The 60,617-nt window shown below is 39.7% G+C and overlaps 2 protein-coding genes across 2 annotated transcripts; both read right to left on the bottom strand.

The window, feature by feature from the left end:
* Nucleotides 1–979: 979 nt before the first annotated feature.
* Nucleotides 980–3,052, bottom strand: LOC125233926. The gene is made up of 2 exons (XM_048140098.1): nt 1,882–3,052; nt 980–1,561 (listed from the first exon to the last, which is right to left on the bottom strand). Exons 1-2 carry the CDS (start codon nt 2,937–2,939, stop codon nt 1,168–1,170), a joined length of 1,452 nt encoding a protein of 483 aa, XP_047996055.1. The 5' UTR covers nt 2,940–3,052; the 3' UTR covers nt 980–1,167.
* A 1,246-nt stretch (nt 3,053–4,298) lies between these two features.
* On the bottom strand, nt 4,299–53,303 carry LOC125234275 (probable phospholipid-transporting ATPase IM). Its single transcript, XM_048140491.1, is given in 26 exon segments — nt 4,299–5,537; nt 6,111–6,290; nt 6,631–6,804; nt 7,207–7,310; nt 7,559–7,784; nt 8,302–8,525; nt 9,117–9,268; nt 9,660–9,702; nt 9,705–9,793; nt 11,742–11,865; nt 19,143–19,295; nt 19,427–19,531; nt 20,983–21,058; nt 21,061–21,156; nt 21,411–21,584; nt 22,035–22,145; nt 22,943–23,122; nt 26,798–26,937; nt 27,671–27,779; nt 28,213–28,431; nt 32,642–32,841; nt 34,982–35,112; nt 40,010–40,215; nt 44,714–44,926; nt 45,971–46,029; nt 52,998–53,303. Coding segments are annotated over 26 exon segments (3,918 nt in total). The 5' UTR covers nt 53,179–53,303; the 3' UTR covers nt 4,299–5,288.
* Between the last annotated feature and the right edge of the window lie 7,314 nt (nt 53,304–60,617).

Raw genomic sequence — 60,617 nt, 5'->3', positions numbered from 1 at the left:
CGCCGTCAAAATTGCGTGTATTTTCTGTGCCTTTTATCTTTTATGGGAATTGCAATCATTGGCGCGTGTTTGGTTGTTGGTGCTCGCTGTGGTGGCGATACTCCCAGTAAAATTATATTTTATCGCTACCCTGTTCAATGGATACTATGTTTCATTTCTAGGTATTTTGTAGGATTCCCCAATTTCCAAACTACCTTGAGCAATGGGAACATACTCAGGTCGTACTAAGATAAGTTATGCGTTTTGTAAAGAATTATAACTGTATGATTAAAAACTATGGACACTTTAGAAGTGTGTGTAAATTAAGTTTCTTTTAGCATTTTTTTAATTATGTAAATAATTTTATTAGTTTTAAAACCATTTTAGCAAATTACCACATTTTATCTAAGAAACTGCTGAAACTCTTTATTACGTAAACAATTTAGTTTCTAAAAGTGCCTATCAATTTTATTGTTTGATATGTATATGCCCTTCAGGTGCCTATATAAAAATAGCAAAATGAAAATTGAATCTTAACGAATGTATTACGTCGTTGTTGATCCTGTTGCTGTAGTGTTACGTTACGTTACGTACGGCCTGTCAATGTCTTCTACGAAGTATCATGTACCTATCATGTCTAATGTAAATTTAAAACACGCTTTGGCGATTCTATTGTGTCTATCTCTTACATTCTATATATTAAAAAATATTTGACATGATATTACTTTGATATTTTACTGTACGCTAAATATGATCTATCTAGAGATGTTTGTTTAGTATGAATAGTGTGCTAAGGACCAATACTATGCCGTTCAAGTTTTGTTAGATCATATTTCTGTATGCTATTTGACTGTGAACATCCTATGTAATTGTTAATCTTGTAATATACTAATAACATGTATATTGTTCAATTTATTGTTAGGGATCCTATAATGTGTCAATATAATGAAATGTAACCAAAATGTTATACTGTATACAAACTATGAAAAAAAAATAAAAATTGCTGTGGAATCAAATGTTTTATTTTCAATTAATAATCACAAAGCCCTTATTATTTATTTAATATGTATTTGCCAAGGCAAAATACCAACTGGACAAAGGGACCAACTATAACTCGTGGAAGCTCTTTGCCAAATACCAGTTTGAAATTCTTCTTCACGAACTGTGGTATTGTCCAATATCTCTTCCTCACATATTTCCATGCAGTCGGAGTCTGGCTTCCTCAACTACCACTCTGCTTCTTTGAGTTGATTGCAAGTCTTCAATAGTATAAATTTTAGTTGAGTTTGCTGAACTAGTAGACTCTGGTGTTGAGATTATTTTAGCCAAATTACATATTTTTTCAATGTTTGTCTTGGGCACACTTGGCTCAACCAAGTCCAGTAAGGGTTTGATAAAGTAAATCAGGTATGGGTTGTATGACGATATGATAGGTTGAATGAATTTTATATCCATCCATTCGCTAGGAACAGATTTGTGAAGGTCCAGCAACAGTCCAGTTTGTTTCTCATTTGGGAACCAATGTTTATATAATAGTTTCAACTCCTTCCTCTTCTTATTTCTGGTTTGATCAGGATCAGATCTGAAAGGGACAGTAGTTTTGTTTTAAATTGTTAATTATGTATAGCTAGTGGATGTTAGTTATGGTACTTTTGTCTACATATGTGTTACAAAAAATCGGGCAAGTGCATGTTGGGACACATATAATGAAGGGTTCTAGTGATTGTCAATGATTTAATGTAAATTTAAAGATTTTAATTCCTGATTGATTTGTCTATGTTTGCCAAATAAGCTGGTAACATACAACCTTCAGGCAGACAGACAGAGACATAACACATAAGTGTTCCATTTTGGACAGAACCCTAAAAAGACCTGACTTTCACAATTAAATAATTTACTCACCCTTTTATTTTTTGGCAGAATAGTACAGATTTTTTCAGTGCTTGCAATATCTCTGAAACCCACAGAGCAGCAAGCTTGCGTTTTTCACTATCATTTTCCTCATTAGTAAATTTAATTAAATCTTGGACAAAATCCATCAGCAAATCGTTTGTATGTAAGAATGTAAGCAATACTTCAAAACACTGGACATACTTGTGACTGAGATTGCCTTTAATATAAAAATCAGTTTCACTCATATAATGTAACAGGTCTGAAGAAAGGAAGAGTGAATCCTCACTAGTCAAAGCTTTGTTTACTAAAACAGCTGTATTTTTAGACTTGAGCAGCCTCTTAGCATTGATATTTAGAGTGTTGACTAAGGATGAAATAGATACAGTCTTCAGGTTGGAAAAGTCCACACTATTAGCAAATAAATCTCTTGCATCATTTATAATTGCTTCCCTCATATTGATGTCGGCGATCTCGCTTACATTCTTTATTTTACAACTGGGGCTAGTACATATGCTCAATGTGGTGCAGAAACTAATTAGTACTGATATTTTATTTTCATCTGTACTATTTACTTCCTTATGGCCCGATACAAAGTTTTTTATATATTCTTTATGCTTTAACCAGTAATTATTGTTTAACCATTCCAGGCCTATTAAAGATGCCTCTCTGAGTATTTCAATTGACGGTAGAACATTATTATGAGCAGTGTCATGTCTCAAATCTATGATCCAATCTGGAACATCAGAAGCTCTGGCCGCATGATGTAAACTCGTGCCTTTTGCTATTTCTGCATCAAGCATGTGATTCACAAACCGCATCATTGCAGTAGCGTATGCCAATCGAAGCAATTTTTCATTTCCTTGTGTAGAATCCTGAATATGAACTTCTAGTAGACCAAGGGTAGACTCAATACCAGCCGGGAGAGAGGGACATCTAGCTTTCCACACTAATAGTATTTCAAGTGCTTCTTGTTTACTTTTTAACGAGGGCGAAGAATAAATCTTTTCATACACCTCAAACCACTCCTTGCTATCAAACCAGGGCACAATTTGACAAGACTGATTCATCTTTAAACCTTGATCCTAAGTAATTAAACAACAAAGCTGCTTTAAATTACGTCCAATCCAGCATATGAGCAATTGAGCATATTGCGCTTAGATTTTAGGGTTATGTTCAGCAGCTTCGCTTCAGCTGTCAATTCTGTCATTAAGTTTTATGTCAAATAGGGTACGTTCAGAAACCTTTCACCTGGTTTTTTCTTCATATAAAAAATGAAGCTAATCTCGTCACTAACAAAAGGCAGCCAAAGGGCCCCCACAGACGGGAGACAAAACTGTTTTGTCTCCGTCGCTCGGTCTATGGGCTAGTATGAAGGTGCGCACACGAGGCGACGCAACTTTTCATACAAATACGAAAGTCGCCGAGCAACTGTTGCCTCCGTGTGCGCGGAGCCAAAGAGTAGTATAAGGGCCCGCGCACACGGGCAACTGTTGCCGGCGACTTTTTTGTCGCGACCATGGCTTAGTATGAAAGTGCGCACACGAGGCGACGCAACTTTTCATACAAATACGAAAGTCGCCGAGCAACTGTGGCCTCCGTGTGCGCGGGGCCTAATATATATTAGCAAATACACAAAAATGTAGGGCTTCCTAAACAAACTGAATCTTAGGGGCCAATGCCGCCAACGTGTAAAGTGTGAACACTGTTGACCATTTGCACCAAGATCCTTTCATGTGTGGACAAAAACTAATACTACAAGAGGCTGGCCCAAACTTTGGCCAGTTGGGCCTTTACACACATGCATATTTTTATTCACTCATTTGTTCCATTCGTGCCCGCTCTTGTAAATTCACCATTCCATCTGTTTAATATCTTCCCCTAATGCGTACGTATGTTCTCACATCTATTATTTTACCATTTTGTGAGCGGTTGAAACTGTGTTGTGTACAAGACGACGGCGCAGGTGTATGATTTTATCGTTGTCTTGTATACCGGACAACGGCGGTTAACGGGTTAAGGGCCCATTTAGACAGTACGAGAACTCGCATACGAGTTTTATTACATTGCGATATTGACGGCTGTGCAAAATAGGGAACTTGACTGTAGCACGAAATAAAGCATCAGATAATTATAAGAAAAACATGGACAGAAGTTATTTTTTAATCCAATTTCTATTTAATAAGTCAGGTAGAATAGAAATATATAAAGTAACTGAGTTGACCGTGATGTCACTCAATTCGATTTCATATTAATTCTATATTTGCAAGTCATTCAAATTCGTTTCGATAATTCTTAAAAATAAACTAGATTTTACTAGGATGCAAGTAGCCCATTGTATGTAAGTAACTTAAACAGAACCGGTAATACTAAGACTTCTGAAAAAATGAGTATAGGTACGTAGATGAGAAAATAAAAACACAGTTTCATAAGAATTATATTTTTTTTATTAAAAAATCGATTCCAAAGCAAATTCAGTTTCAATTCGCATGCAGTTAAAATGCAACATCCAATTTTATATGATATTAAGGCATGTGGCTCGCTCTCGCACGTATTTCGGCAACAATAGTTTCAATTTCGGCGTCGATAATAATTTACACGGATCGGTTACTACTATAGGACGTTCAGCTTTACAACTGTACAGCTTATAAATACCTACTTCGATTGGTACTTTTTCAATATCGATCAAACTGCGAATAATTAATTATACTTAGGCTACGATGTTGTTGGCACAACAATAACAAATTGACGTCTTAAATTTTAAACGAATGTGGCGTTTTCACTGCTTGCGGAATCGGACAGTTCGGTTTAAATGCACATTTTACTAAGTTTTCGGACACATAGACGACAATTAAATATCATTTGAAAACATTAAGCTCTTAAGTGAAATCAACAGACAAAACATGTAACAAAGTTCAATGAAATCAGTAGGAAATAACAAATTCAAAAATAAATAATAATAAGCCGATTCGAGGAATCGTCATCGAGATTATAGAAAGTATCGTGAGGCTACAGCTAAAGTCGCTCTAATACGCGAGCGGTCCCCGGAACCGGAACTAAAGAAACGATCGGGAGGCCGCGGAACGGAACTAGGTCGTCTAACACGGAAACAAATATCACGAAACGCTACGCTTTCCGATATAAAAGAGTAATCTTAGCACGTACCATAATAAATATCTATCAATATATACTCTCGATCAACAAATATAATTTAATATAGGTAATAATATAATACGAATTTTAACTCTAGCAACGTTATCACAATATGAGTCGCGACGACATTATGCCGTCTATTTAAAAAATTACGGTCCGGTCGTGACCCTCTCGTATGTACAAAGCGGAGTCGACACCGCGGGTCGGGGCCCGGGCCCTCGGCGCGCGCACTAGCGAACTACAGTCCCGCGGGGGTGTGCGGGTGCTCATAAGTCCACGGAGTCCAGGTCCTGCTTGGGCGCGCGCGGGCTGGGCGGCGTGGCGGGCGTGGTGGGTGTAGCGGGCGTGGCGGGTGTGGCGGGTGTAGCGGACGACGCACTCGCCGGCTCCGGCGGCGGCGTGGCGGGGCGCGCGCTGAACTTGCCGGGCAGCGCCGCCAGCGCGTGCAGCGCCGCGTCCGCGTGCGGGATGCGCCGCATGATCTTGCCCGACGTGATGAGGCGCCCGAAGCCCTCCTGCACGATACCACATGTAGAAATTAGTACGAGTTAACAAATCCAGTATCAAACTAGTTGCGGTTTCGACATATACGGACTGTATTTTTAAAATCAATAAATGCCTCATCGATATTGTATTAATAATCGATTGATTGATTAGACCTCGTGCAACTACAAGCGCTTTAGAAGACCTCTCGATTTCAAATGAAGAAAGTGTTAGCGTTTACAGATTGCAAAATAAACATACAGAGTGCGAAAATTAAAAAATATATGTTTTTTTAATTCGAATCAATTCCCTCCCTATCCTATCCGAATTCAAAAACTTGCACGTAACCAAAAAGAATACATACTAAGAAGCTACAAACACTTTGCCCATACAAACTTCCCACAAACATTTGGCGCATATACTAAGTTTTTTATGAAAATCCATTTATATTCCAGTATCAATAGTCATCAAAGAATCAACTTACTTAAACTACACAAAAATCCCAAAAAATATTGTTGTCAAAGCAGTATCGTACAATATCACTGACATAAAAGAAGTTTAATTAAAATATAATGAAGTAATTAAAGAACATAAAGGAGTCGTACCTGGTGCGCGAACGCGTACCCGGAGCGCATGGAGCGGCGCACGCGGCGCGCGGAGGGCGTGCGCGGCGCGGGCGCGGCCTCGCGCCAGCGCTGGCGCGCGCGCAGCCGCTCCGCCAGCGTGGGCCGCGTCACCGACCACGCCAGCCGCCACGACACCACCGGCACCATCAGGATTATCATCTATACACACAATATTACTTTACATTTTCATCCCAGGTGACAGGTTTTTTAAAGCATTTTCACAATGTCCTATCCGATTTCGAATATCAAAGGCGCATCTCACGTCTTTGTAATTACAACAACATACCACAAAAACGTAACGTATGCCTTTTTATATTTTAACAAAGAGAGTGTTCGCGGGTCCGAGCGGACCTGAAATGTCAAGCGAGCACAAAGAGCCAGAATATGTAAACTGTATTCAAGTCCGCAGACTTTGAAATGCATTGGCGATTTAGACCTTTGACCCGTGAGTTACCAGCGGTTTTGCTTGGAACTAGATTATTGGATGAACATGACTCACAGTAAGCACAGCCGTGAACCAGAACGTGGCCTGCGTGAGGGCCACTGTGAGCGAGCCGACGTAGGGCCCGCCGATGGCGTAGTTGTAGAAGTAGTCGAGCACGAAGTAGGACACCAGCGAGCCCCAGATCGTCACGTGGTTGCACACCGTCCAGTACGTCGTGTCCAGGGCGATCTACAAAATTAAGAAATATTTAATATCACAAAATAATAGACATAGTTGCGAACAATTATTTTTATAGACATTCCATAAGTCGTCATTTGAGCGACAGAAAATGAAAGAGAACAGTGTTTACTACAGGCAGGAGTCCCTGGGTCAAAATGGACCCTAGATTACAGACGCTTTCGTGAGATATAAAAAATAAAAATCATTTATTCATGTACCAAAAATAGCAGTTATAAACAGGTCATAAACTATATTAACACAAAAAAAGCTTCAACATGTCCGTGCCTAAACTAGGGAGATCCTGTATCTCAGGCTGAAATATGATGGTTACTAGAACTTTAGTTTTCAATCTTCAGGAAATCAAGAATGATTTAAAAAGTAATTTTATATTATGCTATGGGTATATCTTACCTGTGTCGTGTTGTCGATGATCAGTATCGTCGCTACGACGCTTCCTAATAACATATGGTCGGATAGGATCTTGCCGTCAGGCGCCAATCCATCCTTGTAAGTACCTGCGAACATGATAACTTCTAATAAGATCAAATGTACGACGAACAAGGACGAACAAAGTCTGAGGTTTGAGCCTGGCAAGTGGCTAGAACTTTATGGGCTTTCGGCGATTAGACTAGTGTTTGATCACTGATTAGTCCATTATAGCTTGGTTCTCTCGTCACCCTCAGCTGAAAACCATACTTTAAAATTTTAAAATATAACCGGACCGTACCGGAAAAAAAATCCTTTCGAATAGGTTGTCACATACCGTAGGGGATGAGGAACAGCACGAGCGAGGTGAAGCAGCCGTGCAGCGTGGACTTGATGAACTCGGTCTTGTTGAACAGCTGCGACGTGTGCCCTGGCACGTACAGCTTGGGGAACTGCAGCGACGTCGCGTCCGACACGTCCTGCTCGAACACGCCCAGCGCCAGCACCGGCAGCGACGTGTAGAACAGGTTGTATACGGAGATGAACATCTCGTCGAACACCGTCTGGAAATGGGGAACTGGTTACTAGAGCCGTATTGTGAGGTGCTTTACGGTACATGTTGAATAAATAAATATTATAGGACATTCTTACACAGATCGACTGAGTCCCACGGTAAGCTCAAGAAGGCATGTGTCGAAGAGCGGACACAACGCGTAAAATTGTCCATTATGCATGTAACCTGCTGGGCTACTTGTGCAAACACGCAGAGCGCAGGTTACTCACACAGTAACCCGACACTTTGACACAGGCTTTATAGTAGATTATAATAACGTCGTTTAGATGTATACTACCCGTGCTACGTGCAACTACGCATTCTAGCTACACGGGTCGCACAAAAAAGTATCAGTCACTGACTTAAAAGTAATTTGATAGTTCTAGAAGCTTGCACTCTAGAAGAACGCGATCCAGAAGTGACACACGGTGAAGGCGAAGTTCTTGTAGAAGAAGTAGCGCAGGAATTTGCACATGCGGTAGTAGGACCAGCGGGCGTGCACTAGCAGTAACCGAGAGTTCACTGACCTGCGCACTGAACCCGCAGAAGAACGCGAACCAGAAGTGGCACACGGTGAAGGCGAAGTTCTTGTAGAAGAAGTAGCGCAGGAACTTGCACATGCGGAAGTAGGACCAGCGGCCGTGGACTAGTAGTAACCGCTGCAGGAAGCGGAACTGCGCGATGGAGTAGTCGGCCGCTAGCACGGCTTGCATGCCTTCCTGGCCAGAGATGCCGACGCCGATGTGCGCCGCTGAAAGACGAAAAAAGTTTTAGGTTTGGACTTCGATTTATTGCGCACGCACGTCTTTTTTGGCTAATTGTGTACTTTTTGCTCTTTTAATTTCGTATTTATCATTGGTGTTCTTCTTGGACTTGAAACCAACAGTCTTTTAAAACCAACCTCGTTTAATTTCTTCATTAATATTGATCCTTCAAAACAAATCAGGATCATACGCTTAGCCGGCAGTATTTTTTTATCATGATTTACTTGAATAGAAGGTTGTCTGGTAGAGATCGCTCTTTAGCGATAAGACCGCCTGTTGTCTGCCTCTATTTATAATCATTTGTTTTGTCTCCACTGTATCTTTTTTTTGTATCTTTTGCTGAGGTGTGCCAACAAAGAGTATTCTATCTATAATATATATCTATCTAGACACCTCAACAGTCAGGCAAATGAAATGAACGTTTAAGCTCGGACTGGGGTGTGGTAACGGCTACTTGCTACATATTTTGTATGAGCTTCATTTAGTTACTATTACATCAGGAAATTGTTAGGGAGCAGCAATGTGTGGTAACCTCTAGTTATCTTATATGGCAACTACAGTGTTTGTCAGATTGTTACCTTTGATCATGGAGACATCGTTGGCGCCGTCGCCGATAGCCAGCGTGACGGCTCGTCGCGCCTTCTTGATGAGCTCCACAACCATGGCCTTCTGCAGCGGCGTCACGCGGCAGCAGATCACCGAGCGACAGTGCAGCACCACCTCCAGAAACCTGTAAAAGGAACATTGTATAACTATAAATTCTTACTATGGGCATAGGTCTGTATGCCTCCTTTTTTCTCCAACGTGATGAAAAAGGATGGCATGTTGCCTATGATCATATTTCTATGATAGACATATGATAGTGGACAATCGGCCTATGCGTTATGAGGCTGCTCCATTTGTAACAACTACCAGATAGAGTACCGACTGCGCTTTGCAATTGGTTGCTAACGATATAGTTACTGTGCGCTTACCTATATTCAATTCAATTCAATTCAAAAACTTTAATGTACACCAGTAAGCACCGTCAAAAAGTAGGTGCTTGCTGTCTTTAGTACATATACACTCCCAACAGTCTTTAGCATTTTCATGATCTTATGATCTAAATCGGATTTACTCACTTCTCCTCGAGCTTCGGGTGTAGACAGTGCACCAGCGAGTGCCGTTGATGACGATGGCGAACCCGTTGGTGTCGTCGTTGCCGTGCTCGTGCGAGTCTGCTGACGCGGGGCCGCCGCCGGCCGCGTATTCGTTGCTGTAATGTCACAGTTTAGAACACTCTGCGTACGACATGGGGATAAGGGGCTCAAGTAATACTACCACTGATATAAGTTACATATACTCGTGTACTGTATGTGATGTGTTGTTTTACTGTTCGACTTTTGATAAAGCGAATATTTTAATAAGTTTGGAGTACCATAAAATAGTATTATCTGTGTTTTTGAAAATTAGGAAAATGATTATTAATGAAAACGCCAGCGTTCACAGTCGTTGGCAGAAGAAAGAGTTGAATTACATAACTAGTATTCAGTAAAAGGAGAAATATCGATCTTATACACGAGGTACATCGCGGTAACTTATAAGTGGCAATAGCTTGTAAACTTATAGAGAAACTTGTTTTTAGTTGATACCAAATACTACAATGGATGTTAACTATCTTATATATCTACTTTTCAATTCGTATTTTTTATCATAGGGATGTACTTTGAAACTAAATATCGAAAATAGTAATTAAAAATGTAGTCTAGCTAATAATGACAAATACTGCACCAATTTTCTGAAGCGCCAATAGTAGCCATCAATATCACAGCGTAACGGTAAATGAAAATAAAATAAAAGCCAACGTACATGATACACAGATATGCTACCACTGGACTTCACGTGATGCTCGACTATGGTTCTAACAGCGTGTTAAGATTTATTAATTGTTAGGGTCTAAAGGTATGTGTAGGTTAAATAGAAATGCCGTACAGGTTAAAGAGAAAAAGAGCACTCTTACTGGGAGTAAGGGACAAGGACAGAGTGGACCATGTCTCCGCTTGACCATCGCTCAAACTCAAACGAAACGTTTTCTGCCGCGGGCTTTGGAGTTCTGAGTACAAAGTAAATGAAGTTGTAATTCGTTTGTTTTGGAGCGGTCACCCAGGCGTCGAGGTCTTACAGAAAGGTGCAACATGTCACATGGTTGAAGACGCATTAGTAGGAAGGTGCTGAAAACATCATTAGTATTGTCAATTTGAAGTCCATTGCTTTTTCTATCGTTGTCATGAAATAAGACTTGGAAACGGATTATATCGCGTTGCGCATAACCCTTTACAGCGTTAGTGCTCAACGGGTGGTTCTATTGCTGTTTCATTTTCAAATCTAAAAAATATATCTCGCTATAAAAACAATTTGTTAATTTCATGTAAAGGGTAACCCACAAGCCAATGCATAATTGAGAGGCATAAACCATATACATAAGCAATACGTAGTGGCTTCAAAATGTACCAATAAATAAATACAAGCAGGCCCGTCTTTGTGTCATGTAACCGTACCCGATGTTTAAGTTCCATGTACAAATGTTTGCGACTTCCATAAATAACAAGTGTGAAAGTTATAATAAGGTTATGTGACACTTTATTCCCCTTGCCTTTTAACAACATCGCTTATTTTTTGGTTACAGTACGAGCCAGAGGAAAAAAATTATCTAGTGACGATTCTGCATAAACTAATTTTACATACAAGTCGAACTAAACATTGACACAGGACGAGACTGAGATTGAAGAGCATAATAAAGCGTCGCAGACAACAGAACTACAGGTTATTCACTCACAATGATCACTAAAACAACACCGATCGTGGATGGATTCGCAATCACATTCTCAAGAAGAATTTATGTTTTTTTTATTTTTTTTATTTTTGTTCGTTCGTTTTATTCGATCATACCTAGTTTTATAAAGTTTCAATCTCAATTCTAGTAATTTGACCAGGAAGGAACACTTTTATGGCAAAATTGATTGATCTAACTCGTAAACTAGTATCACTTTTACCGTTAGACCGGCAAAACGGTATCAAGTTTGCGAATCCATCCACAGTTAGAGCGGTAGGGTGGATGAGGGATCGGTGGCGGCGGTGGCGGTGTGGGGAAGGAGTATGGAGGCGGCGTGATAAGGTGTAGCTCTTGTTCTCTCTACCTGTGCTCATGCATGTTATGTTCCCACCTAAATGTGACGACGGAGACGGCGGGCGCGTTGAGCTTGACGCCGGCGGCGCGCCCGGGCGACGCGCCGCCGTTCAGCGCGCCCGCGCGCCCGGCGTCGCCCGGGGTGCCGCCGCCGCTCGTGCCTACGGACAAACGGGAAATTGTTACTTATTCAGTTATACTTTTCAGCACGTGGATCGGAAAGTCACAGGAATTTAAAACAATACAAGCATTGACATTGTTTAAATACGGCTGCGGTGACAGTTACTTTTCTATGGGCCGAAAGATGCAATGTTCTTATACGGTTCATAACGTTAATAAGGGTATACTAACGCCATCTCTGTTTATTTCCATGAAGTGAAAGTCACTGCGGTACGTTTTAAAAACATAAAGTTTTATGATGATAATTTGAGGGTAGCGGTCAAAAATAGGACGCGGTAGACAACGGAAAAATAACCGCGGAGACAGACGCGAAAGGCGTTTGTAACTGCAAACGCAATAAATTACCATGTAAATATGCACATATTATGGTCATATAGTGCGCGTTCCATTTCGAAACATAATATTTGGAGTGTGTTGGTGTGAACGAGTCACGGGGTGAGTGTTCTTACATTGATATTTCCAGTCGGGACTATTTGAGTTTGCTTTTAAAATATTTCTCAAAATTACTGGTAAATTTCATATATCCGTTTTGTCCGCAGCATACGGGCACGCCCTTTTATTTCATGTGCGAAATTGGGATAAATAAATAGAAGGAAATAATATCGAATCATTCAAGTGCTATCGATAGGATACGATTCCATATTTCGCCGCATTCACTATCGCTCAGTTGGCCCAGCGGCAAGATAGCAAGGTTTCCGGGACGACATTACTTGGAGGTCGTGGGTTCGAACCCCGGCAGGCTACCTTTTTGATTTTTTGTGTTTTTTTAGTTTTATATTTGTTTTTGTGTTTTTATGCCTTTTTATTGTTTTATATTTTATTTTAGATTAAATTTTGCATGTTAAGATAAGTTTTATTTCATATTTGTTGTAAAGTTTCGTCTATACGGCCCAAGTCATTTTATCCTGTATAGTATTTTAATTGTTTTGTTTATTTTAGTTTTCTGTTAGAAATTGTAGTTACTATTTCCAAATTTTACTGTTAATTACCTACTTAATATAAGATTAGTCAACTTTGTCAATGGTTTCCTTGGTGTACGCACACTGCACGAACCCTGATCATTACATTGGCGCCTGGCAGGTAGTACTGAGTTGATACACCATTGGCAATAGTTGGCATTATATGGAAATTTAGTGGTTAGATAAGTGGTTACTATTGTATTATTCTCGTTATTTAGCAAATAAAATCATGGATGTTAACCACCTACACAAGGATGAGCTAGAGTTTGAATTGGCCTGCCGAGGGGTGTCTGATTGTCAGACTGTAGCGGCTATGCGGAAGTTTTTGCGGGCGATGTTAAAACGAGAAGCTTCTGGGGAATCTTCAGTTTCGTTCAAGGTTCCCATTGCCTCAGCAGAAAATCAGGGTAGTGAAATTACTGTTTGTAGCAGCAAGTTAGCCACTTTAGTCGCTTTGATTAAGGAAGCGTCACATAGTCCCGACTGCGCTTTAATCAGACGAATATACTCCCGGTTGACTCATCTTGCGAACAGGACTGGGTTAATTAAACCCCAGGAGCAGGCCGACATAGAGAGACATGCGTCGCTGGTCAGAGAATTAGGTGAGGCAAGGCTGGCCTTAGATAAGTTGGGCCAAGAAACTAGTGATGAGGATGATGAAGACAGCATCACCGAGCATGATAGAGCTGCGTTGCACAAGTCCTTAGGTGAAGAGGCGGTTAAAATTTTAGGGCAACTGAATGCGGACAAAGGCACAGATAACATAATGGCGGAACGAGAACTGGGCCAGCTGATGGTGGATGGCGCATCGTCGTCTGCTGGGGTAGAGCCTCACAGTAAGCTTCGACCGAGAAAAGCGGAGGGTCCTGAGGGAAATGGCGGTCACAAAACTTTCCAGGAAGCAGTTCAAAATCTAGCCCTTAAGTCTTCCTTGCAGGCTCCCTTGCTGCAGAGGTCATCTACGATGGATCAAGACTTTCAGAGACGGAAGTTGGTTCCTATCAAGGACTGGGGAGTCAAGTTTAATGGAAGGGGGTCAGTTAGTATAAACGCATTTCTTGAGAGAGTTGAAGAGCTCAAAGATGCACGTAATGCCGGCAATGACGACTTGTTCCGATACGCCATAGACTTCTTTGAAGACGAAGCTCTAATATGGTTTAGAGCAAACAAGACTTCTGTCACGAGTTGGACGGAGTTGGTGAAGCTCCTGTTAGATACCTTTCAGAAGCCGAACTATCAGGACGAGCTTCTGGAAGAAATTAAACGGAGAACCCAGAGTAGAGAGGAGAGCGTAATCATATATGTGTCCACCATGCAGAACATGTTTAATCGCTTACCTGAGCCACTCACTGAGGTGCAAAAGCTAGTAATTTTGCGAAAGAATGTACAACCTTACTTCCAGAAGGAGATATGTCGTGATCACTTCGGAACGGTGGCAGAATTGACAGCAGTTCTAAAAGTTATTGAGCGGACTAAGGTAACGTGCGAGAAATTCAAAGAACCAACACAAGATAGTTATTCATTGGAGCGAGATCTCGCTTATAAGGGCGTAGGTGAGTCAGGGTGTCTCAGGCAAAATGAGGTGGCAGCCATGGGAGACAAGTCGCAGTCTAAATGCTGGAATTGTAGAAGTACAGGACACCGCTTTAGGGAATGCAATTTACCAAGGCAAAGACTTTTTTGCTATAAGTGTGGACGCTTTGGGAATACGTTTCAGAAGTGTAGTTGCAACGCCGCAAAGGAGGGAAACGGGAAAGCGGAGTCGATGCCTGCCGATCAGACTCCAAGAAATTAGGCAGATTTGCGCATGACGATTGGCAGAAATGGTTAGGTACCATCTCAACGTTTTTTACTACGGGGGAAATTTGTAATATTCAGAGGAGATCAGATACGCGGTTGTATGCAAATCTCAAGATATTGAACCAGCCATTCATGGGAATGTTAGATTGCGGAGCTACGTTGTCGTTAGTGTCCTACGAATTTGGGAAAAAACTGTTGGACTTAGGGCTAACAGGACGTGCAAACAATGATAATATTTCAACTGCTGACGGCACTAATCACTACATAGACACGATATTGGATTTGCCTATACAGTTTAGAGCTAAGTATAAGGTAGTCCCTTTTCTCGTCATGAGACAGTTGAAGCATGACATGGTTTTAGGAATGACCTTTTTTGATGCATTTGATTTGTCAGTTACGGAACAAGTACCGGGAGGTGATAGCATTTCAGAAGTTTGTGTCGCGACACATGTGACTCCGGTAATTTCACGTGATGAATTGACGGGTAAACAGAAAGCAAGCTTGGATAGTCTTTTAGAAGAAATGGATAAGGAAATTGGTAAAGGTTTAGGGCGAACTTCTTTAATTGAGCACAGAATTGACACAGGTGATCACTTGCCTACCAGCCAACGGCAATACCCTTTTGCACCGCCGATAATGCGAGAGTTGGAGCAGGAGATTGAAGACATGCTCAAGGACGATGTAATTGAACCTTCCTGCAGTTCGTGGCGCTCGCCAGTACTCCTTGTGAAAAAAGCTTCCGGTAAGAACCGCTTATGTCTAGACAGTCGGCAGTTGAACAAAATAACCACAAAGGATTCTTATCCACTGCCCAGAGTAACGACGATCTTGGACGGCCTTAAAAATGCTCGCTTCTTATCGACAATTGACCTACGTTCAGCTTTTTGGCAGATTCCGCTTGAGGAAGGGAGTAAGGAGAAAACAGCGTTCGGGCTGGCTGGTAAAGGACTGTATCATTTCAAGGTCATGCCATTCGGTTTAAGCAATGCGTCGCAAACACAACAACGCTTAATGGACCGCTTATTTCCGCCAGAGTACGAGGGTAAAGTGTTTTCTTATTTAGACGACATAGTCATATGCAATGACAATTTTGAGGATCACTTGTCGTCATTGACATTTGTCAAGAATCAGTTAAGAGAAGCAGGTCTCACCATAAACTTAGAGAAATGTGTCTTTGCGAGGCCATCGTTAAAATACTTAGGCTATATAGTTGATAAAGATGGTTTACGCACAGACCCAGACAAGGTGAGAGCGATTTTAGATTACCCTCGGCCTACGACGTTTTCAGAGTTAAAGCGATTTATTGGTTTAGCAAGCTGGTATCGTCGTTTTGTCAAGAATTTTGCAATTGTAGCGTCTCCTTTACATGATTTAACCAAGGGTGGTAAAAAAGGCAAACGTATACTGTGGAACGAAGATGCACAGCAAGCGTTCGTTAATCTTAAAACAGCACTCACTTCTACACCAGTCTTGAAGGTTCCAGACTTCGCCAAACCATTCTCGGTACAATGTGATGCGTCCAATAGAGGAACAGGTGGTGTTTTGATTCAGGAAATTGATGGCTTAGAAGCACCAATAGCCTATACGAGCAGAAAGCTCACTGAAAGAGAGTGTAGGTATTCTGCTTCTGAAAGGGAATTGCTTAGCGTGATTCATGCTGTTGAACAATTCCGACCATATATAGAAGGAAGTCATTTTAAGGTAATTTCTGACCACAGTGCTCTCCAGTGGCTACACCGCAACAAAGACCCACACGGTCGTCTGGCGAGGTGGGCGATGCGTTTACAGCAATTCGACTACGATATAGTACACCGAAGGGGGAAATATAATACGGTACCTGATGCCCTGTCTCGAGCTGTTACAGAAGAAGTCGCATTACTGGAAGTAACTCCAGAAGATAAAGACGACTGGTACAAGGCAGAAGAGGAAAAGGTTGCTAAAGGGGTTAATGAACCAGGCTGGGAACTAAACCAAGGGCGTTTATGGAAGTATCTCAGACTCAAGCAATTCCCAAACGACAACGATAGCTGGAAGCTGGTGGTGCCTCAAAAACTTAGAAACCAAGTTCTAAGTGAATGCCATGACCACCCAGCTTCTGGGCATTTGGGGATCAAGAAGTCGGTCAATCGTGCGAGACAACATTATTTTTGGCCGTCATTGATTCAAGATGTGAAAAGCTATGTAAGAAATTGCGAAGTATGCGCCAAGCACAAACCTTCACAAATGAAACCTACCGGATTGATGGGAAGACAACGGGAGGTAACAGAGCCATTTCAGATAATATCAATGGACTTAATGGGACCCTTTCCGAAATCCAAGAAGGGTAACACTACGCTACTAGTGATCTCGTGTTGGTTTAGTAAATTTTGTTTCCTATTTCCACTGAGAAACGGAAAGTCATCGACAATTTGTCAAATAGTAGAGGAACAAATATTTTTAATGTATGGCACTCCGGGTGTGATTATCTGCGATAATGGTAAGCAATTTGTATCCACACAGTTCAAGGAGCTAGCATCGAATTATGGAGTAAAACTGTGGTACACGCCATATTACCATGCTCAAGCGAACCCTACGGAACGCGTAAATAAAGTAATAGGGACCGCGATCGCCTCGTATGTGCAAGATGACCATAGGGAGTGGGACAAATATATTCCATTTATAGGACATGCAATCAGGACTTCGGTTCACGAGGTGACAGGAAAGACACCATCATTTATGTTCTTTGGGAGGGAGTCATCAGCTCAGGGCATAAAACCATATTTTTTGAAGATGGCGATAAGCTTGAATTCAACAAAGAAACGTTCGAAAAGGGAATTGGCCTGCGCCGTAGGATATATGAAGACGTTTGCAAAAGAATGAGTATATCTCACGATCTTAACAGTAAAAGGTATAACCTCCGGCGCCGCCAAAGTGAATATAAGGAGGGGATTTAGTGTGGAAGCGGACAAAGTTCTTGTCCAACGCTGACAAAAAATTCATGTCCAAACTAGCTCCGAAATTTGAGGAAGCTATGATTGCCGAGAAGGTTTCGGAAGATACATATAAATTACGTAGTCTCAGAGGCAAGGATTTGGGCATGTGGCACGCAAGCGACTTAAAGCGCAGAGTTTGAATCCGGTTGGATTCTCTGGAGGAGAGGGGATATGCAATGTTCTTATACGGTTCATAACGTTAATAAGGGTATACTAACGCCATCTCTGTTTATTTCCATGAAGTGAAAGTCACTGCGGTACGTTTTAAAAACATAAAGTTTTATGATGATAATTTGAGGGTAGCGGTCAAAAATAGGACGCGGTAGACAACGGAAAAATAACCGCGGAGACAGACGCGAAAGGCGTTTGTAACTGCAAACGCAATAAATTACCATGTAAATATGCACATATTATGGTCATATAGTGCGCGTTCCATTTCGAAACATAATATTTGGAGTGTGTTGGTGTGAACGAGTCACGGGGTGAGTGTTCTTACATTGATATTTCCAGTCGGGACTATTTGAGTTTGCTTTTAAAATATTTCTCAAAATTACTGGTAAATTTCATATATCCGTTTTGTCCGCAGCATACGGGCACGCCCTTTTATTTCATGTGCGAAATTGGGATAAATAAATAGAAGGAAATAATATCGAATCATTCAAGTGCTATCGATAGGATACGATTCCATATTTCGCCGCATTCACTATCGCTCAGTTGGCCCAGCGGCAAGATAGCAAGGTTTCCGGGACGACATTACTTGGAGGTCGTGGGTTCGAACCCCGGCAGGCTACCTTTTTGATTTTTTGTGTTTTTTTAGTTTTATATTTGTTTTTGTGTTTTTATGCCTTTTTATTGTTTTATATTTTATTTTAGATTAAATTTTGCATGTTAAGATAAGTTTTATTTCATATTTGTTGTAAAGTTTCGTCTATACGGCCCAAGTCATTTTATCCTGTATAGTATTTTAATTGTTTTGTTTATTTTAGTTTTCTGTTAGAAATTGTAGTTACTATTTCCAAATTTTACTGTTAATTACCTACTTAATATAAGATTAGTCAACTTTGTCAATGGTTTCCTTGGTGTACGCACACTGCACGAACCCTGATCATTACAAAGATATTAAAAATTGCTGGCTCGGTTCATATGTCGTCCGTGAGTAACCGGCACGAATACCCGATGTTTATCACCGCCTCTGTTGGTAACGCAGACCTATCATTTCGCTTACGCTTAAAGACTGCTGAAGTGTACAAAAGAGAAACTGTCACGTGAAAAATGAAAAAACGTGACCATTTTTGATGACAGGCAGCGGGATTAATCGAACCTTTCAGTGCAAATAGTTGTAATTAGAGGATACAATGGGTGATTTCTCATTAAACAGTTAGAAAAGCAAATGATTCACGTTATAATTTCTGAATTTAATACTCCCAGTGACACTTTATTGGTCCAGTTTTGGTCTCACTTTTGATATTGGACAGTTCTTGTTTGTCATCCTACTTGTATGGTTGGCAAATGGTAAGTAGTGCTCACCGGGCGGCAGGAAGGTGTTGACGACGCGTATGGAGTCGCGGCACTTGGCGAGCTGTCGCTCCACGTCGTCGTGCGCCACGCCGTCGATCACGAACACCTCCGCCATGTCGTCTGTGAGTAACTGGCACGAGTAACCGATGTTTATCGCCGTTTCTGTTTATTAAAAAAAAAACATTATCATCAGCTGAAGCACAAACATAACAAGAGATTAACTTAATATAACACTGGCCACATTACATTGCTAAACTGAACGCCAAATTGATCAAAATCCCATGGTCTCTTACCTTGTTTGTCTCCAGTGAGCACCCATATTTTGATGCCCGCCATACTTAGATTTGCTATCGTTTCAGGTACTCCGTCTTGTAATTTGTCTTCAATTGCTGTAACACCTGTGGACAACAAAACATGAAATATTAATGCAAAAGTCATAAAGTTTAGACCAAAACAGTAAACAGTGTTGGTTGCCGAGCGCGACCGTGTGGTGCCGTCGCTTCTACTCCGCAAAGCCCCGTTCATCCAGTATTAATGTCTGTAGATCCCTCGAGTGTAAAACTGTAGAGGTCTGTCATGTACATACCTAGCAGTAACAGGTCGGTCTCGATCTCCTCGTAGATGGCGTCGAGCTGCTCGTCCCGGTCGTGTAAGGCGAGCTCGGCCGTGTGGTGCCGCCGCTTCCACTCCGCGGAGCCCCGCTTGTCTAGCGCCAGTGTCTGTAGACCCCCCGACAGTACAACTGTAGTAGAGGGGTGTCAACGTACCTAGCAGTAACAGGTCGGTCTCGATCTCCTCGTAGATGGCGTCGAGCTGCTCGTCCCGGTCGTGTAAGGCGAGCGCGGCCGTGTGGTGCCGCCGCTTCCACTCCGCGAAGCCCCGCTCGTCTAGCGCCAGTGTCTGTAGACCCCCGACAGTACAACTGTAGTAGAGGGGTGTCAACGTACCTAGCAGTAACAGGTCGGTCTCGATCTCCTCGTAGATGGCGTCGAGCTGCTCGTCCCGGTCGTGTAAGGCCAGCGCGGCCGTGTGGTGCCGCCGCTTCCACTCCGCGAAGCCCCGCTCGTCTAGCGCCAGTGTCTGTAGACCCCCCGACAGTACAACTGTAGTAGAGGGGTGTCAACGTACCTAGCAGTAACAGGTCGGTCTCGATCTCCTCGTAGATGGCGTCGAGCTGCTCGTCCCGGTCGTGTAAGGCCAGAGCGGCTGTGTGGTGCCGCCGCTTCCACTCCGCGAAGCCCCGCTCGTCTAGCGCCAGTGTCTGTAGACCCCCGACAGTACAACTGTAGTAGAGGGGTGTCAACGTACCTAGCAGTAACAGGTCGGTCTCGATCTCCTCGTAGATGGCGTCGAGCTGCTCGTCCCGGTCGTGTAAGGCCAGCGCGGCCGTGTGGTGCCGCCGCTTCCACTCCGCGAAGCCCCGCTCGTCTAGCGCCAGTGTCTGTAGACCCCCGACAGTACAACTGTAGTAGAGGGGTGTCAACGTACCTAGCAGTAACAGGTCGGTCTCGATCTCCTCGTAGATGGCGTCGAGCTGCTCGTCCCGGTCGTGTAAGGCGAGCGCGGCCGTGTGGTGCCGCCGCTTCCACTCCGCGAAGCCCCGCTCGTCTAGCGCCAGTGTCTGTAGACCCCCCGACAGTACAACTGTAGTAGAGGGGTGTCAACGTACCTAGCAGTAACAGGTCGGTCTCGATCTCCTCGTAGATGGCGTCGAGCTGCTCGTCCCGGTCGTGTAAGGCGAGCGCGGCCGTGTGGTGCCGCCGCTTCCACTCCGCGAAGCCCCGCTCGTCTAGCGCCAGTGTCTGTAGACCCCCGACAGTACAACTGTAGTAGAGGGGTGTCAACGTACCTAGCAGTAACAGGTCGGTCTCGATCTCCTCGTAGATGGCGTCGAGCTGCTCGTCCCGGTCGTGTAAGGCCAGAGCGCGGCCGTGTGGTGCCGCCGCTTCCACTCCGCGAAGCCCCGCTCGTCTAGCGGCCGCCATGCTAACGCTAATGTCCGTAGGCCCTCGCCCGCGAATTTCTACAAGTTATACAAAGTTGGTTAGTGTCGGTGATCAAAACTTATTTAGATAGTAATATTGCATTGAACAAAATCGTTGCAGAATTAAAAATGCGGCAGATATAGTTTTATGTTTAAAATAAATCTCTGTTATTTACAAACAATAAAATAAAGATTACTAAAGTTCAACTAGGACTGAGTACAGTAACATTTAATCATATAGGTCTCGTAGACGTAATGATTTTGACTCAAGCTAATAAAAAAAGTGGACTTACATTTAAATGCTCCTGCGTTCTCGACTTCACTCCGTCTTGGTTTCCTTTTAACCTTTCATATATTACGTTATCAGCACCTTTTGTATATAACCTAATTTCACCATCCTTCCTCAATATCACGGACATTCTTTTCCTAACATTATTAAAATCTAATATACACAACAATTCATACACCTGAAACAAAGAACATTGATTAGTTTTTAAGAAAACTAGGACTTGAACTTAAATTGAGGCTTTGTTTGAAACGTAATTACAATAAACTACCAGTTACGATTGAATGACCTTGGTAACAATATTAAACTTTAAAATAGTCATAGCCAGGTAATTACCAAAATGTCAAATCCATTGCATGAATGATATATGTTCTGTTTAGTTGCCGTATTAACGGCGCCGTAAATGTTTCAGAGTTTAAACCATTGACAGAAACTGAACTATCAGTCAAACACCTTAAAGTCTAGTACAATCAGCATCGGATGTAGTGTGACAGCCAACGTGCCAAATGTACCGGAACACATATCTTTGTTTTAGTAACAAAGGCGTGTTACGAGATATTTTGCGCTTTGGCTGCCAAGAGTGCCAACACTAAGTACTATGGTATGTATATAGATAAAAAATGTCGCTCACCTCTGTCTTACCCATAACTTCTATAGTAATACTATTAGGCGCGCGTTCTCTGAACACGAAACCGAAATTCCTAGCGGCTGACACTAGCGCCGATTCGTCTGGCGATTGTGCCTGAAAGAAACAATTTGTTACATTTTCCATGTTTATACTAAATTATATCACTGTTTTTTGAGAGAAGGAATAGAAAATATGCTAGAAATCATACAGCCCTCTTTGTACTATGACTTCCTATGTGTCCTGACGTCAAAATGGTTAGAGAAGAGACTAGGGCAAATACTAATTTGCAGAAACACACACAGAAAGAATCTCTGCTTCCTGGGTATAATTGTTCAAGAGAACAACGACACAAAAGAACACGTAGCGTAGGCGTAGATTTTAAGTACTAATCATTATTTCTGTTTACCCAAAAGGATTATTTTTACATTAAAGGTGACCATAGCACCATTAGTTGTATCATTTAGTTTATCAGGTAACGGATAACTGGTTTATAAAAGAGAAAAATAATAAACAACTCTTGACATTTTTTTCGTTCCGAAAGGAAGTACTAAATTTCAAAGCACTATTTGGGCCATTTTTTTCAAAGTTGTCCACCCCACTTTTTTTGTAACATGGGTATTTTTTACGCGATTAATACTCAGAATCGCGAGCTCTTTCGAACCTGAAAGGGGAAAAAAAATGTCCCAAGATTTCCATACATTTTTTCGAACCTTACCGTCCGTTACCACCATACAAAATGTATGAAAAAATTGTAACGGAATGGGAAAAAAACCTTGGGACACTTTTTTTCTCCTATTAGAATTGAAAGAGCTCGCGATTCTGAGTGGAAACCACATAAAAATTTCCAAATAAAAAAAAAAAGTGGGGTGGACAACTTTGAAAAAAATGGCCCATTTGCAGTGGATAAATACCTGATACTCGAGCCGGCCGTTCTTCTGGTCCGGCATGACGGTGTGGCACAGCGCCAGCAGCCGGAAGAAGTCGTGCACGTGCTGGTCGCCGCGCTGCACGGCCAGCAGCAAAGACTCGTCGAAGAACTTGAACTCCGGCTCGTGCTCGGGGTTGAACGAGAAGTCTAGCGGCCGCGTGCTCTGTGGGATGATGTTCTTGCTAAAACTCTTTAGTGCCACTACGTCAGTAGATCATTAGACGTTCTGTGATTCATCTTTACTTGTACGTTTGTTTAAAAATGTACAGCAGAATATTTTTGCAGAAATATAAATACAAAAACAATGGGAACAAGTGAAGAAAGATCGACTGCATATTTTTATTAGCTGAATCCGTAATGCGATCCAAGGTATGTACGATCGTATCTTTGTTTAGCAATTCAGATGAGTGAATTTCGAAAATACTCTATAATATTTAGTTAAGAGACGATATAAATAAGAGCACAACCGTATTGTAAATCTATATCAACAATATTATGTATAGAACGTAATAGTTGCATACTATTTGCCAATCTCTGATACGGTCGTAAGACAGATTTACATCCCCGTCACCGATTTAATGCTATGCATATATGTGATTGCATAATCAAACCATCGTTTACTTTAACTTAAAACATAGAGGTAGATTGATTTTATGATAAAAGTAATAAAGTTGAGCCATCGATCTCGGGGACGTTTAGAGCAAATTTGTTTACCCATTACCTCGGCGCCGCGGAGCGAGGCCGTTGCAATAATCCCCGATATCAAAGTTCAGACACGGGCGCCGGGTCCGCGGCTCGGCGTAATGGGTGCCAAGCAGGCCGCGCTACTCATCTAGTCCGCTCTGAATATAAGCACAACTCAACGCGCACTAGTAACATACAAGCAGTCCATTTGCGTGAAGCAGCTTCAGGCGAAACTAGATGTTCAGTGCGATTATATCAAACAAACACAGATTAAATTATACATTACATTAGAGAAGCTTTCTACAAGAACAACAAAATTCAAAGCGCATGCAACACAAACAAGAACGTTATTTACACATTCACCAACAGGTACAGTAAGCTGGGTTAAGTTTATTTAGTTTGTAGAAGAACTAGCCCTCAAGTATACGTGTTGTAAGGATACTGTTGTGGTTTTCAAAGTTACTTAGATTAGATGTCAACGAAGATGTTATCGAAAGAGAAATACAAGGAACATAAAGAAATAGATGTGTTAGCCTATAACCATTCCAGTAAAGAAATAAAAGACGAACTACTTCCGAGGTGTGCTGTGGTTAAAAGAACGGGTACGAATCCAACATCCAGTAGGATTATTGCATCTATTATGATTCTTGCTCAAATATCCAACGATTTTTGGATAATTTAATAACTATTATTCATTTTGGTGTTCTTTTGGGTATTTGAGCATGTGAAATATGTTTGTTTTTGTTTGTAGTCAAGTGTATGAACGTCTCAGAGTCAGATATTTCACTGATTCGATCGATGGTAAATATAAATCGAGAATAAAACAAATAACTATTCAAAATATTACCGATCATCACAGTGACGCGTGTCATTCGTTACAAGTTGATTACCGGCATGCATCGCACAAGCTTCAATGATTAGGACGAGCATTCAAAGCAGGGCTACTTTAATACGACAACGCGTGGCTCTGAATACATTGTAAACTGACTGTAACTAATGAGATTCGACAGTTACTTTCTTCTGAACTACCTATAGATAAATTTGAAGCACTTGCTACTTAGCAAGGAAAAACGTACTTGATTTGCGATATATATATATTGACATATTTAATAATTCGATTCGTATAATATATTACGCAATATTTTTGCCGAATACTACGAGTATTTTCAACTCTTTGGTTGACAAAGCCAGTAGCCAAATTAGTGTATTCAACGTCCTCGTAATATGTACATGTGCTTCATGTAGTACAATAAAGTTTACGATGGCGTGTTGAAAAGGATGGCTTTCAAATTATTAAAAAATCGTACCTAATATTAGTTACTCCTATCGGATGTGTAACCAGTAACCACTATAAACTTGACAACATAAGGCGGTCCTAGCACAACTGGAGTTCTCGCCCGCGAGTCCATACTTGAAGTCGCGAATATGGAGTTGCGTGCGAGAACGCAAGTCGTGTTAAACAGGCAGACACCGATTGTATCTGTCGAGTCTCGTTAGACTTGTGTGTGTGGTGTGTATAGTAGTATGTATGTGTGCGGTAGTACATGCGGGCGGCCTCGGTCGGCGGAGAGGCGGCGCGCGCCGGGCGTGCTGCGGCCGGCCTCGTGCTCCTGCTCCAGCAGCCGCGCGCGCGCCGAGCCCGGCCCCGCTCGCGCCCCGCCGCCGCGCTGCCCAACATCTCACGAGTTATGTCACTGCCACTGCCACCATACTGCCACATCCTACCTAACACTTCACAATATCGGCTACGCGAGCCATACGAGGGCTCTCGTGAACGCCTTGCTCGGTCGCCGTGGTCGAAACCGGCCGGGATAGTACACCTATCACGCGACCTTAAATATTCTTGTAACAGCTTGTATATTTTAGGGCGCGGAAAAATTAATTGTCTCGACTGTACGTTCTGTGATTTCACAAACATTGAAATATCTGTGTTGTAATTATGGTCGTGATACAATGATTTACAATAAATCTATAATCTCTTAAATGTACCTTCTTGCCTCTTGGCTTATCCTAGTATGTATGTTGTTAATATTTTCTTGATTAAATATGGATTTTATGTTTTTAGCCAGTAAAAAGCACAAGGCATCAATATGAAAAGAAAATAACGCAGGAGAGCAAAAGTTAGGCATTTTATTTTTTATCAATAAAATATTTTCAGAAACCTGTAGACGATTTTACAGCCTTATATGAATAACTTATAATAATTGCAAATAAAGCTACTAAACCAAACTGCATTGTGTGTACATGCAATACGTGTGACATATCGTGACCGGTGGGTGGCGAATTGTAGTGTAAACAACATTATGTGATGTTACGCGTCCGCGGGCGCGAGTATCAATAAACACAAATTGTACAAAATGTGTGCAGTACACATGCACAAACTGGTAAACAAAACAATAATAAAATCAACATTAAGGTTACGGTTCAGACGAAACACCCCAAAGCTAAACGGGGACAAAACATTTCAATTCACAATCTTCACTCGAAAAATTTAAAGTTCATGAAACCAACTCCATGCAAAACAAAATGATGGTCGCTAGTGCGCTGTGCTGTGCAGCGCAGTCAAATATGAATGCCTACATGCTTGTGATGGCTAGAATGATCAATGTGCTCGACTACACTTTTATTGAGATAATAAAATTTTACAATCCTTATAATGAAAAATGCAAGACTTTCAAACGCAGTCATAAATATTATCATAAATTGCGGGTTACATGACTACAGAATATAGCCACATTCCAACGTTTCTCTGATATAAAATGTCACTGCAAACTTGTTTCAGGCTTTATGAAAACTGTTATTCAAGTAGATAGATGCTGTGCAAACCACTAGTATTTTACACTACCTGACTAAGAACTCTTAATAGCCTCCTAATGTTCACAAGCTAAATGAACACGTATAAAACATAACGTAGGCAAGCTTTTGACGTCCGAACTAAATAACCACATGTACATTTAGCGGTAACTATTCTCAATCATTTGAAAAGCCAGTCACCACAAAACTAACACCTTACCATGGTGTCACTTAATTCAGCTGTCAAAGCTTCGCACACAATGCTACCCTTTGTGTGTTTTGACAGTTACGACTGCGTTTTCAAGTAGTACCTACATTGTTGACTAGGAGATCATAGTGAGTAGTAAAGTGGTATGCATACCTCGTTGAGCTCGATGGCCTCGCCCGTGTGCTCGTCTACTACGTCGCCGTAGCAGACGCCCGCGATCGAGCACTTGTTGAACGTCATTATGTTCTGCGTCAACGTGCCCGTTTTGTCCGAGAATATGTATTGGATTTGACCTAGGGATAAATTAAATAAATTGGAATCTCGACTGACGTAGTTTGTTTCTTTATCAAGAAAACGTTAAAGACCTGAGAAATGATTGCATTCACGGCGCCTCAATACCGTTTTGCAAAGACAAAAATATCAAGCAGCCCCTAAAAAAATGCCCCTTAAAAAATGGAGCTCCGAGAATTGAGCCGGTGGCGACTGGCGTTGGTATTCCATGTCTCATATCAGCGCTTTATCGCCCTCTGCTGAGCATAGGTCTCTCTTCTAGTACTCCACTTCTCCCGGTCCTGAACTAGTCTCATCCAGTTGTGACCCGCAATTTGGCGTATGTTTTTTTTAATACTACGTCGGTGGAAAACAAGCATACGGTCCGCCTGATGGAAAGCGGCCACCGTAACCTATGAACGCCTGCAACTCAAGGAGTGTCACATGCGCGTTGCCAACCCATTAGAAGTTTGTACACTCCCTTTTGCTGTGTTAAGTACACAGCTAAAAGTAGTGTACAAGGTTTCTAAATTTCATGTCTAAAGGGCGCTTATGCTTCAACAGCAATAAGGACCAATTTATGTGGAAATTTTAAATGAAACAGGCATAGAATATCATAAACATAAACAGTCTTCAATCGGAACTTCGCATCTCTCGACTCGTTGAGGTGAGGGGTTGTCTTCAGTTTTTGGCTCAAGATGGAATATTTGATAGATCCCCCAAATACTTATAGTATTTTGTATAAAATAAACTTACCGAGTTCCTCGTTAAGCGTGGTCGTCCGCGCCTTGGCGGCCGTCCCGGTCTTTTCGTAATACATCTTCTCGTCCCAGTTGATGAGGAAACTCTGCGCGAATCTTATTACCTGCAAATGGGACAATAGTTTTGTTAATATACTTACATGTTTATAGACTTTTCTTAAGCAAGTATTTAATGTAGGTGTTTAAAAGTACAAAAGGTCGATCAATTAACAGCTTCATACATTGAAATGAACCTAAGTTTCAATTAGGTAGGTATTTATCTACTACTCATTGCTTTAATAGCAGCTAAACCTCACAGATAAGAACGTCAATTAACCCTTTTCATGCCAAAAATCAATGAAATGCTGATGATGTCACTTTAATGAAAGTTTAATAAGTTCTTTAACAACAGCCATATCAGTTATGATTGAATGTCAGCCGATTAAGCGTTTTGTATCAGAGTCAGAGGCAATATATTACCTACAAATTTGAAGTTTACTTTACAGCGATTTTTATAAAGACTTAAAAAGGTAGTAAATTAAAAAGAATTGTACTTACTTCGACGGAAACGTATAGCGATATAGGCACAACAGTGTTCATCACGATGGCGTAAGAGAAGAAGACGAGGAACGCGATGACGACGGTGCCGGAGGCCGGCTCCGCGGGCACCAGCGAGTCCCAGGGCAGGTACGCCTGGAAGTGCCGCCCCACCAGCCACTCCCACACGCCGCACGCCACCGTGCAGAACACGCACATCGACAGCAGGAAGAACACTATCTGCAATCACAACGTTCATTCATTCACTCGTTCACGGCAGCACGCGTGGAAGTGCCGCCCCACCAGCCACTCCCACACGCCGCACGCCACCGTGCAGAACACGCACATCGACAGCAGGAAGAACACTATCTGCAATCACAACGGTCATTCATTCACTCGTTCACGGCAGCACGCCTGGAAGTGCCGCCCCACCAGCCACTCCCACACGCCGCACGCCACCGTGCAGAACACGCACATCGACAGCAGGAAGAACACTATCTGCAATCACAACGTTCATTCATTCACTCGTTCACGGCAGCACGCCTGGAAGTGCCGCCCCACCAGCCACTCCCACACGCCGCACGCCACCGTGCAGAACACGCACATCGACAGCAGGAAGAACACTATCTGCAATCACAACGTTCATTCATTCACTCGTTCACGGCAGCACGCCTGGAAGTGCCGCCCCACCAGCCACTCCCACACGCCGCACGCCACCGTGCAGAACACGCACATCGACAGCAGGAAGAACACTATCTGCAATCACAACGTTCATTCATTCACTCGTTCACGGCAGCACGCCTGGAAGTGCCGCCCCACCAGCCACTCCCACACGCCGCACGCCACCGTGCAGAACACGCACATCGACAGCAGGAAGAACACTATCTGCAATCACAACGTTCATTCATTCACTCGTTCACGGCAGCACGCCTGGAAGTGCCGCCCCACCAGCCACTCCCACACGCCGCACGCCACCGTGCAGAACACGCACATCGACAGCAGGAAGAACACTATCTGCAATCACAACGTTCATTCATTCACTCGTTCACGGCAGCACGCCTGGAAGTGCCGCTCCACCAGCCACTCCCACACGCCGCACGCCACCGTGCAGAACACGCACATCGACAGCAGGAAGAACACTATCTGCAATCACAACGGTCATTCATTCACTCGTTCACGGCATTGAAGGTGGACCACGAAAGCTGCCACGAATGGAATGAAAAAAACTTTTATTGTGTGTCTATGTCTATGTCACTTGCTAATCGGTATACATGTCACTGTCAAGAGCCAGTATTCTATTGGTTAATCTGTCACACACGTAGATATTTTCGTTCACTCATTCATTTCATTCGGATCAGCTCTTGTGAAATGACCTGTACACCTGGAAGTGATGCTTCGCCAACCATTTACAAACGCCGCGAGCAACCATAGTTACATGTGTAGTGTAGATACCACGAAGAATATTGTTTTCAATGAATGACAAACTATCATTCACTCACTCATTCACAGTAACTAGGACTAATAGTAGGTAAGAAGGTGAATATTTGTATAGTCGTTGGCATTCGTCCCGTTTCTAATGTAAATGCATATTAAAGTTATTTCAATAAATCACCTTCCTTTTAGATAGATACACTGTATTAACAATGTAATATTAATAGTCTACGTTATAAATTATAATGTAAAGAGGAAATAAACTATTTAATATTATTCCGATATATTAAATAAGTTTCAACCTTGACATACTAGAGTCTTGCATATGTTTTTATAAGATGTATTGCTATAACAGACAATACTTAATATAGCTAATACAGAACCCAAATCACAAAAAAAAGAGAATAAATTTTACCCATACTTTTCTTAAAATTACATGAATTATGGACAGCAATCGGCCGAAGAAAATAGATATGATATTTAATGTCCATAAAATATAAGCCTATTATAAAAATTACATTGTGTCTTTTGTGTGACAATAGCAACGCCGCGCCATCGGCTAGTAAAAGCCGTGTGCCAATGCTTTTAATTTATATGTAAAGCGGATTATTTTTTACATCCAACATGTTGCGAACCGGTATACTCCAGTAAATGGCTTTATCCCGTCCATTCGTTAATAGAAAGGTATCGTGGCGGGCCATCAATCGCGTTCGATTCCCATTTGGCCGAGCACCAGACACCGCGACGTTTTTGTTTACATTCAGCCGTTGTTCCTATCGCGGGCTAACCGCGGGCGAGGAAGCGTAAGGTAAACCAGTATAAAAACTGAATTTACATCTGCAAGTTTTGAAACATAATTCATAATGCATAATTTCATAATTTATTGCATAATTCATTCATAATTTATTGCATACAAAGGTATATGCAAGAAAGAGATCTCGTCTAGCGTCTCAAAACTTGCAGCAATAACTTGGTAAATTCAGCATAAAGGTTAAGATCTTATAGTAATAGAGTAAATTTTATCGTTTGAATTCGATTTATGATTGTATCAAGGACTAGTAGCAACAACTTTGTCAAACTAAGCTCAACATTGATACGTTAGTCTGTAAGCTTAGTACAAGAACGTCGCGATATTATCTCGCGCCTTTCAAGTCATACAGTGAGATAAAGACTGGTTTCCTATCTCCAGGACAACGCAATGTCGCATCGGTCTCCTACAGTCGCCATCAAATATAACCAGAGATCGGACAGTTGGGCGTCATTTGTATGACGTTTTCGGAATAATGAACCGTATGTTGTTAGAATGACGCCCAGTGGTCCGATTTCTGAATATAACGGAGCTGTCAAAGCTCTCACAATTATCTGACGTTCATTTAAATATTATATATTCTGTGATTAAAAAGCGTATTCCGATATTGGTGAGCTTTAGCAACTCTGATATATCTGATGGTGACTTTACTAATTATTTAATTTACGAAAAAGAACTTCGTAGAAACGATGAATTTTACGCCGCTCTCTTTTAGCCTGTCATCGATAGGAACAAGGCGCAGTTTAATACTTAAACGTGAAGATTACCGTCCGTATAATATGTGAGATGACGCAAGACCAAAAATAACTAAATCAATACATTGACTCGCCTCGTTGACTGTGATTTGAAAGAGTTCGCTTTTATGTTTGCAAAGTTAATGATCCTTCTTCGTACGGCTGTGTATATTGTTTTGACCCTGAGCTTGGTCGACCGTATTTGTCAGAATGTTGTATTCTGAGACTGATATTTGATGTTCATTTGTTTTCATAAAAGTTTAAATAAATTAAATACAGAAAATGTTGTGCAATGTCACTTGAGGTCAGTCAATGCACCGGAAACAACTATTTTTCTTCGTCGTTTCTTTGCCTTTATGTACAATAATTACTGTGAAAGAATCCATTATTATTATTCTCTGTGATTAGAATGGAAGCGGAAAACAGTCAATATATCCCATGCCTATATGATTAAAAAAATAATGAAACAGACACGTCAGGTTTTTCATGTACGCAGAATATAGTATACTCCCATGCTTAATGAACATTTGGAACTAGAATGTGTGCGTCAACCTAGCCGGGCCAGTATCCGGCACGGCACGGGCCAAGTGCGCAAACACGACATTATATCACGCAAGGGCCATTTTTTACTCCGATATCGCACCATATCATGTGTTTCAGCGGACATTCGCTCTATAATTGTTTTCGATATATGCTTTTAATATCGTTAATAGGTAGTTCCTAGAAATGGATGTTTCGAATACTAACACTACTGTGTAGCAATTTATCAGAGTGTAGGTTCATTTTATTATTTTCTAACGTGAAGAGATATTTAGGTACGTTTTTGTCAAAAGTCAATAAAATAAATGGCATACGGACATCAGACGAATAAAAAATGGTCATAAATAATGTTATATTGGTGATCGCCTATTTACTTTCGTTCGCTTTTATTTTATGTTTTTATTTGTATCACGCACTGATGTTTTTCCCATCTCAATCTTCGTCTTTCAAATAATTCCTCTTATCATATATATAGGCGCCTCCTTGCACATGCATAATATACGCATCATACACTTCGGAGCAGTCAAAAAATAAATAGCAAAAAATCCTTTCTTTAAAAAGTTATGATATTTGAACTCGTAATAACTTCTTGTTACTCGTGATATAGGTAAGAGCTTGTCTTTAAAATAAATATTACTGATAATAAATCTTATTTCGATCTCATACATTTCTCTTCACAAGTGTAAGGAAACCAGGAATGGTAACATTGGTAACCATAACAAGAAAATCTTTGTTTTGATCATTGTACCTGACATCCATTCCCCGGTCTCAACAATACAGCCATAGGGCCCTATCACACTACTGTAGTGTGAGCGTTAATCGTACACTTTTACTCCCTTAGAATAAAAATGTATTGCCTCACATACTTACTAAAACAGATTTAATTACATGATACGTCTAGTGTGATACTGTTTAGCCTTTCGCGTGTGCAACTCACCCCTATAATAAGAAAATTAAGTAGCCTATCTATGCTGGTGCGCTTGAACTTGGTCTTGCCGGAGTTCTGCATGAGCTTGGTGTCCTTGCCGGCGAACACCACCACGCCGTAGCACCACGAGGTGTTGCGCAGCACGCAGCCGCGCAGCAGGATCTTGTCGTTGTCCAGCGAGAACACCCGCTCGCGCCACGTCAGCGTGCCTGGAAACAGTTACAACTATTCAAACTGTACACTTAATAATAACATAACCACAAAATTAACATTTTGAATTTCATCCGTTCGGGAGCTACGATGCAGACAGACAGACACGTCAAACTTATAACACCCCGTCGTTTTTGCGTCGGGGGTTACAAAACGCGGATCCATTTCTGTACCTATCACAGGCGGGCGAATCAGCCCAATGCAACACCCAAAGAGCGTCACATTATCCGATGTCAAAGATGGCGCTTTTAATATGTATATCGACATTGGTCATATTGGATCCGATAATATCATACATCCGATATTGGATCAGATAATGTGAAAACGCCCTAAGGGTTCATCATCATCACTTCATTTCATAGTAAAATGTTCACGAACAAGCGTCATATGTGACAATTATGATAATGATTAGGAAACCACTTTCGCGTGAAATAATTAATTTGGAAATCAGTTAAGACGAAAGATCGCAGTGGCAGTGACTATTAAAGAGCTCGTAATGCGGTCGCATAACTTGTGATAATGCCTTTTAAATAAAATCAAATTAGGCAAGATGTTGGAATTAAATAGTTACAAATAATTCCTTTTGAATAAAATATGTCAGTAGTAGTCAGTGAAGAGTTACTTGGCATATTTTTCGATCTAGTTTACCTACCCATTTATTATTCAAGTAGTAATTAACAAAATTTACTTAATTATTAGCTGTAATTTAACATTCCTCAAACTTCTTTTAACACTCGTTTATAGGTAAACGTAGGTGCTAATTATTTTCTTAGCATAACTTCAGGTGTTGTAATTAACATGCTTTAATTGTTAAAATGAATCAGTAATTTTGTAAAATAGTTACAACTAGTCCGTATGTAGTGAAGCTAACATTTAATTATAGGTCACAGCTAGTTACAGCCGTAATGCACACATCACAATAGACGGCAGCGGCACGTTCGAGCAAGCACATATTATCGGGGTAGTACGAGTACCATTACATTACCCAACATCGTCAATCGTTACGACATCCGCGAATGCCGCTCTTCCCGCCGTTTCGCAAATACTGTTTCGAATGCGGGTGAACGGACTCAAATCATCGTATCAACTCATGAATATTTATTTTAGGATTCGTTTACTTTGCGCTCACACCCGGTGTGCCGTGGTGTGAAACGTCAATCTACGTCAATTTGGACAATATTGTTTTTGGACTCCCGGAGTCTATGTGGTACATTCCTGCTATAATTTATTTACATAGTATAAAACGAGTCCACGAAAGTTTACATGCATACATAGTGCACAGATACACAGTGCAAGTTGTTATGTTGACAATGCTTGCAGCGCACTCCTTACATTTCGCTGACATTCAATTCTGAAAATTCGTTATCATAATGCATTTGCATCCTAAAGGAACTCGTCTTGTGCAAACAAAATAAATACTAAATTTGTATGCCTGGCATATTTTCTAGTTGTGCATTCAACCGATACTACTGTTATAAAATTCAACATACCTACTTATGTCATCGTTTCTATTCAACAGCACGCAACCTCGTATTTTACTACCGCTCGATTGGCTGAGCGAATGATAAAAATGACTCGCATTTAATTAACGCAATTTGCGAAGTGGTCTACGAAAATAGGTAACTGGCCCACCGAGCGCACACGCCTCGAAAGAGGCCGCCCCAGCATGTAGTTCAATCAAACTAATGAACACCTTGCACCTAGTTATTTGGGGTCGAATGAGACATCTTTATTCTCAATCTGATCCACTTTATGAACCAGAAAGGCGTAAGTCGTTAACAGAGACAAACGTTCGTAAATCTTTGGGCATTGGCAGAAATCGACCTACGACTAATAGACCGATAAAAACCTTTATAATGCCTATGATTTAAGTGTGAATATTTGAGTCGGTTACGTAAGCGTAGTTTTAGGACTTCATGGCGTCATGCGCGGGAAGTTGAGTACTTGGTCAATATTTGTTTTAGGTGATTTACGACTGACCTGGCAGCGGGTAATTATTTCAGTCGACGAAGGTTATTGAGAAGAGCGAAAAAGCACGAGACCGACGTCGTTGTCTTCGTTCGTCGACGCCCTCTGCCTTATCTAGGAGACACAATAGGACAATAAATAGGTAAGCGCGGCAGCAGCGATGGTAGGTACCTTCAAACTTATTAAGTAGATTGTTGGGTGTCTCGCAGACGATCTCGCCGTCGAAGGCGCCCAGTTGTGCGTCGTCCTGGCCCATCGCGGCCGTCTCCAGAAGGCACTGACGACATTTTAAATTCGTCTCCCTATAACAAAAAAAAACATTAAATAAACAGTAATAAACACTCGAACGTTATCATCATCTTTAAAACCTATAAACTATTGTAACTAATGATCAAATGATGGATGAAAATATGGAATATTTTATCATCAAAGAAAATAAAAGTAAGGTTTTAGTTCAATGGCATTGCGTGACAAAAACTTAATTCTCATCAAATTTGGATATGGACAACTTACATTAGGTACATATATCAATCGGCAATGCAATCAATTAAATTACAGCCATATGACAAGTTATAGCTGTAGTTTAGTGAATTTTAGAATATACAATTAACCGTAGAGTTACTTTGGTTAAAATAATACATCTAGTATCGTCATTAGATCATTAAGGCATAATAAATTCACGAACGAGTATTTAATGAATTCTAGAATATACGATACCTAAACTAAGCTTGTTTCTTTATCACTCGAAATCAAAATCGTTCAATTTTGAAGTATCTAGTCATTATGAATGCATAAAGTAAAGCTGATAATGAGTTGATGGTGTAATTGCTATTAGCACCATTTGGCGGTGTAGTGCAATGCATTCAACGGCTTAAGGTCATGACTTTCAAACAGTTTATCATCTCCATTAGTAAATGTATCGAACCTAAATCAACTAATGTAAAAATATATCGATTAGGTTTTAAGAAAGGTGGCAATGTGCATATTTAAGTAGCTGTCGTAGGTGTATTTTGTACCTACGTGACTTGAAAAGACCGTGGAGTCCGTGGAGTAATGATCGCATTTCTAACATATATTAAAAATATTTACTTACTTATTATTATTCAATCAATCAAATATGAACGATATTGAAAATTAGATATGTAAACAATGACTTTGATACACCTAACTAGAGAATCACTAAGTATTTTGAAGCTAGGCGTTTGAAATATTGATCAAATTTAGTAAGTAGATTGTCAAAAAAATGTTTAAAAAAAATATTCAAAATCACGTACCTATAAAGTATAGCGCCATAAAAGTATAACCATTAACCAACCGCTTCATGATGAATTCGTCTATTAAATTACGTATTTTGTTTATATGATATAGCAAATATGTAATAGCTTAGAGTGCTAATACCTGCGACATGGTAATATACAAGTAATCAAGCTGAAAGCATATTACGAGCAGGGAAATCTCTAGCAGCTACAAAGTATGCATAGGAGAGCGCGGATTGACGGAGGTCACGCAATGCCTTGTCGTACGCGAAGCGTGGCAACAGGAAAAATAAATAACAAGGGATATAGGTAAATTACTAATAAAATAAAATAAATAAATAATAAATAAATATTATAGGACATTCTTACACAGATTGACTGAGTCCCACGGTAAGCTCAAGAAGGCTTGTGTTGTGGGTACTCAGACAACGATATATATAATATATAAATACTTATATACATAGAAAACATCCACGACTCAGGAACAAATATCTGTGCTCATCACATAAATAAATGCCCTTACCGGGATTCGAACCCGGGACCGCGGCGCAGCAGGCAGGGTCACTACCGACTGCGCCAGACCGGTCGTACCGGCCGGTCGGCCGGACTAATAACTCTAATAAATTGATCACATTAAATAGGAGCTCGAGAACAAAATGTTTTATAGGTATAAATACTCAGCTTCAACATAAATAGTATTAACTTATGTGTTGTTACATTATTAATGTATTTAAATCTTTAAAACTACGCAACGGATTTTGATGAGGTTTTTTTAATAGATAGAGTGATTTTAGAGGACGGTTTACATGTAGGTATAGTACCCGTGCGAAGCCGGGGCGGGTCGCTAGTATATGTAGAATTAACTTTAAATGAAAAAATAAAAAAAAACTTATTTACTTAAACTCCTGATTGAATTAGGTATACGTTTGACCAGTATTAAGATGTTTGATAAACTACTCTACTAGTCCGCTTCGTCATGTTCATAAGGGCCCTTACGAAGTAGTAATCTAATAAGTCAAATTATATAAGCGGAAAATATGCACCAATTGCGACATACAAAAACGGGAGGAAAAGAGAATAGTCGCACTATCAGTAGCACATGTAACTACTTACCAATGTATTACAATGCGTTGCGAGTACGTAATGAACGAACACTGTTGTATGCGACTAGGGTTTGAGATCCGGATATCCGGATATCCGAATTATCCGGATATCCGTTGAATTTCAGATCCGGATCCGAGATCTCATAGGATCCGGATAAAACGGATAATACGGATCCGTGAAATATGGGTATCTCCACGTCAGAAAGAATTTTCGAATGAAATTGATGAATTATTTCCTGTATTTTGTCGCCTAAAATGTTTATTCACATTTATTTAATTCAAAATTAAATACTCCAGAATATCAAGCTAGGTTAGGTTTGGTACATTACGCCATGCGATGAATCCATAAAACTATATGTTAACAAACTAAATAAAATGAACAGTAAATCATTGTTTTTAAAACTGCTTTCGTTTCTAACTGGATGCATCCCGCAGGAATAACGATAAATTATTAATTTTCTATAAAGCAGAAACGATTGCCATGGATGTTCTTAAGCTTAATGATGAATTAGAGATCATGGAAGTAATTAATATAATTATATACGTAATTATTTTAATTATAAGCTCAATCCAGATCCAATTTTTTTTGTATTTAATAAGATGGGAGGCAAACTAGCAGACAGGTCGCCTGATGGTAAGCTATCACTCCCGCCTATGGACACCCAAAACACCAGAAGGATTGGAGGCGCGCTGCCAGCCTTAGAGCTTCACTGAAAAGCGAGAGGCAAATATCAAATGACATTTTGCACATAAGTTCAGAAAAACAATCGATAACTAAATATGTGTAACATATTTTACACGTCTAATACGTGTAATGCAATAAAATTATATAATTTTACCTTTTTTCCTACATCTGCAATTTCGCATGGATGTATTTATTGGCTGTGGTTACGGATAGACGCCTCAGTAAAACAGAGGTATTAGTGAACACTAAATTACCCTGCATTAGCTTATGTATGTTAAACAAAAATATTGGCCTACTGTTTAATGTTATATGCTGTACTGTACAATGGGAGTGATATTAATTGTGTTCGCTTAACTTCAAACTCGGGTAAATTCATTCTGCTTTTTTTGTATAATTATCCTTAAAACCGAATTTACGATTTACGCGAGTTTGAAGTTAAACGACACAATTGTATGTTAAAAGTTCGTCTAAAAAGTTAATGAAGCAATAATAGACTATATTTATGTCGTTTTGTGAGTTTAAATTATTTTATTTCGGTAACAGCAGCTTTGATTTGACGAAACCCCTGTAAAAAGTGACCTTTTCAACACGGATCCGTTTTATCCGAAATATCCGGATATCCGGATCCGGCAAATCTTAAGATCCGAAATATCCGGATCCGAAAAATCGGCGGATCTTGCAAACCCTATATGCGACTTATCACTTGCGCACAAAGTTGCCGTTAACATGTATGTCAACACTATACGACAGCGACGCCTAGATTTTATTTATTGCTGTACAGTAGTATACAGACGGGAAATCCCCGGGTGCATCAGTTGCACTCCTATCCTGGTGGCAGCGTTAGTTACCGCAAAACTATGACTTTACAACCGAAGAACATTTTAGCAAACTCCCAAAATCATATTGAGGTGTGTATTTAGCGTATAACATACTCGTAGTATAGTAAGATATAGAGTTAAGTTTGCATGCCACATTTATGGGCAGTCTTAATACAGACGAATAAGAAAACGTACAGTCAACCAATTGGAACCCTAGGCCACTGTAGAACTATGTCGTAGTAACGTTATAAATCAGATTGTAAGAAATCTCTTACTGCTTGTCATTTTGACATGGTTGTAGAAATGTAGAGTGGCCTAGGGTTCCAATTGGTTGACTGTACATTTACACGTACATGTCTTTCATTTAATCCGTTCCACACTACAGCAGTACTTATACTTTTCGCATAGACCATTCTTGTAAAGAATACCTATGTCTCGCATCTCGCATTGCCTTAGGAGGAAGGTGTAAGCTGTGACAAAAATAACTCATTAATGCAAAGCGAACTTTGAACAGTCGGAAAATTAAAACCACAACAAAACCGCATGACAAACGCAACTCTGTTATTCACTGCACACTCAGCAATTGAATGCAAACCCTTTTTAGAATATACCTACATTATTCATATGATACATACATAATTATATGTTGCACATTGCATTGTAGGGCCTATTTTTTCATAGAATTTCTGGCCATTTTTCCTACATTCACTGTATAAGCATAAGTTACCCGCATCAGTTCAGCTCACGCTAATGATGAGGTCGAAAAACTACATGAAAAGTTAATTAACATCTTCCGCGAACGGTTATCTTATCTACAAGGAAATTTGTCTTTTTTTATGTAACTTAAAGTTGCAGTAAACTTATAGCTAGGTATAATACACAGTTTATTTCAGCTACACGCTGCCTACATTAAGTTTTTATCTATTAGACTTAAAGGTCAATTGTTTTTTGCTTGACTTTTCAAGTATGAGCATGACGATATGGACAATACGGAACTAAGAATGAATGCAAATTACAGCAAAAAACTTTACTAGACGGAAAAAACGATAACATAGAAGTAGGCTCTATCTATGCGGACTGCCTGACGCGTTGTATGTAAATGTCACAACACAGTTGAACTGTAGCTGGTAATATTGCTTGTGAAGTATAAACGTATTAAAACCAAAATCACGGAATTACGCGTATACGGGTGTTGTATTATACAGATCCTTAAGCGAGATGGCACAACGCTTGCGGGGCTTGGGGTGTGCATGCATGGCTCCAAAATGTTAGAGCATGCACAAGTATACGGCTGAGTAAACGCAGCCGGTGAGCTCTAGTCTAATGTGTTCACTTACCCATCCAACTCAGCAGTCTCAATGTAGCAGAGCCCATTGGGCTCCGAGCTGCTGAGCAGCAGGATGTCGGCGGCCACGAACTGGTCATTCTCGAGCCGGATGACGTCCCCCACCTGGACCGACGCCCACTTCTCCTCCACGAGCTTCCCATTGCGGAGCGTCTTCGCGCGCCGGTGGTTCACTTGGGAGTCGTTTTGGTGACGTTGCTGTAGACAATAACATGAAATTAATACCCAAACTTTTATATCGGCCATAAACATTCGGCAAAAGTCTCGGTGGTCTAATCAGTGATACGAGATGGGTATGGGGGACAAAGTAAAGAAGCGAGCAGTACCTATGTACAAATTCGTTCTCGGCCTGTTACGTTACGTGGTCTCCTCAAGGGAGTGTGTACAGCCGATGTAGTTAAAATTTAAAATTTTTAGTTTATTAGTAGTTCAGACTCCAATGTATATCCGGCGACTCATTGTCCTGGAACGAAAAAAAAAAAACTACTAGAGCACATACTCAATACTTCATACTTTTTTTAAGTAGTTAAGTTTGTCATTTAAACAGCTCCCAAAAATATTTACATACATATATTATGTTCCCAAATTAATACATGTCCTTGTATCATAATATAGACTCCCTATTGAAATTGAAGCGGCCTTGTGTAGTTATTCAAATAAAAAACACCCGATATATTTACATGTATTGATTGGGCAAGCTTCGGGACAAAGCTTTTGACCTCAGAAGCTCCGTTTCGGACGAGGTCAAATCAGGTATGAACCGCATGAAGGTCGCGCTCGGCGGACATCTGCTCGATAACTCACACCCACTTACGTAACTACTTAGATATGGACTACGTTAGGACCGCCTTCAGAATGGCTAACTTATGTGGCGTTAGGGCTAATGATTTTTGAATTGTATGCTACAAAGTTACTAACTAACAGAACTGTTAAGGCTAATTGTAGGTAATTTGTAACAATACAATAGCATTCAGGTACATAACTGATATAAGACAGTTTGAAGAACAGGCACTTAGCAAATGAGCACACAAGTAAATCAAGTAATCTCAAAGATAGTGTGGTCTTTATAAGAAAATACTTGTGTCCCTTATCAATTCTGGAGTGCTTTACTTGATTTCCACATAATGCTGCATTTATAACAATCTATGATATGTGTACTTGATAGATAAAAGCACTTAGAGCACAAAACATCTACTGTCCACACACGTGCTATGTTGTGATTGTGGAAAATATTCCAAACTAGTTTTTTCCTGCGGCTTCGCTCGCGTTAAATTCGAAAATTGCGGAATGCTCCATACAAACTTCCACCCCCCCCTTTTGGGGAAGTAGTTGATCAGGAAGAGACAAAAAGTAGCCTATGTCACTCTCCATCCCTTCAACTATATCCACTTAAAAAATCACGTCAATACATCGCTCCGTTTTGCCGTGAAAGAAGCACAAACAAACAGACACACACACTTTCCCATTTATAATATTAGTATGGATACCGTCTTCCATCATGGGAATTTTATAAGTATTGTTTATCTAGTTTTTCTTTAAGGTCCCTAGCTAGTCAAAATGTAGGGGCCTACAGTATCATTTATTTTCATCTGTATTACTCTTTTGTATTAGGAACTATACCTACTCGTAGACATAGATGACCTTCGAAAGCCGATGTTCGCGGTACCGGTACCTTGTCTATTAGATCGATTGTTATAAAGTAATATCCGGAACAAAACGTAACACTGACGCGTTAAATTGCTAATGTTTATATTCACGGTTCACTGACTGACGATATTTGACGGTTGACTCACCCTAGACTAATACGATAGTAGGTATACCTATAGTTAGGCTAAGAATGACTAACTGATATTGAATTAGTGAATATGGCGTGACGTCATGCGCAGGATGTTGAACGAAATCTCATGCGGTCAGTACGTAAACATAAAGCACGCCAAGTTTAGACCATACCTATTAATGAAGGCGAGCCCATCTGGAGGTTACTTCCCGTTCTAATAACTGGTTTTGTATTAAACTCATGTGTGTTGCTTTTCATAACTTTGTATTTGATCAATTAGATTTTCAATACGGTCGAAAACATAAGAAAAATGTAGTTTAGTGTCACCGTCGATTAAAATTAGAAATAGCTTTAATATAGACAACGCACAATACATATAAAACTTAATAATTATAAATTGTTCATTATGTCTATCTGTTTGTAGAGGTAGTTATGGTGCACATTAAACTGAACGATCAAGGCGAGAGCATCTATTTAATATTAGCTTTATGGTTAGGTTGGACCGTACTAAAGTAACAGAATATAAAACATAGCGCAGGCTTGCTTGAATAATGAAAGGACCTATGCAACACTTATGTAACAAATGGCCTCAACTTCCAGTCAATATTTGTGTTACATATTTTTTAAATAAGTCTAAGTAATGTGAGTGGTATTTACACAAGTAAAATACGAGTCGATTTTTATCTGTCCTAATTAATGTACAAGAAAAACGTTCCGCTTTTTCAATTACAATATATGGCAGATTGATACAACTTTACTGCTTTCACGGTGGTATGGTTTTGTTTTGGTTTGAACAATTGAGGCGCATTGACCATATCGAATTTATTTAATACTTTTCAAATGTATTAATTTCGAGCCAAGTGAAGCAAGCCTAAGGATCACACATCGTCCTTGGTAACTGCAACACAATGGAGTTCTCTTCACGTAGTAGGTAGTTACCAGCGTTGCAACAGTCGATTGACTGTGCATGAATCACGGAATGATAACTGCAGCTTATAAATAAGTGGATCATTCCATTCTGCGATAATGATCATTTATTACGTAAGTGACGTAAACACGCTATACGCGTATATCGACATTTCCATCAGTCTATCTTTGATCAAGCGAGTTTATAGGTAATTGTAATTACATACATCACACTCTGTGAATATCACCTATACAGACCCACTATTTTACCTGCTTCGAATTGTGTAAATATTTGGTATTGGACGAGTAAAGGTTGTAAGCGTGGGCGTAAAATGTTGACCGGCAGCGCTTTTTGATTAAATTAGTGTTTATATTAAGGGAGCGCATAAGTTTGATGAACTCTAGTCCTAAACTTTTGTATCAACTCCGGATTTTCTAAGACCTGTTATATGCAACATTGCATAGGTACTTGTTTTAACTACATAGTAACTTGATTTACCTACTCGTACTATTCTAAACATTGCTAATTATTACATGTGCGTGCATTATAACATGATTACGATAAAACAGTAAAACGGTATAAAAACAGAAAACTGCTTGAACCTGTGTATTATGTATGTAGTATTATGCGAGAGAGATGATACATTTATAAAGGTTTCTACACTTTCTACTTAAAAACAGCATTCCACTATAATAGGCTAGTCCATAGCATCTGTCGAATTAGGTGGAGGCTTTTCCGAAGTAGGCTGTGGCTACAACAAGAGCTCTCCAATTAGCCGCAAGGAAACTGCGATGGCGGTTTGCAAGATTGACACCGGTGAAGTATGCGAGTTTTGCTACATTTTTAAACATCACACTATCATTTGTATGTTACAGTACTTATATGTAGCTATAGTGTATGATTCGATGTTGTTTATGGAAAAGGGACAGACTTAGCACTTTGGCCTGCGGCTTTTTAAGTCACACCAACCAACTAACAATGGAAAACTTCGGCCAGTGACGAAAACTGCCACGGTTCTTAACGTTTCTAAAACTGAATATTTACTAAATCCTGATTTAAATAATCGAGCAAATATTTCTTATAACCCTCTATCTACAACTAAATCCTATCGTTATTATAAACTATTTTTCCCCTCACTAGCTCGGAAACACGTGTTTTGTCCTTGAATACCAGCGGGTAAAAGCGCATTTTATCTACTAGTGGGTAAAGTAATTTGACCTTGAATAAAGTCAAATTAACTGCTTTAAAATTGATAAAAGTAGGTGAATCTAGTAATAAAGATGATTTACCACCTGTGGAACTACTGGAAGCAGTGATAAACGCATTTTTTGCGTTGTAGTTTCCTCGCTATAGTGAGGGGAAAAGTTTTGTGTCACACTCGGGTGCAAATGTATTTTACTTCTCGTGTGTTAAAATACAACTTTGCCCCCTTGTATAACAAATAACTACTATTTATATTCAATGAAATATTTAGTCAAACACGAGAGACAGAGTTTAAAGCCGTGGAACGTGTTCCCTGCACAAAACATCCATAATCGCTTAAGTTTGTGCATTTCCAGACACTTGTTTATTTTAGTTGTGCGAATTTACAATCAATGCAGAGTACCTATTTGTATGCCAAATGCCAACTACAGCAATAAAATTGAAATATCGATATTTGATAGGTATGCGCATGATTCTGGTGCTTTCAATATTCTTGTGTTGTTACAATGCACCATTAAAAATGGATATTTTAATTTTTTTTGCTTGGATTAACTTTCTAGTTGTTCCATACGTGGCATACGTCTTCCTACAGGGAGTATAGAAGTAAACCATACTTAAAGACACAGCAAGTTGGGCCGTCGTATAGGCCGCCGATAAGCGAGATGACGGTACGGTAGTTATGATCGTGAGCAACGAAAGCAAAGGGATTAGCAGCAATCCTGCTGCAGGCAAAGGAAATAGTAGCCCAGACGCAGCCACAAGCCTGCAAGTTGTCGGCTAGCAGTTGGTGACAAACAGCATCAACTTACGAAGTCGTCGTAGGCGTCCTTAACGGCGGTGAGCGCCAACACGCCGATGAGCGGGATGGCGGTGGTGATGGGCGTCAGCGAGGAGATCGCGGGGATCAGCTGCAGCACCAGCAGGCACAGGAAGTAGAAGTTGGCTAGCCGCTGAAACTGCTCCAGCAAATTCAGCGGCAGGAACGTTATGATCGAATACTTCGATGTTTTGATGTAGTTATTCTGAAACAAAGCGCGATAGTCAGTCGTGTTTAAACTAAAAAAAAAGTAGGTAGGTTAAGCCAAATATTTCATCTTTATCTAGTTAGGCAGATAAATATTATACTTTCTTGTATTCGTATATACAACACCGCTGAGCTATACTCGTAGCTAGTGCTACGGTTAGTGTGTACTCGTGTAGCACAGTTTTTCGGTAATTCGTTTAGAAGTATAAAACCTTCATACTTCCTTTTCCTTCTTTTCTTCCTTCCTACATTTTTAAATGTAGATTACCTAAGTAATTTAATGCTGTTATATTGAATGTAGGCAATCAAAGTCAAGAACTGCTCTGGCGCGACGGACCATATCGGCACACTCATTGTTCTATTGTAAAATAACATACTTAAATTTATATTAAGTTAAATATGTAACACGTTCTTGTGCCACATAATACAACATTCAAAACATTAAGCGAAAGGATTTAAATTTAATATTTTGTATAAGTAGTAGACAAAACACTGAGCATAGCAATTAGCAAGTAATCCAAGTGTGTTAGTATTGTGTTAACGAGCTTTAGTTAGACTCGTATGAAATACAGAAAAATTGAAGGGGAATTTGTTTGATTTAGAATCATGCTTCAAATGGAGTAATGTGTGCTAGAGTTTTTTTCACAATATATTTCTCCTTTTAGCTATTGTGAAATAGCAATAATAGAAATTATAGCAATAATAAATAAATTGCAACAAAATTAAGGTATTTCCGAGATACTTTTGGAAGATCATAATTGCTAAGCAGCGTTCGTCCTTAAACTAACACAATAGAACGATATAAAGAGACAATCATTTCAGCTTTATGTATAGTTTATATTAGATTCATTAGCTTATTCCAATGTAGCCATTTTTGTTAGAATTACATCAAAAGACTACACCTCAGTGATTTACCTAACGACATTTCGTCTGTGAAGTGACACTGATTTACTAAAAGCGAACGAAACACAGGAGCCGACGACGGTGCCGGGAAAGAATGTACGGCTGCATTTGGTGTGTGATATAATATAAATAGACTTACAGCGTAACGGAACTGGGCATTGTATTCCCTATTGTTAGCTTTGATTCTCCGTTCATTCTCTGAAACAAGGAAACATATACATTGTTAATAGACAGGTACGTTAGATATCAAAATCGTTAGTAACATTTAAAATTAAATCGATAAAAACAGAATGGATATTTTCAAATACTTGTGTTGTGTGTATAAAAGTTTGCGTAAGACTACAATATGTATTTTAGATACATACACTAAATATTTTACTTAAAATAGAAGTACAAATGCAATATCTAATAACAATGGGAGTTCATACATTCACAACGCTAAACAGTATAATTGCAACTAACAATTTAACAACCGCTTTATATTTACATTCAGAATCGAAATTGAAAATAGTTGACGGCTAAGTAATTCAGCAGAAAAACAAATTGCATAAGTATGTGCACCTGCAAAAATATCTTACAAAAATCTAAGAATATCATATTTTGGTGTGTTTCATTGTACGGTGAAAACGGGGCACTTTTCTCTTTGCAACGCAAAGCGGCTTGTTGACTTGTTCCCGGGGGTCCCATCCTACCGACTGCGCCAATGTTAGATAAATAGATCGAGTTCCATAACACACTGCCTTATTCTGCAAATACCGACATACTAATTAAACTATCCTACGTTACAATATCAACACCAGCCAGTTTTATAGACTTGAACTTTTCAAACATCCCAGCGTCAGGATTTTAGGATTCTACTCGAAGGAAGCAGCAGCAAAGTCTTAGCCAATGAATATAAAATATAAAGTACATTTACCCACATACAACGCGCCAAGGTGTTTGACACCTAACTAGCGCGCTGCAGCAAGAGTAATGTACTTATTGGGCTTCCCGGCTCACATTTAACTTGCATTTTGTTATGTGTTCTTTTCTATATATACTCGTACGTAGTGTCTTATGTAACCATGAAATGGGTCAGATACTGTAAATAATATTTTAAAAATTCATGATTTTAGGAAAAATGCAAAATCAATCTTGCAATGAAAAGGTAAAAACTGGAGTTACAAAATAAATAAAAAAATGAAAACAAAATGAAACTTGAAATAGCCTACATGGAAAATTAAATAAATTGCCGTAAAGTAAGGCGGGGGAAAAATGTACCGTATAACGAAGCGTTATATGAGCGGATTTTCATCTTACCCCGCAAGAAAAACCCTTCAATCTTCTCCCTCCTTAGCTTACTACCAACATGGGTATTTTCATAAATTGGGACCCACAACACAATTAGCGTCAGTTGTTAAGAAAAAGTTAATTCTCTATCAGTTTTGTAACGACAATTAAGCAAAAATTCTGTCTAATAATTTTTCACGTTTTAACTTTTTGGTAACTAACGTTAATTTTCCGTCCCAATTTCTGAAAATGCCCATAATATTATGCAGTAATCACAGTTGAAAAATCATTCAATTGTTTATTTTGTTTTATTTTATTTAAACTAGTAAAAGATAACAAAATAAACTGGTTTTCATGCAAGTACCTACTTACTGCAAATACGATAAGCAGGGCCGATTACTACAAGAAATTTTTTCGACCACGGAAGTACAGATACGTAAAAACTGTATAATCAATACAGGTGATTAAATCCGTAATATTGATCGCGTCTACGAATATTTTCAATTGGTTGTTATTGATTGCCCATTAACAAGTTTTACACGTTCCAACTTTAATAAAAGGTTTTGATATGTGTTGTTTTTAAAGTAATATATGTATGTAGATTTAGATATATGTAGAGAAAATTCATTAAAATGTAATATCTTACCTATTTAGGTGCCTACATTGGTTTTGCTCGTAAACGCAGGTACTTATTACAGAGGTAATCCATACTATCCATACTAATATTATAACTGGGAAAGTGTGTGTGTCTGTTTGTTTGTCCGTCTTTCAAGGCAAAACGGAGCGACGAATTGACGTGATTTTTTAAGTGGAAATAGTGGAAGGGATGGAAAGTGACATAGGCTACTTTTTGTCTCTACGTAACGCGAGCGAAGCCGCGGACAAAAGCTAGTAATTTTATAAACAAACAGTCAACACCTAGAGTTTACTGTTTGGTAAACGTTTCATTATCTAGTGAACTATGTTAATATAAACGTGTGTAAAAACCGGCATCTAGGTACTCGTATATGGGTTTTTCTCTTATTTGACGCATTTTATGAATCGGGCACTTATCATAAAGTGTTTTATTAACGACTATTAACGCCTAGAAATGAAATCGAGGTCTTTGAACGTACTATGTTTAAACAAGGAATCATATTAGGATTCATAAGCTTAAATAAGATATTTCTTTTATTACACTTGTAAATTCTACATAAACCCGGGAATAGAACACGTCAGCAACTCAGAATAATCTCTAAAAAAACGTGTTTGCATTGCATCTAATTCGTATTTTGTTTTAAGACAAAATTCCTTTCATGGAAGTAAACAATAAACATCGCAAATTTAATGAGATGAGGAGCATTCAACTAAGAAATTTCACCGAGAATGTTGCACAAGTTCCCTGTACATAATTATGTAGTTGCAGTTACAACGCCAGCTACCCACGCCGTGTCCTATTCATCTTTATAAAGATCAGGAAGTTATTAATGGAAGCTTAAGCTCAAAAGCTTTCTAAAGGACGGACATTATGCAGGCTATGTCACGAACAGACGAGTTATTTCAGTTTACTTAGCGGACGCTCAGCTCAGCCACACCATTTAGAACTGCTGACTGATTATACATAGCTGTTGCTGATCTTAAAGTCTCAGTTACACTGGTCGAGTGAGTACTTAACTGGGCAAGAAAAGGGGTCGACGGGTAGGGCAGCTCGAGTAATTAGCCGTGCTCTTCTTAAGGCTTTGTTTTGTTTTAGTCGTTTTTTAAACACGGCTTGCCTTGCTAACAACGCCCGCAAAGAAATAAAAAAATCTCTCGGAATAAATAGAAGTGCTAAATAAAAGTCGTGTCGTGTGACGAAGATAGAGATAATCCCGTCATACCACAGGTGAACAAGAAACAACAAGATGATATCGATTGATTTGAACATTTATAAGTAATAAGAACAAAGTGACTGATTGGATGAAGAAATTCATAGGGGAAGTAACTTAGGAATTTATTAGGCATAGTTGCAAAAAGTTAATATTTAACTTTATATTTATTTTCTGACCTTCAATTGCCCTCCGCAAAGTAAAATTTACAACGACAGAACGATATGCGGTAAAGGGTTACCTAAGTGCATAATCTTCAGTGTTTCAGAAGTAATAATTGTTAAAAGAAACATTGCAAATGGCGGTCCTGACAAGTTATTAAAATTATTGGCAGCAAGACCTATCGGTAACGTCTGGTAAGGCAACCCCAGATTCCCGACAACGAATATATAGTTAAATCTCTGAATACTTTTACGTCTGTACGTTTGTATATAAGAAATCGACCGTCGTGCATTTTACGAAGCCGGTGTTATGACGGGCCCGCGGCGCGCGGGGCGTGGCGGCGGTGTGTTGCTATAGAGCCCTCGCTGAAGTGTTAGACGCGTCGCTCGGGGCGGGCGCCGAGCAGACGCCGATCGATCTTTCTCCCGGTTTACGACTAATCATGTTTTCATGGGCACTTCGCGCGTTAGCAGTATATACGCGCGATAAACTACAGCTGCGTCTTACAGACACGACTGCGAAATTTCATTTGCAATGCGTGACCGGACTAGATGAAAGCAGCGAAATTGTATTTGGAGGGTCAATGGCAAAGTGTCTAGACGAAAGAGTAATTTAATTCCTCCTTATTTTTACGTTTTTCCGGTTGCATACTAGAGGAGTCGAGATCCCTTTTTATAACCTAATCCTAATTCTTAGGAAGCTCTTCTCTCCCTTCCATAACCTAATCCTAAGAAGTAGGTTATAAAAAGGGAACAGGCACCTTCTAGGTTATACGAATACGACTGATTTCAGACGTAACTACAGAAGCGAAACTTAAGTAATAATAAAAATACTAAAGTAGTATGAAAAAAGTAGTTGCAGCTTTTGTCAGGTGAAATTTAAATTGAACAGTTCAGTGATATGATATATGATATACATATGTGTTTCGTGTGTTCTGAATAGCTACTTAACAAAGACATAGTCAGGACCTACATATTATACATATATTTAAGACAGAAAAACTGAAGGATGTGTAAATCCTTCAGATTTATTTCCCTTTGAAATGGAAATTCAAAATACAAAATACAAAATCATTTATTCAGCAAATAGGCCACGGGGGCACTTTTACATGTCAACATTACAGAGTATTCATTAAAGTTAAACAAATGAAATTAATAGAAATATTAACTAAAAATATTAATCATAAGCAAAGTAGCTATACACTGATATAGAATTAGAGATGTATAAAGTCTCTAAATGTCATATTATTACTAACTATAATCAATACATAAAGAAAGTGCAAACAGATACAAAGATAAAAGAAATCTATAATACTTCAATAGTTGTAAAAGACTGAATATTACAAGTAAAAATATTATACTTAATCAAATAATCCATGGAGATGTATAGCGTCTCCAAGAGTCAAATTTTATAAAATTAAAATATTTAAAAGTAAAAACCTTTGTCAAATAATACAAAAAAAAATAAAAAATACAGAAAATGAACAGCTAAATTACACATTTCAAGAGATGTACAAGTCTCTAGTTGTCAATCATTAAAGAACAAATCAAGTTTACAAATAAGGGCCAATCAAGGTTACAAATTAAGTTTAAAAATATAATCAAAATCTCAGAGATGTATAAGGTCTCTAAGTGTCCAAAAAACTAACATTAACTTAATCAAACGACAACAAGGTCATTAAAGTAAGGAGTCTATTTTAAAATAAAATATAATCAAAATCTCAGAGATGTATAAAGTCTCTAAGTGTCCAAAAGCTAAAATTAACTAAATTAAACGACAACGTGATGGTCTCTAGTGTCATCCTTAAGACATTACTTACTTAAGTTTAATTCTTACAAGAACCGAATGTAGTGTCTCGCAATCCGCTCAAAAGTAAAGTTAAATAATCTAACAAAACATGTGGCCCAGGTAAGCTTGAACAGACCAGTCTCCACAAACAGCACCCGTTCACGAGTATGACGCGTATCTCAGCCATCGCCTCCCTCAACCTCCATTCGATCAAAACAGGATCAAAGGTCTAATTTAACGTCACTTGGCCCATCGATAGGATAAAAAAGCGTTTCAAATTTAACTAACTGTGCCTAGTCAGTCATAATAGGTATAATCAAGTGAGGGTATGGGACATCGGTAAAACTTATTCACGTATTTGAAAAGGATCCTCAAAGAGGGATAATATAAAAAATATGATGTCATATCGAGATTTGTGATTCATGAAATTTGATTAAATTTCCCCAAAATCTAAAAATATGAATACAGACGTTCAAGTTTTACACGTGTTTGCGTAGGTGTGACAAGTATTTGATAATAACAAAATACGTTCTACTTATCCTGTTACTTGGAAGACATTAAATAATGGAGGACATTATTATATTTGACATCCAAGTTATTATTTGATATCCAAGTTATTATTTGACAGCAAGATGGGAAGCCGCCTACGCGAGAACAGGAGATGAATGGACGCTGATTGAGCTCCACTTGTTGCTTTGGTTGATATTGTTTGAGATCTGACTTTTTGTAATAATCAGTTCTAATAGGTATCGAGTTTAATTTATAAGGTTTAAATTGATTGAAAGTCATTGTTTGTCTCTGTATTTACAATATAGAGTTCCTCAACGTACTATTAGATTAGACTGACGGTCCGATTAAGTAACATTTGGGAGATAAGTATCTAGTATTAAATATTAATTCCTAAAGAACTTTGTTAGGTTAAATGACATTTTTATATTCAATTGTAATAAAAACGTAATAATTATCGGTAAATAAATGAATCTGATTCTGAATCCAATGGTTTTCATGATGGGAAAGATATAATATTAATAATAGACTTGAATGGCATTTGCATTTAGCGTCCAGGCTTGGGTAACATAACAAATAATTTAAGAGCAACATATTCATAGATTTATGGCATTGGGTGTGTAAATGTATATGAAATGAAAGCTTTCAGCGAGTTGATTTCCGCCGCCGTGAGTTTTGTTTCAGCGACCGCAACTCGATCAACCTACGCGCTGACCTATTTGCTAAAGGGAGATGTATTCCGTTCATTTGTTCCACGTTGTTAACATTGCAATGTGTATATTCTCGTTTCGTCGTTGGAAACGGTATGGTACCTATACTTTAAATAATTTCTCGGAGTTTTTAACAGGTTGAAGTGGGATAAAAAGATATATGTATCGTGTAGACATGCTTATCGACCATGTTTAGTTATGTGTTGAGGCGTAGCATAGAAAATGTTTTTCGTTGTTAGGTACAACGATAACGCATAACAAAAGAACAGATTAGATCTTTACTGTAGTGTGTCACAAAAGGATACAATTCCGGTATTTTCCCACCAACTGACGGATTCGTCAAATGGTAAATCTTCTGTATTGTTATTATGATTTATGTATTATATTTACCTATCAGGTGATAAACGTAGTCATCATAGACTTGTGTCTCTAATAGTTTGGGTTAGTTCTTGGGTATGAGTTAATAAGTACTTAATAACAGGAAATATGGTAGACTACTAGGATAACTTATACCGACTCGTAAGCTACTTAATAGGATTGTTAAACGTTACTTGAAAGTATAGACTGTACCAAGATGTGTAGAAGAGTAAGTGAAACAATATCGCTAAGAAGAACGTCGGCACTGAATCGATAACAAACAGCGACGGCGGTTCATAATGTGCGCGCCGAAACGCTCGGCCGTTGACCGTGCGGGGGCGCGACGCTAACCTTGGCCAATCTGTGCCACCGTCCACTCCCTTTATATTTCCACGCCTTGTCAAGTATCAACAATTCGGACGCTCAAAATATTTCAGTCGGAAAACTCATGACACGCACAAAGGCCGCGTAATTGTTACAGTACCGCTACACAAAGACGAATAGGGTTAGGAATCAATAGACGAACCGCAGGAGACGAAAGTGCGGAAGCGATGGTTGTGCCGGTTGCGGCGGTGCGGCGGCGCGGGCTCGCGTCGCACCAGCTTGCCCAACAGCTCGAGCAGGGAGAGGCGCAGCGGGCGCGGCGGGCGCGGCTCGCCCTCCGCGCCCAGCACCTCCAGCTCCACCGCCTCCGAGCGCGCGCACATCCGCGCCGCTACCGCCGCCCCATGCCGCCCGCCGAGCCCGGCCACCCCGGTCCCGGTGCGTCCGCCGACCACACCGAGCACTAGCAGCACCGCACGCGCGCTCCGCCGAGCCGCAGGCCCGAGACTCGCTACACACTAGCGCCGCCCGACCGGCGCGCGCATCCCGGACCTGTGTTGCCCTCTCATCTCGGTGTTGGCCGCTACTAAACGAGAAAACTCTCTGCGCTTTCCTGCATTGCCGTTGAAAAAACCGACAAAACGAGATTTTTCCGGCTACAAACAACGTGCGTAGTGGATGTTTGATGGCTTCAGTACACATGTTTATCGCGCGTTTTTATGCATTTACAGTTGCGAACGTCTTAAAAACTTAGGTCTTTAGAACCTAAAAATCTCCATTAGGTATTTTATGCATGTGAATATAATCAAGTCGTAAGTGTCGTAACCTAGTCTACCCAGTACGTTTATTCGATTTTTACATCCGTTTCCTTACTTCAATGTCCGTGAAAACAATGTCAATAACACAACGAACTCAATACAAATGTATGCAGTGAAATGTAATGATTTTAGTAGGTAAAAAGGTTTTAGCTATTGGGTGTACAATTCCCTGTCTAGTGTCTATCTATAAAGGGAAAATTTCTTTGAAAAACACTTAGAAAAAGGAACATTTCTTTGAAAAACACTTGGATTAGAGTACTAAATTCTTTAGTAAACTGTTTTGTACTAATTGGCAATTTGTGGTAAGCGGCGACTTAGTATAAGCGTGATGAGAAGAACTTTGTTAGGTTAAATTAAATTTTTAACAAAAAGTCGTGATCGAGTATTAATAATAATTAGTTATTCAAACTGTAAAGAAATAAAAGGATAAGGAAAAGGATAAAGGTTTTCTATGTATATAAGTATTTGCATATTATATATATCGTTGTCCGAGTACCCACAATACAAGCCTTCTTGAGCTTTACCGTGGGGCTCAGTCAATCTGTCTAAGAATGTCCTATAATATTTATTTATTTATTTATACATTTGTAACATTTCGTACATTTTAGTATATAATTTTTAATATGGGTTTAAGTAATCTTAAATTTTTTTTATTTAATATTTATTTAGATATTTACTTTATGAAAACGAGGTCAACAATGTAGTATGCATGAAATTGTTCTTTTATTCCATGCTTTGACTTGAAGCAGTATTTATTGATTATTAATAAGTAGATACCTATATTTATTACCGACGACAACGTTTAATTAGCTAGCATTTATTATAAGATACTATTTAACGTGTACTTTCATGGACAGAGAATTCATTAATAATTTCATTAGGCACTAGGACATAAGTAAAGCTTTCAGCTAAAAGGTACCACATTGTCGGTTGTTGATAAAGTTGATTGAGGCTTTACGACTGAAGATCAATCAATCATCATCATACAATCACGCCTGTATCCCATAAAGGGGTAGGCAGAACACATGAAACTACTGAAGCTTCAGTGCCACTCTTGGCAAATAAGGGGTAACGACTGAAGAGGTTGTCAATAAGCGCCTTATTAACAACCTACCTTTTTAACGGCACTAAACAATTCATATGGAGTACGCGTTGGATATTGGATATTAGCTAATTGTTTTCTGGAAAGCCAGGCAAAGTCGTTAGGCTAGTCATTGTCATTACATAACTCTCGAATTACTCGACACGCGACATTTAACCTAAGCTGGAAGTTACATGAACAACTGCCATTAAAGCAAACTAACTTGTCCAAGCCGAAAGTTCAAGAACAAAATACAAATTCAAATGAGCACAGGTCTACAAGTTCTACAACATCGATTCAGTCAAACACACCTGTGGGCTATTTCACCACAGTAACATTGACAGTTGACACTGACAATTCTGTGCCTATTTCTGTGTTGATAAGTATTAACATTGTTACTCAACGTCAATATTTCGTCACTACTTTTAAAAAAACTTGTATCTTCGTCTGTCAATGAAAAGGAATTTGTAGTAAGTATGTATGGAATGCATATAGACTTACTGCGTTTTAACTTTGAGGAACAGCGTGAGATACGAGATTTTTTAAAAGTAGTGACGATTTACTTGTTGAACAGGCAATGAAGTGTTAAGTCACTGATATGAAAAAGGCCACTGATATTGTTGATATATGTCAAAGACAGCTATAATTACAAATATAAACCATGTTTTGTACAGTAAGCAAACCACTATCACTTGATCCAATAGTATAAACGAGTGACTGCCCAGCTAATAGTTTTATTGATTGTACAAACATTAACACCTTATTCACACATCAACAATCCCCTATTATTGCATGTAGGCACAGTATAAAGCAGTAATAACTCTTCTAACAAACTTCACTCCGCGCGGTGTGTCGAAAACTACTCTCCATATGCACCGAATACATGCGAAACTGGTAAGTATTGGGCTGGACAGTCGGGGCCGCGTTCGCGCGCTGTGTTGACGTGTTGAGTTCGGGAGAAAATGACGTCAGCACCGAAGACATATTTTCGTTACTGTAGTGTTTATGGGTGTATGGAGTGGGGCTGCGGAATAACTTACCGAATATTTAGGTCACTGGTTTGCTCCTTGGCGAGTGTTCTCACTGACTTTGGGTTTAGTTGGTTGAATTTAGATATTAATTTTAGGATCCTTTTAATTATATATGATTAACACAATCTTCGCAACACATGAATTTCGAGTTTTTTTTTTTCGTGACACTGACGTTACTGTCACTTTTTTCTTTATTTCAACTCCTTGTTGACAACACCCGACGAGGAGGCCATAATAGGTTTTTTAACAAGAAGTTTTGAATTGAGGCGCAAACATTCCCCCGGCCTTGAAAGAAGTAGCTTTCAAAAGTTATTAAAATAAATAATTACGTAATAGCATCCTCATTGCTCAAAGAAATTAAAATAACATAAACAATTTAGGCCTAATACATAACCTAAGATTAATAACTAATATAATATATAATTACTGAGAAGGCAAAGGACATAATTTGACTAAAGGCCTTTTTAGTATGCCAGATTTTGTTTTAACCAAAGCAACTCTGACAATACCATCCCTGCCTGGAATGAGCTGAGTTATAAGACCTAACGGCCATTGTAGAGGCCTGACATTTTCTTGAAGAATGATTACAACTGTTCCTTCCTTAACAGGCTTAGAAGGAGTATTCCATTTTTGTCTGGTTTGAAGCGTGTGCAAATACTCATCGCGCCACCTCTTCCAAAATGATTGCGTTAAGCGATCTAATAATTGATATCTTTGTAAGAGATGATCAGAGGTTACCTCCGCAATTGACGCAGCTGGGAGATAATTTAAAGGAGTAACATGAAGAAAATGAGCCGGTGTCAAAGCAGAAGGTTCCGCGGGATCAGAACTTAACACGGATAGTGGCCTAGAATTTAACAAAGCCTCAATTTGACTAAGAACTGTCATTAATTCTTCAAATGATAATATTTGTTTACCTATAGTGCGAAACAAGTGGGATTTGACACATTTGATATTACTTTCCCAACAGCCTCCAAAATGTGGAGCGCTGGGAGGGATAAACTGCCAAATTATTTGATTGGCAGCTAGTTCATTTTCCCAAGCTTCACGGTACTCATTTCCCAGAAAATCATGAAGCTCTTGCATATATGTGTTGGCTCCCTGGAAATTGGTTCCGTTATCACTGTACATATATTTTACAGGACCGCGTCTGGATAAAAAGCGCTTAAATGCCGACATAAAACTTGCTGTACTTAAGTCAGTTGCAAGTTCTAAATGAATGGCTCGCGTCGTGAGACACGTGAAAAGGCATAAATAGACCTTTTGACTCTTCACATCTCTACGTCGGACAGGTGTACAATACAAAGGACCCGCGTAATCACAGCCAGTATGTATAAAGGCCTTTTCAACTTGATTTACCCTGCATGCTGGTAAATCTGCCATCATTGGGCAGTTAGCCCTTGGCTTGATTCGGAAGCAATAATTGCATAAGTGAATCCGATGACGAATAATACATCTAGCTGCTATAATCCAGAACCGATGTCGCAGAATAGATATAAGAGCTTCAGATCCTGCATGTAAATGGCGTCGATGATAATAATCGACCAGTAAGTTAATGATGTGATCACGACGTGGCAATAACAAAGGATGTTTATAATCGTAATCTTCATTAGAGTTACTGAGACGCCCTCCAACACGTAGGATTCCATCTTCAATAAACGGCTTCAGGCTTGTAAAGGCCTTTACAAACCCCTTCTTCAAGGTCGAATCTAATATATGTCTACTAAAATAAACTCTTTGTAGAGCTCGCACTATTTCCAATTCGGCTGCTATTAAGTCATCAGCATTAATAGGACCTATAGATATTTTTTTAATGAATTTCAAGATATAGGCAACTGTGCGTACATATTTAATCCATGAAGAGAATCGTTTAGACAATTCATAAATTATGTTATTTTTCGAACTATCACATGTCACTAAGGAAACCGTTTTTTCTTCAGGAACATTGACTTCATCTGGAATAAACGGCTGAACAGGCCATTCCTTTTTCGGAAACTTCATCCACGGAGGGCCTGAAAGCCATAGAGGATGATTTACTAGTTGAGATGGAGTTAAACCTCTGGACAGACAGTCGCTAGGATTCTCCGTTCCCTTAATATGGTAGAAATGATTACTTGACAAATTCTCTTGGATCTTGGTAACACGGTTTGCCACAAAGGTTTGCCATCGATGAGGCGACGAATGAATCCAACAGAGTGTTACTGTTGAATCGGAAAAGGCTAACACAGAGTCAATATTGAATCTGGTCGAGTATGTGTCAACCACCCTTTTTATTAGTTGTGACAGCAGCAGCGCTGCGCATAATTCCAGTCTTGCTAGGCTTATAACCTTTACAGGTGAAATTTTAGATTTAGCGCAAATTAAATTAATAACTCCTCTGTCGTTATTAGGCAAGCTGACATAGGCATAAACCACTCCACCATAAGCCTTTTCACTAGCATCTGAAAACCCGACGATAGTTAATGAACAGCTTTCAATAACACCTATATGTCTGGGAATGCTAATGTGAGATAACAGCGGTAGTTCGCTCTGGAACAGTTGCCATTGGCGTACAATATGATCAGGTGGCAATTCATCCCAATCGATTTTCAAAAGCCATAACTCCTTTATTAGAAGCTTAGCGTACACGATGACAGGAGCCACCAGGCCTAGAACATCAAATAGTCGAGCTACCGATGATAAAATGTTCCTTTTACTACACGGTCGGTCATCGGAACTAACCTGGAATTTGAATACGTCTTCACCAGGATACCAACGTAGACCCAAAATCTTCAACGTTGTATCATCGTCGAAGGTGACACTTTTCGACAAATGTAGCTCTGTTGGTATTTCTTTCAGAACAGCTTCAGAATTTGACGACCACTTTGCTAGTTGGAATCCACCCTTTAAGAATAAATCTAGCAGCTCTTTAGTCGCTTGTACAGCTTGGTGTTCATCAATAACTGAACTGGCTACATCATCCATATAAACATCACGAGATGCAATTTCTTTTGCGAGTGGGTATTTGTCGCCTTCATCATCTACTAACTGTTTGACAGTTCGCAGCGCTAGAAAGGGACTGCTGCGTAGGCCGAAAGCTACCCTATTATATTGAAATATTCTTATAGTTTCTTCAGGATTAAACCTATAAAGTATACGCTGATAAGGACGATCCTCCCCCGTACGTCAATACACAGATACATTTGACGTACATCAGACGTAATAGCTATAGCAAACAATCTTAGGTTTAGTAGAATGCAAAACAAGTCAGCTTGAAGACTTGGTCCTGCGTGAAGAATGTCATTTAATGATAAACCGCTTGTGGTCTGTGCACTAGCGTCCAGCACCACTCGAACCTTTGTAGTAGTTCTGTCATTTTTGACAATTGCGTGGTGGGGTATATGATAAGCAGCATTAGACTTATCATTTGGAACTTCAGATAAATATTTTTTATCAATGTGTTCACGAATAACTTCATCGTAAGCGGGTTTTAATTCTGGTACTGCGCGGAATTTTCTTTCAAGTGCCAAAAACCGGCGTTCGGCTGTCTTGTAAGAATCGCCTAAATTGCTTGGTTCCAATTTAAATGGGAGTGCTACTTCGTAACGTCCATCTTCTAAACGCTTGACTGTATTGTTGAATATATCTTCAGCCTTTTTCTCGTCAGCATTATAAATCACGCCTCCATCTAAATCTTCAATTTCCCAGAATTTTTGCATTAGATTTCCCACATCAACTGAAGTAAAATATCCTGCTGCTGAGTAGGAAGTGTTTACTGCGGGAGCATCGCCTAATATGATGTACCCCAGTGTAGTTTCCAAGGCGTCAGGAAAACCAGGTTTGTTTTCAATCTTCTCTGACATTAACAATTTGGTGAATAACTTGACACCAAGAAGTACGTCAATTTCACCTGGAATCGCCCAGGAGTCATCTGCAAGATGTAAATTATCAAACAGATCAGTTGTAGATTGATCAATATGACAGGTAGGTAAATCAGGCGTGATCTCGTCTAAAACAAGCGCTTCGATAGTATATTGACGATTAGGATCATATCTTGACCTAAAGGTTAAGTTGACAGTTCCTCGAATGGGTTGCGTTATTGCTGTTCCACCTAATCCATTTATTGAAGTTACAGGGCTGCTGAGTACATGAAGACCCAAACTCTTGCAACACTTCAAGGTAACGTAATGTTTCTGAGATCCTGGATCCAGCAGACACCTCAAAACCTTGTCCTTGCCGTTACGTCCACTAGCGAGTACCTTAGCAGTGGCGAGAATCTCCGTCAAGGGTGATTTATTCTGTCCCGATGCCGAATGCGTGCATACAGAGGCACTGTTGTCCTTAACTGATGAACTTGTGCTAGCTTCACTATCATCTTTAGATGAGGACTTGGACTCGTTTCTATTCAATGCGGGCTTTGAGTTATCGAAGTGCAACATGGTGTGATGTTTTCCCTTACATTTACGACAGGTTTTGTATGAGGAACATTTTGATGCAGTATGGTGCGTGTTTAGACAATTAGTGCACGCGTGATTTTCCTTAACGAAATTAAATTTTTCGTTAGGCGTGAGTTTCACGAAAGAGTTACAATTATAGAGTTGCGAGTGATCATTACTCTTGCACAAAGCACATGGGTTTTCGTCCTTATGCCCTTGCGTGCTAATATACGCCTGGGGCGTCCGAGGAAGTGGAGCTCGCACGCCGCTAGTGCTGGCAGCGGATACGCTTTCAAGCTTAGTTGGCGCTCGTTGCGATGTCCGATATAAAATCTTTACTTGCTCTCTAACGAAACAAATGAATTCATCATATGTAGGCATCTTAGAAGAATTCCGAATAGACATCTCGAAATTCTTGGTGGTGTCCGAGTCTAATAACTTAAGACCCAGGTGAATGAAAATAAAATCACTTAAGTT

The sequence above is a fragment of the Leguminivora glycinivorella genome, chromosome 15, assembly GCF_023078275.1.
Source record: "Leguminivora glycinivorella isolate SPB_JAAS2020 chromosome 15, LegGlyc_1.1, whole genome shotgun sequence".
Classification (NCBI taxonomy): domain Eukaryota; kingdom Metazoa; phylum Arthropoda; class Insecta; order Lepidoptera; family Tortricidae; genus Leguminivora; species Leguminivora glycinivorella.
Note: the sequence above shows the minus strand (reverse complement) of the source record. Positions and strands in the feature narration are given on the sequence as shown.

Excerpts from the sequence above, each read along its gene's own strand:
- LOC125233926 (XM_048140098.1), bottom strand. The coding sequence starts at position 2,939 with ATGAATCAGTCTTGTCAAATTGTGCCCTGGTTTGATAGCAAGGAGTGG. Across the intron at positions 1,562-1,881 it reads TTCTGCCAAAAAATAAAAGG|ATCTGATCCTGATCAAACCA; the intron begins GTGAGTAAATTA and ends TGTCCCTTTCAG.